General features: G+C 33.6%; 4 protein-coding genes across 5 annotated transcripts; 2 read left to right on the plus strand and 2 right to left on the minus strand.

Moving 5' to 3' along the window:
* Positions 1 to 15,731: 15,731 nt before the first annotated feature.
* Positions 15,732 to 17,711, minus strand: LOC136209197 (transcription factor ORG2). Its single transcript, XM_066000596.1, has 3 exons — positions 17,339 to 17,711; positions 16,085 to 16,447; positions 15,732 to 15,896 (listed from the first exon to the last, which is right to left on the minus strand). The coding sequence occupies exons 1-3, from the start codon at positions 17,669 to 17,671 to the stop codon at positions 15,810 to 15,812; spliced, it is 783 nt and encodes a 260-aa protein (XP_065856668.1). The 5' UTR covers positions 17,672 to 17,711; the 3' UTR covers positions 15,732 to 15,809.
* Positions 17,712 to 25,418: 7,707 nt separating this feature from the next.
* On the plus strand, positions 25,419 to 28,594 carry LOC136208273 (uncharacterized). The gene is made up of 8 exons (XM_065999080.1): positions 25,419 to 25,575; positions 25,809 to 26,101; positions 26,287 to 26,379; positions 26,650 to 26,794; positions 26,881 to 26,991; positions 27,073 to 27,155; positions 27,241 to 27,298; positions 28,318 to 28,594. The coding sequence occupies exons 2-8, from the start codon at positions 25,811 to 25,813 to the stop codon at positions 28,395 to 28,397; spliced, it is 861 nt and encodes a 286-aa protein (XP_065855152.1). The 5' UTR covers positions 25,419 to 25,575; positions 25,809 to 25,810; the 3' UTR covers positions 28,398 to 28,594.
* A 3,709-nt stretch (positions 28,595 to 32,303) lies between these two features.
* On the minus strand, positions 32,304 to 52,728 carry LOC136209970 (kinesin-like protein KIN-7O). Its single transcript, XM_066001609.1, has 30 exons — positions 52,491 to 52,728; positions 52,316 to 52,405; positions 51,999 to 52,117; positions 50,424 to 50,537; positions 50,256 to 50,337; positions 49,556 to 49,623; positions 49,405 to 49,479; positions 49,101 to 49,246; positions 48,888 to 48,990; positions 46,801 to 46,881; positions 46,540 to 46,608; positions 46,365 to 46,424; positions 46,126 to 46,287; positions 45,251 to 45,307; positions 44,175 to 44,417; positions 44,041 to 44,106; positions 43,759 to 43,944; positions 43,487 to 43,591; positions 39,657 to 39,743; positions 39,355 to 39,501; positions 39,064 to 39,177; positions 38,898 to 38,984; positions 38,609 to 38,803; positions 38,338 to 38,514; positions 37,599 to 37,775; positions 37,348 to 37,437; positions 37,121 to 37,261; positions 36,240 to 36,337; positions 35,207 to 35,285; positions 32,304 to 32,736 (listed from the first exon to the last, which is right to left on the minus strand). Exons 1-30 carry the CDS (start codon positions 52,612 to 52,614, stop codon positions 32,506 to 32,508), a joined length of 3,573 nt encoding a protein of 1,190 aa, XP_065857681.1. The 5' UTR covers positions 52,615 to 52,728; the 3' UTR covers positions 32,304 to 32,505.
* Positions 52,729 to 66,603: 13,875 nt separating this feature from the next.
* On the plus strand, positions 66,604 to 69,290 carry LOC136209736 (uncharacterized). Of its 2 annotated transcripts, XM_066001311.1 has the most exons (6): positions 66,621 to 67,069; positions 67,190 to 67,296; positions 67,913 to 68,021; positions 68,100 to 68,261; positions 68,710 to 68,883; positions 69,004 to 69,290. In XM_066001311.1, exons 1-6 carry the CDS (start codon positions 66,791 to 66,793, stop codon positions 69,031 to 69,033), a joined length of 861 nt encoding a protein of 286 aa, XP_065857383.1. In that variant the 5' UTR covers positions 66,621 to 66,790; the 3' UTR covers positions 69,034 to 69,290. The 2 variants fall into 2 exon arrangements, with proteins under 2 accessions (XP_065857384.1, XP_065857383.1); XM_066001312.1 differs by lacking the exons at positions 68,710 to 68,883; positions 69,004 to 69,290 and adding an exon at positions 68,406 to 68,660 and having other exon boundaries at positions 66,604 to 67,069; positions 68,100 to 68,292.
* The last annotated feature ends 2,799 nt before the right edge of the window (positions 69,291 to 72,089 follow it).

The following is a 72,089-nucleotide window of genomic DNA, read 5'->3' on the forward strand; positions in this document are numbered from 1 at the left end:
GAAGTTCCTCAGTCACTTCTGGCGAACGTTGTGGGCTCTGTTTGATACGTCTCTGAAGTTTAGTACCACCGCCCACCCTCAAACAGACGGACAGACCGAGGTGGTCAATAGAACTTTAGGAAACTTACTGCGCAGCAAATGTAAGGATAAGCCCAGGATGTGGGATGTGGTTTTAGCCCAAGCTGAGTTCGCCTACAACGGCTCTGTACATTCGGGAATCGGGAGATCCCCATTTGAGGTAGTATACACAAAGACCCCAAATCACGTCCTTGATATAGCCCATCTTCCTAAAGGAAACGTGACTGCCAACCAGCTGGCTAAGGATTACATACAGATGCACCAAGAGGTGAGAGAGACTCTTGAGGAGAGAAATCAGAAATTAAAGGCTAAGGCGGATGAGCACCGTAGGGACCTGCAGTTTGAAGTTGGGGATGAGGTTATGGTATATTTGGGCAAAGAGAGACTCGCCAATGCCACAAGCAGCAAGCTTCAGCCTAGGAAATACGGGCCATATAAGGTCACCAAGAAGATCAACGCCAATGCCTATCATATAGCATTGCCGAATTGTCTTGGTAAAATCTCACCAGCGTTCAACATCCGTGACCTTAGCCTGTGGAAGTCGGATGGCCCTTTGGAGTTCAACACAGACAAATCAGTGCCGAATTCTTTTAAAGAAGGAGAGAATGATGCGGACATCCTAACTGGGATCGCGGATCACACACACTCAGGCGGATCCTCAGACATTGGACCCACGGAGGTTGTACCGAGGAGGGAGGATCCCCAGGACATACGAGCGGGGCGGATCTAAGAGTACACAAGGAGGCGTATCAACATCTACCCTGGGCAGATCTCGGTTTACTTCCTCCCGAAGTAATTCACCAACAACTCTGACAATCCGTACCTGTACCATTGTACTGATTGTCGGGGCGCATCACCTATTTTACCCTTTTCGGATAGCCTTGTTGAAACCCTAGTAAAGGGTAGTCCTTGTCTTTTATTATCATTAGGAGGATGTATTTAAACCCTCATTTTTGTAAGGATGAACTAACTTTTAATCAATCAAACATTATTCTCTTTGAGAACCGAGGTTTATACCTTGTTATTGGGATTCACTCCTTCTAGTTTAGCTAGAGAAGAAACTCTTTGTTGGTTTACGATTAAAACCTTCATTTATCGCTTTCAATCTGTATCACTATTTTAATGATAATTGTTATGTTATTTTTTCAACAGTGGTGCACGAATTTCACTTCTAATCTACCATTGAAATTGTGGCAGTGAGGTTGAGTAAATTTAGGAGATAATTGGGTTAATGGATACCCAAAAACTCTATAAATAATGCTTGAATTTTTAATGAACAACAAAAACCAAACCAAAAAAAAACCATAAACTCAAAATCAATTTTTGAATTCTTTTCAAACTCTCGTTACGTTTTTCCAGCCTTTAATATCAATATTCAAGTTATTACAGTAAAGAAAACGAAAGAACAAGGGTTGAAGATGGAGTTCGAAGTTCAATGGAAGGAGAGGAAGGAGAAGAGGCTTTTGAAGTCACAAGTCTCAAGTTTACGTATTGAGAGAATATAGCATCTGACTCAAATACAGTGAACATAATAAATCAAAGGGTTAGTGACTTTTCACTTAACCAAGGGTAATTCGGTCATTCCGCAGGCTTGGAGGCTATTTCAGACATTTACCCTCATTAGGGCATTCTAGAAGAACCCCATATCCTTGTGATGAGCACCACCTTATCTAATTATCTCCTAGAGTGATCACCACCATTCATCATCTCCAGATTTGAACAATGGTGTCGATTCACCCACTTGTTATGTCCTTTTTGCTTAGTCCCCAAGATTGCTTACTCAATACACCTAGTTACAATATAAAATGTAATAGTTAGTTAAGATTACTTTTTAATGAGAATTACAAGATTTGGGAATTTCTTACCTCATTCACCTTAATACAAGTTATAATCTTCCACTTCCAATTCTTAAATTTGAATATCAAAGCTCTGGTATTCAGTTCCGGTAAAAAAAAAAATTAAATTCTTAATTCGATTCTTAAATTATTCATTCCATCCATCAAAATTCGTTTCTGAACATTCAAAACATTCAATCTTCATTGTCAAGTTCCTATTGTGTTTCCCAAGTTTTCGTTTCGCTCAAAACCGAGCCCAAAATCCAACTTTTCAAGCCATTTTTTACCCCAAATGCAATTTTTGTTGGTTTTTCTAGACTCAAAAATCAGATTCGACCGGTGAACTTCAACAAAAATAATTTCACCAACTTCCCTATCTCTGATTTGCTTTTTCGATTTCTAAATACTCTCCAACAACCCAACTTCGACCTTAATTTTTTTTATTTCCCAAATCCAACCCTGAATGCAAGTTATTTATTGCTTCAAAGTTCACTAAAAATCTGTTTTTCTACACTCAAAAATCAGATTCGACCGGTCAACTTCAACAAATCTTTTCACCAACTTTTGGACCTCTAATTTGTCTAATTTCAATTTCTAAATACTCTCCAGCAACCCAACTTCGACTTCAAATTTTGTATTTTCCAAATTTGTGTTAAATATAATAGAGGACTTAATTGAACAATCTTTATTTATTTGATTAAAACTGAAATTTTACACTATATATTATGACCCAACTCACCACACTAATTTATATACTACACTCAATTTATTTTTATCACTTGCTTATACTTTCTCAACTTTTTCTATACAAAACTCACAACCTCAATACCTATTTATACTAAGATGGAACCAATTTAAACCACAAACTTGTACAAATCTCATCTATAAACTTGTACAAATCATAGCCTTAAACTTGTATAAATTAAGACCACATAACAATTAAGGTATCGTTTGGTAAGATGTAATGACATTCGTAATGGAATGACCATTACATTGAATGCTCATTACTATGTTTGGTTGCATGTTATAATTTCATTGTAATGGAATGAGAAAACTTTAAGTTAAATTTTGTTCAAGAAATCTTATAATCCCCATTACATAGAAAAATGACTTGAATTCTCATTATATTGTCATCTAACCTCTCATTTCTCAAATCTCACCTCTCATTCTTGTCAAAAACGCAAAAAGTAGAAAAACATGAAAATTGAAAATGAGAAAAACGAAAAAAAACGAAAAACCAAAAAAATGCGAAAAATGAAAAACCGGAAAAATGAGAAAATGAGAAAATAGAAAAACGATGAAAAATGTTGAAAATGAAAATTAAAAGAAACGAGAAAAATGTAAAAAAGTATAAAAAAGCGAAAAACTATATACTAATTTATTGATTTCGACTAATCTAATTTTGTATTTGATTTCGATTCGATTTTTCACATTTTTCGTTGATTTTAATTATGTAAATAAAATTTTATGATTGCATTTAATTAGGAAAATATAAGTATTGTAATGATTATTACATTACATCATAACTATCAACCAAACGTGGTGATAGAATCACTATTTCATTCCATTCCATTACAACTTTGATTACATTACAACCTTCATTACATTACATTACGGCATACCAAACGGACCCTAAAAAAAATCTAGATATTATTACTAGATAATTCTAGAAATCAAAAGTTGAAATTCAATAATCTGACCCTGAATACAAGAAATTTATTGCTCCAAATTTCACTAACAATCTAATTTTCTGCTCTAAAAAATCAGATTCGACCAGCCACTTTTCCACATTTTTCTAACCCCTTCAAGTTCGTTTTTCAAACTTTTTTTACACCATTTCAATCCATAACATACCAACTTCGACCTCAAGCTTTAGTTTTGCACAAAACTGAGCCTGAAATCCAACTTTTTAATCACTTTTCGGTCTCCGAAACACAAATAGAAAAATTCAGATTTGTTGCTGCCACTTTTTGCATTTTTTTATCAATTAGCTGAATTGCAATATTTTTCGACAGCATTTCAATCCCTCCCGGACCTTTGGAGTTATTGTTATAGAGAATAATAGAGAAGGATTATAATTCTCATTGATCAGGTGTGTATTTATACAGATTACAGGAAGAGAAAATGCCCTAGGTTTTGTTATAAACAGAAGCTATAAACAAGGAAACTACTTCCTATAATATCTATAATATCTAAGAGATAAACATGAATAACAAATATATAAATAAGATATATATTGAAAACAAATCTAGGGCTTGACCATGGGTCAATCCTTATCACACCCCCTCAAAATGGTCGGCCAATATGAGAGACCAATTTTGCGAACCAACGAGGTAAATGTAGCTCGGGGAAGTGGCTTGGTGAGTGCATCGGCAAGCTGGTCATTTGTAGAGATATAAGTCACCCGTAGTAAGCCGGAGTGAACATTTTCCCGTACGAAATGATAGTCCAAACCCAAGTGTTTCATTTTCGAGTGAAAAACTGGGTTGGCACTAACGTAAGTTGCACCGGCATTGTCACAATAGATCACAGGTGCTTGAGGTAATGTGCATCCCAACTCCACAAATAAATTACGAATCCATAGCAACTCAGCAGTGGCATTAGCGACAGCCCTATATTCGGCTTCAGTCGAAGATCGAACTCTAGTGCGTTGCTTCCTTGATGTCCATGAAATGGCATTTTTTCCCAAGTAAACAATGTAGGCAGTGGTGGAGATGTAATCGTCCTTATCTCTGGCCCAGTCCGAATCAGAATAGGCATGGAGCGTTGGAGGAGATTCTTTGTGAATTATCAACCCCATATTTGCAGTACCACTTAGATATCGCAATAGCCTACGTAATGCTTGCATATGATCTTCTGTGGGTCGTTGCATATACTGGGCAAGCTTGTTTACTGTGAAAGCAACGTCTAGTCTTGTCAAACTTAAATATTGCAGACTGCCAATGAGACTTCGATATTGTGTCGGATCAGAGAGGAGTTTGCCTTGAATTGTTAGAGGAGGATCAGTAGCCATTGGTGTTGCAACAGGTTTAGCATCTTCCATATTTGCTTTGCATAAGATGTCATTGATATACTTCCTCTGGCTCAAGAACAATCCTCTTGGATGTGGCATTACTTCAACACCCAAGAAATACGAGAGCTCCCCCAAATCTTTTAGAGAGAAGCGAGTTGCAAGACGGTTAACAAACTCATCAAGGATTGCTGGAATATTGCCTGTAATAATAATGTCATCGACGTACACCAACAAATAAATTGTTGCACCGTTAGCAGTGAAAGTAAATAAGGAAGAGTCTGAGATTGCATTTTTAAAGCCCAAACTGATTAAATGTTGCTGCAATTCTTGGTACCAAGCTCGTGGAGCTTGTTTCAAGCCATATAAAGCTTTATTTAGCTTGCACACGTAATTAGGAAACTTTGGGTCACAATAACCAGGGGGGTGGATTGTATATACCTCATCAGAAAGTGTTCCCTGCAAAAACGCATTATTAATATCAAGTTGGCGCAATGACCAACCTTGAGAAACTGCAAGGGAGAGGACAATTCGGACTGTGACTGGTTTGACTACAGGGCTGAAAGTCTCAGTATAGTCGATCCCCGGTCTTTGGTTAAATCCTTTTGCAACATATCGAGCTTTATATTGAATGATTTTGCCATTTTTGTCTTTTTTTATCCTGAAAACCATTTTGCAACCGATAACATTTTGTGAGGGTGAAGGTGGAACTAGTTCCCATGTTTTATTTCTGATAAGAGCCGATATCTCCGCATCCATAGCTTTTCGCCAAACCGGGCTTTTTAGAGCTTGTGCTATAGTTTTAGGTTCAGTTTCCTCAACTGTAGCACTGAGATTAAGCTTGTCAATAGGTTTCCGAATGCCATTTGTCGAACAGGTGATGTATTTTGTGTGAGCTGGTTGGGGAGGATTTATTTGGTTAGGATGGGTGGTGTTTTCATAATTGATATGAGGGGTAGGATTGGTGGTGTTTTCATGGTTGATAGGAGGGGAAATAGATGGTGAGGGAAGAGTGGAGGCAGTAGCTTCGTTGGTAGAGAAACTATTTGCAGGGGATGTGTCTTGTTGGGAGGAAGAGTGATTAGCAGCGGAAGTTGGAGAGGAAGTTGAATTTTGTGAGAAGATTGGTGATTGAGGAGCTGTAGGAGAAAAGGAGGCAGAAGGTACATGGTGTTGAGGAGTTTGTTGGAGAATGGAAATAAATAGAGGACACCACTCTTCATATAAGGACTCAATAGATTTAACTTGTTTAGTCATCTCAGAAAACGAAAACTGATTCTCAATAAAGTGCACATGGCGAGAACAAAAAATTCGATTTGTTTGTAAGTTCAGACAATAATAGGCACTTTGGGTGGATGAATAGCCTACAAAAACACAAGGACATGACTTAAGATCAAGATTATGACTCGTATATGGTTTTAGCCAAGGGTAGCATAAACATCCGAAACACCGCAACTTAGTGTAATTTGGTTCAACCCCAAAGAGTTTGGAATAGGGTGATGCATTTTTTAGTGTAGGGGTAGGAAGGCGATTAATAAGGTAGGCTGCCGTAGCAACATCATTTGACCAGAATTCAAGAGGCATTTTGGCATGGGTGAGGAGAGAAAGAGCTGTTTTGACAATATGTCTATGGCGACGTTCAGCGAAGCCATTGTGTTGAGGGGTATGTGGAGGGGTGGTTAAGCGAGAGATACCATGAGTAGCAAGAAATTCTTTTAAGGCATCATACTCACCTCCATTGTCAGAGTAAAGAGTGATTAAAGGAAGTTGGAAGAATTTTTCAACTAAAGCTTTAAATCGAATAAACACAGTTTTTGTATCTGATTTAAACTTTAAGGGATATAACCAGATGTATTTTGTGAAATGATCAATGAAGATAATATAATATTTGTAATTGTCATGAGAAAAGATGGGCGCCGTCCACAAGTCCGTATAAACGTACTGTAGAGGAGCCGTAGAAGAAATGGAAGACACGGAAAAAGGAAGCTGATGACTTTTATTAGAAGCACAAGAATTACATTCTAAAGTTGAAATACTGGAAATATTAAGATTATTCCTAGAAATGAGATGTCGAAAGACTTTTTGAGAGGGATGTCCGAAACGATGGTGCCAGTCAAGAGACTCGATTTTTGTGCTTGCGAAGACTTGTGGAGACACAGACTGAATTTCATAGACCCCGGACTTAACTGGACCCTGGAAAAGAGACGCTCCCGTTTTGAGATCCTTCACAACAAAAGATGAAGATAAGAACTCAATTAAAGCATTATTATCGAGACATAATTGAGAAATTGAGATAACATTATGAGACATGGAGGGAACAAAGAGGACATTATTTAATTTTATTGTGTATGATAAATAGGATATAGACATAGAACCTATATGAGAGATTGTTAGAGCAGTACCATCACCAATAATTAGCTCCTCAGTACCATCATATGGAGTATGCAGGGAGAGGTTGTTGAGGTCATTGGTAACATGGTGCGAGGCACCACTATCAAGAAGCCAGGAAGATGCAGGAGCAACATTGGCCAGGTTGGCTTGTGGTGGAGTTTTGTAGTTTGAGGTTCGGTTGGGATTGTAGGCAGAGAAAGATGGTGGTGTAGCATTCGAAAACTTTTGAGTGAAAATCGGGCATTGAGAAACAACATGTCCTTGCTCGCGACACCATTGACACTTACCCAAATAAGGCTTTGGTTGATGTTTGTTGGAAGTATTAGGAATAGGTGTTGGAAGGAGACCTGTATTGCGGTTGAAGTTTCGACCTTGGTGTCTGGTTGTGGCTGCAAAGGCAGATGCAGGAAGATTCGGTTCGACTTTGGATTGTTGAAGAGTGAGTTCTTTATTGATCAACTTCTCGTGCAGCTCCTCAAAGGAAATTGGAGTATCCCTGGCATTAACAGACTCAACAACAGACTTATATGACTCATCAAGTCCAAAGAGCACACAGTCAATAAGGTCTTCATGCTCGACTTTCTTACCGAGGGCAGCCAGTTGATCCGCACAAATTTTAATGGCTTGCATAAAAGCGGTAATAGATTGATTGCCCTTGGTAATACGATGGAGTTGATCTTTGAGTTGTTTTATATGGCCACGGCTTGGTAGAGCATATATTTTGGCAAGGATATCCCACAAATCCTTGGAGGTTTTGGCTTGAGAAACAAGAGGTACCAATGGTGGAGAAAGAGTTCCAATAAGAGCACCAAAGAGAAGTTTATCTTGTCGCACCCAGAAGGAGAAATCAGGATTGGGAGATTCATTATTATTTGTGATGGTAATTTTGGAAGGACATTTAAATGAGCCATCAATATATTTGAACAAATCATGGCCAATAAGAATAGCCTCGATTTGCAGTTTCCAAGAGATATAGTTTGTTGGTTGGAGTTTGATAGTGTTTTGAATATTCAAGAAGGTAAAAGGTTTGGCTGGATTAGTGGTGTTTGGGATTTGGGAGGAGAGAACGTCATCTGTTGCCATTGTGAAGAAGAGAAGAATTTGAAGTGGATCAAGAATCTGATACCATATAGAGAATAATAGAGAAGGATTATAATTCTCATTGATCAGGTGTGTATTTATACAGATTACAGGAAGAGAAAATGCCCTAGGTTTTGTTATAAACAGAAGCTATAAACAAGGAAACTACTTCCTATAATATCTATAATATCTAAGAGATAAACATGAATAACAAATATATAAATAAGATATATATTGAAAACAAATCTAGGGCTTGACCATGGGTCAATCCTTATCAATTGTTCTGCTGACTCGCGATCTCGATATCAACGAAATTAAATTTCTACAAGTCGTTCTCATCCATTAAAGACAAGTTATTGATGTATATATACTAGGACTTCAAATTTGATAAAGGAGAGATGGATACATTTCTCTCTAACAAAACTCTACTGGACTTTTTTCTTCTCTAAAAAAAATCCTAATGGCTCTGTCTTTAAGGATCAAGAAATGAAAATGCATTGTTTTGTCTTCCTCTCATTTATAATTTTATCTCAACATTTTTTTGTGTTTTTTGTCTGTATTTTCATTTTGTTTAGAATACATATACTCATCAGATTTCATTCCCATTTGATTTGCATGTCATCCATTAATTTTTCATTTGTACATTCTTCGCGGGTCAATATGACCGGAAGTGATTTATCTAGATTACTTATGCTCAGTACAACGTAAATCATTAGATCTATGTAATTTTAGTATGATCAATTCAGATTCGTTTTTCCGGAATAATTTTAATGGTGACGTTTGAATTGCAACCACATCCTTGTGCGATTTTGAATTTATGGGAAATACGTGATGCATAGTTATTTAGTTTTAGGTTTTCCTTTTATAGATTTTAGGGTTAATACACATATTTACCCTTGTATTATCACGAAAAAACAGATATGCCCTTATATCAAATAAACCCACAAAATTATCCTAAATTTTTCACAAACCTGCAATTATGCCCTAAACTAACAGACCTGTGATGTGGCATAAACGGTGTTCTCTTCCATTTAATATAAGGGCATATCTGTTAGAATATATTGACCATCGTCTATATTAGTGTCATATAGACAAACCATTGTCTATATGAGTGTCATATCGACAGACCATTGTCTATAAAGATGTCATATAGACAAAGGTTATATCATTGTCTATATTAGTGTCAAATAGATAAGGGTATTAGTGTCTTTATACATAATTGTAATTGTTTGACTATAAATACTGCAATCCTCTCTATTTCATATATACGAAATATCTCTTTCTCTTCATCACTTTTCAATTCCAGTTAGGTTAATATGGTATCAGAGCAAGGTGGAGGATTCCAGATTCCGGTGACTGGAAATTGAGATGATCGGAGAATGAGAAGAAAGAAACAACAGTACAGATCGTACGCTGATATAGTGAACTCAAGTTTTGAAGAAGTTGAATCAAAATCAAGCGATTCTGAATCAAGAAATTCTGATCGTGATTCTGAATTAAGCAATTCCGATCGCAATTCAGATCGTGACAATCTAATCGCAATTTCGACCGTAACTCAGATCAAGATTTCAATCACGATTCAAATCGTACTATTCCTAATCCAGAATCGACGATGAATACATCGGGTAATTCATCAAACAACCAGAGCAGTGACAATCCTGGTTTGATGATCGTTAATATAATTCTTGATGGAAAGAATTATAATCTGTGGAAGAGAGCATTGTTGCTTGCCATTAGTGCAAAACGCAAGACAAATTTCATCATGAAGAACAATGAACCAGCAGATCGAACCTCAGATGCTCATTTGAAGTGGAAAGAAACGGATGATCTGGTTTTCTCCTGGATCTTGAATTCTCTCACCAAAGAATTGGCTGCAGTCTTCATTCATGCAAAATCTGCTCAAGGATTGTGGAAGGAGATAGAGCAAAGGTATGGAGAAAGTAATGGTCCTCTTATCTTTCAACTTCGCAAGGAGATTTGTAGTTCGACTCAAGGAGGTATGTCTTTAGTAGATTTTTTCAATAAGATGAAAATGATGTGGGATGAATATGCAATATTGAAGCCTATTGAAAATTGCACTTGTGGAGAGTCAAGGAAACTTGCTCAAACACAGATTGAGGATGAACAATTGATGCAATTTTTGTCTGGATTAAATGCTGAGTTTGATCATGTTAGAGATCAAATCTTGATCATGGAACCATTACCTCCTGTTAATAAGGCATTTTCAATTCTTTCACGAATTGAGAAACAAAGAAGTGGAAGCACAAATAACAATGTTGTGGAGTTTGTTAATATGTCTGCTGGAGGTAGAAAACAAGGATATAACACTGGTTATAATAGTGGAAAAAGTGGTTATCAGACTAAAAACAAATCGGATAAGGTTTGTACTTATTGCAGAAAAGAAGGACATGAGCGTCAAGATTGTTTCAGGATTAAAGGATATCCAGATTGGTTCAAAGGGAAGAGGATAACTGGACCAGCCAAACACCAAGCAAATATGACACAAGAACCATCTCCTGAACTCGAAACTCCTTTATCTAACTGTGATTTTGATGATAGTGAGGCATGCAGGAAAGATTCGATGCAGGAAATGTTGCAAAAATTGGAGGTAATGCAGAGGGAGGTTCAGAGAGCTATCAAAGGAAAACAATCAGACCAGGAATTTTCTGCATTCGCTGGTTTTGCTGGTGCTTGTGCAGGTAATAATTCAGTTCGAAATCCTAAAATATATGCTGAATGGATAATAGATTCAGGTGCTACTACACATATGACCTCAAATTTAGGAATAATGACTAATGTTACCAAGTTGACAAACACAAAAAGGATTTTTCTACCAACAGGAGAAGTACATTTAGTCAGTTTCAGGGGAGAGGTGTTATTTCAGAAGAATTTGCAATTGCATAATGTTCTGTATGTTCCCAATTTTAAGCAAAATTTGATGTCAGTTGGTAGACTGTTGAAAGATCAACACATTACAGTGAAATTTTGGGCTGAATATTGTGTTTTGCAGGACCTGAAATGTGAGGAAATCATCGCAGTGGGCAGAATAAAGAATGGTTTATACTACTTGAATGTTGAATCCTTCAATAAAGATGTAATAATGAATTTGTCTAGTCCGAATAGTATGCTTAGCAATAAGTTTACAGTTTTATCTGCTAAAGAAGATTGTTCTTATGTGTTCTTGTGGCATAGAAGACTTGGTCATATGGCTTCAGATAAATTGTCACATGTTTTTCAGTTTCCTAACTCTCAGCAATTTAGTCAGTGTGATGTTTGTTTAAGAGCTAAGCAAGTCAGACAACCTTTTTGTAATAGCTCTATTCAATCAATAAAAGTTTTTGATTTGCTACATTTAGATTGTTGGGGTCCTTATAAGAAGATTTCTTTGAGTGGAGATCGATACATGTTGACAATTGTTGATGATTTTAGCAGAGTCACCTGGACTATTCTATTCAAACATAAGTATCAAGTAGCCAGTTTGTTAGAAAATTTCTTAATCCTGGTCAAAACACAATTTCAAATGGAGGTGAAATGTATAAGAACGGATAATGGGATAGAATTTATTGGAACTAACACTCAATCAATTCTTCAGAAATATGGAATAGAACATCAGAAAACTTGTGTTTACACTCCGCAGCAAAATGGAGTTGTGGAGCGCAGACACAGGAGTTTGACAAATGTTGCAAGGGCATTATTGAAGGAAGGTTCACTGCCTATCAGGTTCTGGGGAGAAGCAATGCTTCATGCCACAGTGCTGTTAAATGTGTCTCCTACTAAAGTGTTGAAATGGAAGACCCCGTATGAAGTGTTGTATAATAAGGTACCAAATTACACAGATTTGAGAATTTTTGGATGTGCGGGGTATGTTTTAAATGTCAATCCTAAGAGGGGAAAGTTTGACGACAGATCGAATCTGAGTATATATTTGGGTTATTCGGCTGGACAAAAGGGGTGGAAAATGTACAATACAATTACACAGCAATTGTGTACCTCAAGAGATGTCAAATTTCTTGAAAATGTTTTTCCTTATGCAACTAACCAACACAATTTGCAGGAAGTTGCTAATTCTCATAATGGCAATGAGGATTTTAATAACATTTTCAGGTCAATTCCATCGGATGATGAAGAAGTTGAAGTCCTTACTGCAGATAATCATTTGACAGACACATCTCTTATTGGTGATTAAACTTCAACTTTGCCTGTAGAGACAACAGTTGATGCTTCTGCACCCTTGTTACCTTCAATTGCTGCCAACAGGCCTCATCGACAGCATACCAAACCAGGATGGATGAGAGATTTCGTGATTAATCAGATTTCTCATGAAGGAAGCAGTTCTCTTTTGTACAGTCAAGAGCATACAGCTTATATGGCAGAATTAAATAAAGAATATGAGCCAAAGAATTATAATGAAGCCAAAGGGAATCCTAAATGGGAGAAAGCTATGTCTGAAGAAATTGAAGCCTTGGAAAGGAACAAAACTTGGAAGCTAGTGCATCTACCTTCAGGAAAGACAACTATCACTTCCAAATGGATTTTCAAAGTGAAATATGCTCCTGATGGAACTGTTTCTAGGTATAAAGCCAGACTTGTGGCTCGTGGTTATAACCAAACATATGGAGTGGATTATCATGACAGTTACTCTCCTGTTACTAAAGTAACCACAGTGAGAGTTTTTCTTACAGTGGCTACGGCCAACAATTGGCCAATCCAGCAGATAGACATTAATAATGCTTACTTGCATGGATCAATTGAGGAGGAATTATACATGGAAGCACCAGCAGGATATGATAGTCAGGGCATGATTTGCAAACTGGAAAAGTCCTTATATGGACTTAAGCAGGCTGGAAGGCAATGGAATAAAGCTTTCACAAACAAGTTGATTCAATTGGGATATGTGAAATCCATATATGATTATTGTCTATTTACTAAAAGAACAACAGATGGCCACTTCCTTGCATTAATCGTATATGTTGATGATGTACTTATAACTGGTACATCAATGGAATTGATTGCAGAAACTAAAAGAGCTTTGGATGAGTCATTCACTATCAAAGATATGGGAGAAGCCAAGTATTTTTTGGGAATAGAACTAGCAAGATCAGACAAAGGTTTGCTTATTTCTCAATCAAAGTATATCAGGGATTTGATAAAGGATGCTGGATTGACAGAAGCTCATAGTGTAACTAGTCCTTTTGCATCAGGTGTTAAACTTGATGATGAAGGTTCTCCACTATACACTGAACCAGAGAAATACAGAAGAATGGTTGGCAGGTTGCTTTACCTTGGATTCACAAGGCCTGATATTTCCTTTGCTACACAACAATTGAGTCAGTATATGAGCAATCCAACAGTAATACATATGGAGACAGCAATACATGTGGTGAAATATTTGAAGAACACAATTAATGTTGGTTTGTTCTATGGTGTGGCAGATGATTTGCGAAACATGGAGGCATACTGTGATTCAGATTGGGGAAGGTGCAAAATCACACGTAAATCAGTAACAGGATATTGTGTTTTTATATGGAAAAATTTGGTGTCTTGGAAGTCCAAAAAGCAAGGAACAGTCAGCAAAAGCTCTGCTGAAGCAGAGTACAGGGCTATGTCCACAACATCTTGCGAACTTAAATGGTTGTCATACTTATTATCTGAATTCAGGTATCAACCACAATTGCCAATTCCCTTATATTGTGATAACCAAGCAGCCATTCACATAGCGGCTAATCCTGTATTTCATGAGCAAATGAAACATGTTGAAATAGATTGCTATATAGTCAGACAACATATGGAATCAGGGTTTATTAGCACTCCTTATGTGAGTTCTTCTCAACAAATTGCTGATTTACTGACAAAGCCTTTGACAGGACCTCAGATGGCCACAGCTTTGCATAAGATGCAGTTGTACACTTATGCAGATTATGGTTGTGCAAGTTGAAATTCAGAGTATCTCAACTTGAGGGGAGGCTGTTAGAATATATTGACCATCGTCTATATTAGTGTCATATAGACAAACCATTGTCTATATGAGTGTCATATCGACAGACCATTGTCTATACGGGTGTCATATAGACAAAGGTTATATCATTGTCTATATTAGTGTCAAATAGATAAGGGTATTAGTGTCTTTATACATAATTGTAATTGTTTGACTATAAATACTGTAATCCTCTCTATTTCATATATACGAAATATCTCTTTCTCTTCATCACTTTTCAATTCCAGTTAGGTTAATAATATCCCTAATTGATAAACTAAGAAAAACCATATAATAAATTAAATTAAGAACTAATTTAATCTAATCCTATAAATAATACCCAGAACTCCATATTTTTATCCCAAATCAAACCCAAAAAAATCAGCAGCAAAAGTTTAAACAAAGATGGTGAGATTAAGCTTGAATGAAGATGGTGAGATTAGAATCAAAAACTTAAACAGAGCTTTATCAAACTCGTTAATGGTAAAGGAAGCTCTTTCTCTCTCTACATATTCTTCAGTTTCTCTCTCTATATATACTTCGGTTTCTCTCTCTAAAATTCTGCTTAAGCTTTACTCCAAATAATCAAAATTCTTCAAAGATTTTGGCCTGTAAGTGGATATTGATACTTGTAGCTTCAAAAATTGGAAGTTGTTCACGTTTTCATTGAAAACAAGGAGATATTTAATGGTGAAATGGAGGAGCTTTGATGCAATCAAAAAGCTTTGCTGCCATTTTTTATTTGAAATCGAAAAGCTTTGCTGCAATGGAGTTGATTTGAGATGAGAAGCTTTTGGTTTGAAATTGAGTCGTGGGTCTGCAATGATGGTGTGGGTTTAATTTTGGTAATAAAATGGAGATATTTAATGGGTTTAAGGTGCTGCTGCCTTTTTTTTTTTTTTGTGGATGGGTTGTGGATATTATTTGTAGGATTAGATTAAATTAGTTTTTGATTTAATTTATTATATAGTTTTTATTAGTTTACCAATTAGTTATATCAAATAAAGGGCATACTGTCTATGCCATATCACAGATCTGTTAGATCTGTTAGTTTAGGGTATAATTGTAGGTTTGTGAAAAAATCAGGGATAATTTTGTGGGTTTATTTGATATAAGGGCATATCTGTTTTTTCGTGATAATACAAGGGCAAATATGTGTATTACCCTAGATTTTATTACCTTTATGATTTGTTTTCTCCTCTTTATGAATTTTATACCGGCTTTAGCCTAGATTTTGGTGCGATTTTATTCCTCTTAAGATCTTATGTTATATATATTGTGTTTAAGATAAAATATATGTATAGCATAATGAAAAAGATAGAATGCAATAAGAAATTAGATTGGTGTAATTAATTTAATATGATTTAAAGGGCAAAACCATAATATAATATATACATTAAAATGTACAATTTTTAGTAACAATTAATTAGATAATCAAATATCATGGAAATAAAACTTCCCTCTTCTCATATAAAGACACAAGCTTCTCACTTAAGGCTTCACATTCCAATCTGTACTGTCCTTCCACCTACATATATACAATAAATTTCAGTATTCATGACAAATAATAATAAAAAAAATCGTCGCCAATAAGTCTCAAAATATCATTATATAAACATTTAATTGTCACAATTTCACTAAATTCTTCATTAATCAATTAATTAATTATAATCTTATTGGAATATTAAATTAATTAAAGTATAAAATATACAATACCTGAAGATGTAACGTATAGAAAGTGTTGCCAAGAAAGGACTGAAAGGAAGAAGAATTAATCAAAGAAAGGCCTTCTTCTTCTTCCAAGAAACACAGAATTTCTGATAAAGGACATGTTTGGACAGCATTAGTGTATGTAGATATCTGAACCACGACTTCTGTATCGGTGAGCTTTGTCGCTGATACAAGTGACTGGTCAGTGGCTTTTTTTGTGGTTTTTCTATGTTGATTTATCATTTGATTTTCCTTATATATCTTTGATATCAATTCTTCTTTTCTTTCGCTCAGCCTCTCCACTTGCTTTTGTACTTCCGGTATGTATTTTAGCACCCGTGAAACTGTTGCCGGTATGCTTAATTTCTTCTGCAACATTATCATTGTGTGGACACAAAATTAGTCAGAAAAATAAATTTGGGGATTAAGGTTTAAAGACGTAATTCCGTCGCTAACCACAGCCAAATTTGTCGCAGTTTCAGAAATAAAGACATTACCGACGGCATTATGCTTAATTTCTTCTTTGCCGTTATCATTATGTGTACAAAAAATTAGTAAGAAAAAAAAGGTTTTTGGGGATTAAATCATCAATTCATAAATATTAATATCAAAAGAAAAAAAATAGAGATTTTTTTTTCTTCAGTCCAAAAAAAATAGGAGAATGCACATTTGCTTGAAACAGTTCAAAAATATTTATTTTAGGTCGTCGCGCCGTCGCTATCGAAAGCCAAATGTGTTGCATGTTCAATATAAAGAAATTACCACGGCATTTTGTGTTTACCGACGGTATTTTCGTAGTTTAATAGTGCCATCAGCACAAAATTTTAGTAAGAAAAAAATGGTTTGCTTTGGGGGATTAAGAATTAGAGACGAAAACTTCCGTCGCTACGTAAGCCAAATTGGTCTCAAATTCAGTAGTAAAGAAATTACCACGACATTTTGTGTTTACCGACGGTATTTTCGTACTTTAGTACCATCAGCACAAAACTTTAGTAAGAAAAAGAATGGTTTGTTGTGGGCGATTAAGAATTAGAGACGAAACTTACGTCGTTATGTAAGCCGAATTAGTCTCAAGTTCAGTAATAAAGAATGTTTATGTTTCCTGACGGAATTTCGTAATTAATTTTAATTTTTCTTTATTTTCTCCGGGTCTACGGACATTTTGTGACCTCCCTATAGTTCGTCCCCTCATAATTTGCAACTTGAAATTAATTACAAACAAAACCCTATAAAACTGAATTAATTCAAGAAGGTACATACCATTTGATCAGAGGCTGGAAGCAATGACCGAAGGGAAGAATAAAGGTTATTCATCATCTTCCGTCGATCACGTTCACTAGCATTATGATTAAGCTTCTTAACAACGTTAGGATCACCACCGCTATTATAAGCCGTGAAAGATGTGGATTGATGGAGATCCAACAATTCCTCGGGTTTAGACGACACATAATCAAGATTCGACGACGCTGGAGTAGTAGTAGCAGTAGTATTAGCGGTAGTAGTCCCCGTGTTTCTCGAGAAGTAGAATTGTTCATTCGGTTCCTCTAATGGCCATAAGAAAGTTGGAAATGTAGAAGGAGATAAAGCCAACATGATTAATTGGTTAATTATGTTTAAGCTTTGCTTATACGGTGAGATGATTAACAATTACATATGTATATATAGAGAAGCATTTAATTAATTAATCATTTCTTAATTATAAAGATTAAGATAATTATATAAAAATTTAATGATGATGTTACATTGTTTAACTATCATATATTATATTGCTTATGGGTTTTGTTGTAGAAAATGATATCTCACCTTCCCTTGGAAGATTCTGTTTCTTAGGTCTCCAAACAATTGGTATTATTATTATTATTTTATTTGTAATTTACACTGAAATATTCCTAGAATTAGTTAGATTATATGCTGAGTCAGTTGGAACATAGTAAGTGTAAATGGAAATGAATAGTTTTTATCTAAAAAATAACCAAAAAACCTATAAAAACTTAATTAAATGTAAATTCATCTAATACTTCTTCTTTTCATAATACCTAACCAAACTCAATTTGGAAATTCTATACATATGAGAAAACTAGTACCTTTTTTAATAAATATAAATTGCATATAAAATGAGCACCACACATCAAAAATATTACCTAGGCTTGTCAAGAGAGCGGGTAATACCCATATCCATTGGATCCCTCCATATTAGGGTTGAGGAATTCCCGGTACCTATTTTTATAGGGTTAGGGATAGGAAGGAAAATTATTTTTATTTCCGGGGATGGGTTGGGGACGGTAATCCACTACTAGAAAATGCTTGATTACTGACGGAATATTGCTATCCCCGCCCCATGGGGATCCCCAACCCATTACCATTACGGTTATCCATGAGGATACCCATAAATATACACATTAAAATATAATATTGATATAAAAAAAACTATATTTTATATTATATATATATATATATATATAAAATACTAATATAATTCTGCAAAAAAAAAAAAAAAAACTAATCCTCAAATGCAATTATATTTTATAGTCTATAAAATTCAATTTGAATAGAATTACAACTTTCGTTAAACAAATAAAACTTGATAATTTCTAATCTCTTATTATAATAAAATTTCTTATTGAAAATTCCAACTTCCTATTTAATTCAAACTTATAAATTGGGAAATCCTATTCCACAATTTTCACTCGATTCGTTAGATTAGTCTGCTCATCTCTATTCTTCGTTTACTAAAGCAAGTTAATTTACTTTTCCTCATCTATGTTTTTTTATTTCTTGTTTGTATTTAATCATAAGTAGAGGCTACATAATTTTATATTTATTTTTTTAATAAATTATATTTAATAAATAGTATACATTTGATATTAGTTTAGAAAAAATTTACAAAATAGGACGGGTATATCCATAGGGATCCCCATTACCCATTGGTACGAGAACAAGAGAAAAATTTATCCCCATTTTTTTCAACAGACGGGAATGGGGATGGAATTGCTCACTCCATCCCCAACTCGTCCCATTGACAAGCCTAATATTACGTGATTGATAACCTTTGAAAATATTTAGTTCGATTTGAGAGATAACATTGGCCCGAATATTCTATATTAGACATGATATTCATGATATAAGCTTCTAAACCCCTTGCCGTTTTTATTAGGATATTACATTCCTATTCTAATTAGACAGTTGTGTAAGCGTTGATCTAACAGTGAATGACCAAATTATTTGGTTAGTAGATTAATATGAACACTATTATTTATATATATTTATATATATATAGTTATTTAAAAAAAATCTACGAACATGCCTTTATTGAATAAATAGTTCAATATTTAGGTAGAAATTCTAATTCTAATTTAATTATATTTTAATTACAATTAAACAAAATTTATATCCATATATTTTTAATGAGACCACCTTAAAAATAAAATCAAATTACATTTGAAATTATTATGAATACAATATTGAGTTATTTTATATTTTTTTATCTTAACGGAGGGGACGAAATCCCAAAATACAACAAACAAAAAACAAGTTAAATGATACTAGTCATTTAGGATATTTTATATTTTTTGAGTAGTGCAAATTTTACTCTTTTTCTTATTCTAATTTTTTTTTTTTTTATGGGAGTAGAATAGAATGAGCGGATCCAAGGTGGAAGTCTACAGCACGAGAAAAGAGCATGGCAAGCACGTGGAAAGAGCACACTCAACCCTCTGAGGCCCGTGTGTCATGTGGAGTACATGCTCTTTATCTTCACAAACTTAAGCATATGAGTTGCCTTTATTAATAATTTATTCTATTTGTTTATTTATATAATGACTCTTGACACGTCATGTATTTCTCACTTTGACTTCAATTCTTAATTTTTCAAATTCCACTAGATAAGAATGTTGTATTAAAAGGTTTAAATATAATTATATACTTATATCTACAAAATTTAAAAGATTTTTGTTTGAGCTTATACTTATATCTACAAAATTTAAAAGATTGTTTGTTTGAGCTTTTTGAAACAGTGTTTAGGGTTTCGTTTCCATAAAAAAAAATATAATATTCAGTTAGGTCTATACAACAGTAGTGTTTAACATTTCTTATAGTTTAGAATTTTTCACGAAAAGTTTCAAAAATGGCTTTTCGTAAAAAGTTGTTTGTATATAATTGATATTGATAAAATTGTCATTTTAATTTGTAAATATATATTTTTTTTAATATTTCTATAACATTATTGCCGAAAGAACAAGGTTTTGCTACATTCAATAAAATGTTTATTTTCAATTTTTATTTAGTTATTTAGATTGTTTTTATTAATTTGGATTGTATTTTTTATCAGGAAAATTCTTGTGGTTTCGTCGATTTACAACTGAGTGTTTGTGGCTTCTTCTTTCTTTTTGCTAATAGAGGACTAAAGTTTTCGCCATTAGCAAAGCTAAGAATTTTTAGATTGATATTGTCAATTTTAACCGTTAAGAACTTCAAAATAGAACATGCCAAGAATTAAATTTGTTTGTAACCACATTTATCATGAGACTACGTTTTCGATTTTTCAAAATCATAATTTTGTATTTTGAGTTCATTAACACTCAAAACTGAAAGTATCAACCTACAAGTCTCTAGTTTGCTAACGACGAGGACTTCAATCCTTTTTAAACCAAAAAAAAAAAAAAATTAAACCTTAGATACCAATTTACAAATCTATGAAACCACATTGATTATATTTGAAATTTGTTTTTTTATTTTTATAATTTATTTATTGATTAATATAAAATATATCAATATTAGAAATTTTACATACGAACACCAACAGTTCATCATAATTTTACCAAACACTAAAAATTAATCTGTTAATAACAAACAACCAACAACAATAGCAAATAGCTAACTATAACAATTAACAGCAACCGCAACAGTTATTCGATAACAGTTGAATCAAACGGGTCATTAATCTCATATATTTCTTGCTTCTCTATTATGACCAATTAACATTATTGTTTTTTTTCCCTAAATACCAAAAATCAAAACAAACATCTCTAAAATACCATTTTCCCAACATTTCCAAAGTACAAAATACCATATAATACATAAAAAAAAAACGGTTTTCTTCAATAACAAAATTTTATCTCTATAGAAACTCTTGATAAAAAAAAAAATAAACGCAGACAAGCAATCAAATATAGATCTTTCATTTTAAATCTGATCACTGTATTCTCATACCATTTCTTCAACTTGTTTCGATTTACTACAACATTATTGATATCACACGGAATAAAAGGAATGAACTTGTACACGTGTACCAATCAAAAGCTTTAACATAAAGCATAACTAACCGGACATGTAGACCTGGTCATGGGCCGGGCTGGACCGGGCTCGGGCCGGAACTGTCGGGCTTTTAATAAAGCTAGGTGAGTCCAAGCCCAGTCCAGCCCGTAGGAAATTTAATCGGGCTTGGGCTCGGGCCTGAGATATGAATCCCAAGTCCGTCCGTCCAAGCTTATTTGTATATTTTAAAAAAATATAAATTTAATTTACAAAAGGGATTTAATTTACATGATAAAAACAAGTAAAATAGAAGAGATTAGGAAGGAGTAGAATTATGATCTTCAACAGAGAGAGGGATGGAGAGGAGATTAGGTCGTAGCAAACTTAAATTTTTTTTATTTTTGTTTATAAAATTATATTAGAATTAATATTTATATAATTATATAATATATTATACAAATTATATATGTTTTATCGGGCCGGGCCGATGTAAAATGTGTAAAGCCCAAGCTCGTCCAATTTTTAACGGGCTTATACGGGCTTGGGTCGGGCCGGGCTTGAATGCATTTTCATGTGTTCAAGTCCGGCTAAATGGGTCTGGGCCGGCGGGCTCGCCGGCCCATGCCCAGGTCTACGGACATGTGGGCCAATAAGCATTCCAGATTCCAAAGATCCACTCCTAATCCTAATAGATATGTTTCTGAATGTCTATAAATAGCTTATTAGCAAAAATCACAAGGTACCCAAGTACTTTCCAAATATATTCTGCTTTCAAGTTATCTTACTTTGTTCAAGTACATCACTGACTTAAACACCGGAGAGAGGACGCCGGATTTGTCCCCTCCCTGACTGTTTGTTGATTGTATCCATGTTTGTTCAAGTCTGGTCAAGACCTTATGTGGCTTAAGAGATATCAAGTGGTGCAGTGAGCGTGGATTAAGCAAAGTGTAAATGCAGAAATCCCACTTCTTCGACAAATATAAATGAATGTTAAAGTCAGTAATTAATTACCTGTTCTTTTTTATCTTTTAAAAAACTAGGGTAATAATTGCAGTTTCTAAAACGATTGTAGCCACGTGATCTAAGGGTAGCGTCAACAATAAGAATCGATTTTTTAAATACTCATCTGATAGATACAGAATAAAAGGGATGGTCTTGGACACACGTACCAATCAAACATGTGGACCAATAAGCATTTTGGATTCCAAATGTACGCTCTTAAACCCAATAACATGTCGTATCTTACGGAAAAGTGAAAAGGGCAAGTGCATGAGCCAATCAACCACTTGTACATGCAAAGGTATTCAGTCACATGTATCTTTCCAATATCTATAAATAGCTCATTGGCAAACGTCACAAGATACACAATTATTCTCTAAATACATTCTGCTTTCAAGTTATCTTACTTCCTTCAAGTACATCACTGACTCGAGCATCGGAGAGGGGATGCCGGATTTCGGCCCCTCCCTAAATATTTGTTGATTATATCCAGGTCCGTTCAAGTCAGATCAAGACTTTCTGCAGATTGAGAGACATCAATCATCATAATTTACATTCAAACCCAACTAAAATAAAGTCAAAATACTTAAAAATAATTAACAGCAAAAATAATTTTAATAATCAAATAAATTAAAATAATTAATACATTAATTTTATCCATTTTCAACATTTCATAAATTCATTGAAAGTAGTTGAAATTGGATGAAAGTGAAGGAAATCTGCTACAAATCAAAGCATTGAAATAATTAATGAAATATGAAAATCAATTTGCAATATAGTTCAAAAAGAAATTTAAAAAGGCAACATCGCAATCACACACAAATATGCTTGTCTTGAAAGCCATTGAAAGTTGAAGAAATTGATTAAATTCTAATAAAATTCACTCGAAGAATATGGGACTAGGGGCCAAATCTACCTAATTGATCTCGTTTACCCATCCAAAGAGCATGCCCACTTGGCTAGAGCCTAAATAGGAAGACCTCATTTATAGTAAAGGGACCTTGAACTCTCTCTCTCTTTCTCTTTCTCTCTCTCCCTCTCTTACTCTCTCACTTATTATCAGTATTACACTATCTCTGTATGGTACTAACTTGACTGTCGAAGTGCCTTCAAGGGATCAATCCCAACGCATAAGGAGACCAACTGAGGAACAGTGAGCAGAAATCTTAATTCTTCGTTATTTGATGCGGTGAGCGTGGAGTAGCACGCGACTCCGTTCTCCTTGTTTTCAAACTTTCTTTCTCCCAACTGCCACTTTCCCTTACAAACCAATGACTGATTCTCAGATAATTCCAACTCTAGTGAAAGAAATGGTAAATCCCTAAAATCCGAGCACTAGCTATCCATCGACGGAGAACCATTGGGCTCTGCAATTCAACCATAAAATTTGGGTCCCCTACTTGTGGAAACTAAATCCGACGAAAAGTTTAGGGAACCATTCAGGTAGCTTATCAGTATGATGAAAAACTTCCAGACTACTCAGTCCATACAAATCGCAGCGCAGATGAATATTCTCGATCAACATTAAATCCTTCAAGAGGATAACCATAAGATTTAAGAGTTTTTTAGGACCCAAGTGTCCGTACAATAAAACCATTCCTCTTCAGCCCCACTGGCAGCACTGGTCCGAGCTTTAGTACTAGTCACAGGAGTAACCCCAGCAGTTATGCAACAGCTTATTTTCGTAGCAGCGGCTCCGGCACCCGCACCTGTATATCATTGTGGATATGGATGAGATATTTTAGTCTAAATTCCAAAGGTTTCTCGATAAGATAGCATTAGGCAGTCTAATGGGGTGGTAAAGTAACTTCCAGTAAACCCCATTGATTCAAATAATTATTGAGACCCAGTTTCCTAGAGATTGGAAGACTCTCCGGCAGACCTGCTGAAGACCCCAATGAACATGTCGCATCATTCCTGAGCACAATCAACCTCTACTCTAAGTATAAAGACATAATGTGCAAGATTTTTCTAACAACTCTAACGGGCAGCGCAAGAGCGGTACAATGGCTTGGGGCTGAGTTCATCAACTCATTTGACCTTCTCAAGGACCTATTCATAGCCCGTTTTGCAGTAGATGTGAAGGTAAGGAGGATCAGTTCCGACCTGAACAATCTTCGGTAGAGACCTACTGGCCCTACCGAAACTACCTAGCCTGTTTTCATCATCTCGTCTCTCAGGTTAAATCTCTAAATCTAGAGGTAGCTCATGACGGACTGGTGAAAGGGACCGCTTGTGAGGCCCTAACAAAAAATGTTATTAGAAGGTTCCCTAGTCATTTGAAGAGTTGATCGTGATGCGCCAGACCTTTGTGAGGCACAATGACAGTGGGAGACCGTTAGGCCATAAAGATTCAGAGAAAACAAGAGTAGAGGAGAAGCAAGCAAAGAAGAAGACCCGAGCGCAGATGGATGATGGCCCTCTCCCTTATCGACCAGACGAGAGGAGGAACACATTGTTGATAGAGAGATGACCAACGCATGGCACCCTACGGGGCGAGAGATCCCCCATTTAGATGGGGCTCCTTAATCATATAGCCCCGAAAACCCCACCACACATGAAACTCGACCCTGACAGACTGATCCCCCAAGATTGAACCAAGAATGAGTGGTACTGTAAGTATCACAAATCCTCCAAATGCTCCATAGGGAGCTACAATCAGCTGCAAAACAATATCGATAAACTCCTCCAATAAAGGGTTCTGCTAAGAGCTGCTCGGCAACCGAAAAATCACCAGAGGCAATAGGAGCCCTCATAAGGACAAAAAGAGGCAAAGTGGCCCAAATAACATTACAATTACACACAAAAATGGCAATAATGAAATTGAGGTGTTTAACTAATGTTATCATAAACCGAATTTATAGTTGGGTTAAAGTCATTTGATCGGATCAAAATGACTTGATTAATTGGATAAACTGTTCAACTTGGACCGAAGACCTCGCCGGTTTCCTATTCGACATGTCGAACCGGCCGGTCCTATACTGAGTCATATAACATTGTGTTTAACCCGTTGAACCGTTTTATGAGAACAATTTTCTGGTTATTCTTCTTTCACTATTACAAAACGGCATAGTTTCATTGGAACCCTACAGTTTTGTTTATTTCTGTCTTGCTTTTTCCCTTCTCCTTCATTTCGTTCTCTGATAACAGTAGTTCAGCTAACTGAGTATCTCCGCAGCCGACGATATACTTTTCGACGACAATCCGGGAATTATTCCGGTTACCTGCCTTCGCTATTTGAAAAGGTAGAAATTCACTTAGATTCTGCTTATAATAGCTTTTATATATTGTGTTTTTACAATTCTTCTTTTGATTGACTGTAATTCGTTTAGCGTCACATTTCTATATTATAGTTCCTATTTCTGCTGCTTGAAGATGAAGTTTGTTTTTCCTTTTCTGTTTCTTTTTATAGTGTGCATATAATTCCTGCTTGTAGATGTATTTCCTTTCTGAACTTTTATTCATTTTGAGTATGAAGAAATGGTGCGGCCACATGGGATAAAAGGGCCTAAGAGGAAAAAGAGAGAGGAGAAATATGATAAAGAGGAAAATGAAGCAGATGAACTAGGGATGGGAACTTCCAAAAGAGCTAATCGTTCAACAAAAGAAATGCCTATGGAAGAAAAAGAAGAAGAAGAACAAGAAGAAGTGGGAGTGCAATCAAACGAAATGGATGGAATTCCAATTGTTCCAAGTGATCAAAACGCGAAAAAGCCTGGAGTCATTTTCATTCTTGAGAAGGCTTCTTTGGAAGTTGCAAAAGTTGGAAAGGTGAAAAGATGTTTTGAGTTTTGTGCTAGGGTTTAAGTTTGTCTATAATTGACACTATAAGGATGATGTTTTTGAATCTCAGTGTTGAAGTTTTTGCTGCTTGAATTTTATTCAAATTTATGAATTAGTATCCAATTTACCTTGTCTAATTCTCTGACTTGTATAATCTAACTGTCTCTATGCAGAGCTATCAAATCTTGAATTCTGATGATCATTCAAATTTCTTGCGGAAGAATAAAAAAGATCCTGCTGATTATAGGCCGGATATTGTGTATCAGGTCTGTGAACTTTGAGACTCAACATGCAAATCTCTTTGTTTTCTGTTACTATTAGCACATAAATTACTTGATTTAGGTATTTCTGGAAGTCATATGTTAAGACCATCACTCTGTTGTTTATGTATTGATTAATATAGTCAAGTTTGAATTCTCTTGATAACCAAGTGTACTATGCTCTATTTCTCCTTGGTTGAGATAACCTTGGAATTGAAATGGCATTGCCAGTTTTTCCATGCTAAGTTAACTTTGTCAAAATTAACTTTTCTTCAGGCACTATTGTCAATCTTAGACAGCCCCATTAACAAGGCTGGAAGGTTGCGAGCTGTCTATGTGAAAACAGATAAAGGTGTTCTTTTTGAAGTCAGACCACATGTACGCATACCTAGGACATATAAGCGATTTGCCGGAATTATGTGTAAGTTCAACTGTGTTGGTTGCTCCTGTCTATCTTTGGTTTAACTTGTCCTGTCTTGCTTCTTAATTTGTTTTTTGATCTTGCAGTGCAGCTGCTTCAGAAACTGAGCATTACCGCTGTGGGTAAACGTGAGAAACTTTTGCGTGTGATTAAGAATCCTGTGACCCAATACCTGCCTTTAAACTCTCAGAAAATAGGTGAACTTGAGTTCTTTTTATCGTTCCCGTTTAAAAATGTCACTCTGTATTTGGACTGATAAATTCTCTACTTTTCATCAGGGTTCTCTTTTAGCTCAGAGAAATTGGTTAAAATGAACAAGTATGTAACTACAGTTGGCGACGAGAAGGACCTGGTTTTTGTGGTATGTTAAGAATTAATTATCACTTTTACTTTATGTGCTGGATTGTTAAATATTTGAACTTCTAAGTTGACCTAAACTTTTTCAGGTTGGTGCAATGGCCCATGGAAAAATTGATTGTGATTATATAGATGATTTCATAGCAAGTAAGCTATTTCTGAAACACTCCCTTTTTTATTTCCATTAATTTCATGTTGCAACTCCAGTATATATTCCATTTGTGAATTTCTCCAAATTAATGATATATATTTGGACACTTGTAAAGCTGATTAGCTTGATTCTAGGACTTAGATTAACCCTAGGCTAATCTCCATAGAAAGGACTAGAGTATAGAGGTTAAAATTAATCATACTCAAAAGTATCATCCAATTGCTTGCTTACTGGTTTTGACATTAGCAATGGAATGACATTTTGTATGTTCTTTTAACGAATAACATTACGTGCATTGATCAATCTTAATATGTTTGCTCTCATGAAGAAACACCAGGTGTGATGCGATATGAAAAACTTGGTTGTCAGACCATAACTTTATACACAGTGGACTGCCAAGACTTGCCTCACCTAGTAATTGATGTATCATGTATCCACTTAAGCTCACATTTAGATCTTACCATGGCTTTGTACTCGAATTTTGCAACTGCCAGGACACTAGTTTGTCTTTGTAACTTGTCCAGAACACCAAGTTTACTCTCCATACGAGCACAGTAGTCTATAATAGATATCTTTTCAATTTTACAACCTACCCAATGTACAAGATTGACTGTGATTGCTATATAATATTCTACATCCTGGAACTTCCTTGAGATGATAAATCTACTCTAAGGCTTTCCATTGAGTTGTTTGTGGAGAGGACATAAACATTCCCAAATCCCTCATGATATATTCATTATTGGTATGAGTCGCTCTAATTGCGAACTAATACCATCTTCTATTATATGTTGCATCTTGTCAAGTTGTAGTTTATGTCAAAACAAGTATTCCTTTAGCATAGAATGACATCTTATAAGGCTAAGCTATGCACGTTGTACGTGCCGTGGCTCTTATTTTATAGAATAGAACTATGTTGAATTTGTTACCTTGACAGACAAAGGATTTGAGGATGTATTTGATTTGTAAATGCAGCATTTTCTGACAATTGTTTGCTGTTATTTATCTCATTTTCCAGTTTCTGGATATCCGATGAGTGCTGCCTGGTGTATCGCAAGGATTTGTGAGGCATTGGCTGACAAATGGGACGTCTTGTAGACAAACTGCTCTATCAATTTTGTGAGCTATGAAATCAGTGGTTTTATTTATTGATGTATTACATGTTTGATTAATTGTAAGTTCAACCTGCAAGTTTAGTTTTCTTTCTTTCTTAAGTTCAATATATTTCGTCTGTACGTTGACGCTATTATCATTTATGCACTTTATATTGCCAAAAAAATTTGGAATTTTGTAGACATGTAAATCAAGAAAATCTTGGAACTGTAGCATATGGTAGACTCAGTGGTATCCACATCCACCCTCACTGATCTAAGATCTAAGTTTTATTAAAACTCCACGGTAGAGATTAAAATCATTCTAAAACATAGATCTAAGAGTGACGGACGGTCATGGGAACACTAGTGATGCTAGACTTATGTTTTTATACGTGAGCCCCAATTTGAGATTGAAGTTGCTGGGTGTTTGGTATGGGGAAGGATGAAAAATACACATTTTTTTTGTTTACATAAATCATTTATTGTTGGTTGTTTATTAATGTAATTACTTAAATCAAACTAAAAATATGCAACTTGAAGTAGTAAGATAAAAACGAATGATAAGAACTTAAAGATTTGCTTAAATATAGTTATTAGATTTATAATTACAAGCTAAGTTATAATGATTTCTAATCTATTCTCTAGATATAAATTAAGCTACTTAACAATATGAAATAATGATATTAATTCTCAATTCTTAATTGTTAAATTAATTAATTAAACACTAACATTGCAAATATAAGAGATATTTCATCAATGAACTTTTTTTATCATGGTTTCTATAGGGATAATAGATGATTAATTCTTCGTAAATAATTTAAGAATAAACTAACTGAAGATTCGCGCGTTGCTTATATAATACTGTTTAATCAATTTAATAATTCTTAAAATGGAATGATTTGTAGAGTTTATAATTCTTAAAATGGAATGATTTATAGCATAAAACTCGTCAATGGAATGAAAAGATAAATATCAATGTATGTGAAGCTAAGATTCATTGATATGAGGGGTTTATCTTGTGATTTATGAATGCGCAATTGATATCTTTTAAGTGCTTTTGCGGAAAAAACTTAAAATCCCATGCATAATTTTATGCATTTAGCGTTTCCAATTAACAGTGGGTGTATGAGTCTCTGTCCGTCCCTTTTGAATCCATCTCTGTCAATTTAATGACAATAATACAGAGAATGATTAGCATCAATTTTTATGGTAAAAAAAATTCAAATAAAAATTCATTGTAAAGTAAAATCCATAAATATAGATTACGAATAAAAAATTATATATATATAAAAAAAATAAAAATATTAAACTATCAATTTTAAAAATCTAGCCAGGCATCCTAACTGAGCTGGTTGATTATTTATCTATGTGCGGAAATATATGCCCGGCTAACATTAAGCATGGTTTGAGAAAAAAAAAATAGTCTTAAAGATCAAATTACAAACTCCTATATATATTTTGGTCAAGTCGAAAAAACCTTTAATCACAGTGATGAACTTTGGTCTCGATGAGTGACTTATATAGGGAACTAAATATATAGTCTCTAGGATGAGTGTTGTCTCAAATTTGGTTTTGGTAACTAATTTTGGTCTTAAGGATCAAATTAGCGATCACCTATATATGTTTTAGCCAAGTGGACAACAAACCTTTACTATCGACGAGGAACTATGGTCAAAGGGGTAAAATGTTAGTCTCGGTGACAGATTTGTCTATCAAACCAATTTTTTGGTCTCTAGGACGAATTTGATACAATATTAATATTAGGTATCGGAACTAATTTTGGTCCTCGTAAGGCCTCCATTCATCTCTTAAAATGACCCAAATTATTAACTCCTATACATATTTAGTTAAGTGGACAAATCTTTAGTATTAGTGATAAACTTAACAAAGGGAAAAAACATTGGTCTCCGTGGAAAATAAGTTATTATGTTACAAAAAAAAAATCATTAATTTTTGCGAAAAATTAAGTTTCATCTAAATTTTTTAAATTTTACAGAAATAATTTAGTGTTGGACATAATTTATATGAAGTGATATTTAATTTTCATAAAGTTCTTACTTTAAAAAAATCACCAACTTTGCAAAAAAATTGAGTTTCAGGTAAAACTTTTGAATTTTATACAAAAAAAATATTTACTTTTAAACATAATTTACGTGAAGTGATACTTAATATTCGTAAACTTATTACTAAGAAAATCACTAACTTGTAAAAAATTGAGTTTCACGTAAAACTTTTAAATTTTACAAACAAAATCGTTTAGTCCTCAAAATCATTTGCATGAAGTAATATTTGATTTTCATAAAGTTATTGCTTTACAAAAAAAAAAAAACTATCTTCATGAAAAACTGAGTTACGTGTAAAACCTTTGAATTTTACAAAAATAATTTGATCTTAAAAATAATTTGCATAAAGTAATTTTCATACATTTATTACTTTACATAAAAATATCACTAACTTCACAAAAAATTGAGTTTCACTTTTGAATTTTACGAAAATCAAAATAGTTTACTAAAATTTGTATATGATATATAAACTAAATATTTATACTTGTATATATTAATTATAAACAAAATCTATTTTAATTTTCTTAAATTTTATTATCATTTTTATTATTTTTTAATACAATTACTTTAAACTAACATTGAATGCTATTATTAATTTTTTATAAAAAGATCATACTGTTTATCCATTTCACACCTAAAGTTTATTAGAGATAAAAAGAAAATCACTTTTAAAATTTTAAATATTTTAATAATTGTTAAAATAATTTTTATTTATTTATTAATGAATAAGTTTTACACTACTTTGAATAAAATTTCTATAATTATATAAAAATCAATAAATCAATTACTTTTAAGGAGATTATGATTATGTAAGAGAAAAAAAAAACATAAAATAGAAAGAAAAAAAAAACTAGATGTTTTGTTATTGAAACAGAGAGAGTAAAGAGTAATCTTCATATTTTAAATCATTTAGTCCAATTTAATCGTACTGAATTTTAAGTATTTAATATTACAAGTGTTAAAAGTATTAAACTAGGCAACTCTGTTTGATAAATACTAAAAATAAATATTGAATATAAAAATATTAGTCAATAATTTTAACGTATAAAAAAATGAAGTTAAAAATAATATTGTGATTGAATGAAAATTTATCATTTATATAATCCATTCAACTGACACACCCGCACCCAAATGCAGGGGCGAATCCAGTATGGGGGTATTGGGGGCAGTTGCCCCCACTGACATTTGGATTTTTTTTAAAACTCAGGTATTAATTTTGAAGTTTTAGAGCTTTGCCCCCCTTCATCAATGGGGGTTTAAGGTTTACTAGTTCTATAATTGAGGATGGAGAATGGTTTTAAATCTAATATTGTCTTTTTATTTTTTTAATTCTGTTTTAAAGCAAAACAACATCGTTTTGTTTACAACAAAAATAATAAAAAAAAGTAAATATTTAAATGTAAAACTAAATAGGTCCTTAATGCTAACTAAGATTAAATCAAAATCGGCAACCAATCCCTCCGTAGTCGGATCATTGATCGTTGGTCCGGCACTCCATCTTCGATCTATGCCTCTCTGCTTTGGTATTTTTTTGCTCCTATTTGAATTTTGATTTTATATTTCAACTACTATTTTACTTGAACTTGAGCTTTGATTTATGATTTTGTATAATTATTATTTTTTGGATAAAAGTTATTTTATATTGTTTGCCCCATGGGGGAGAAATCCTAGATTCGCCCCTGTTCAAATGCCTTGTGTTGTATATTATACAGCATAGCCCCATCTCACTATGTGTTTTTAATTCCACCGATTAATGAGGTTGCCAAAAGGCTAAGATACTATGTTATGGAACCAATGAAATTAAAAAAATTAAGATGATTGTTAAAGTCCAATAATAGTTTTTATATTAATCATGTTCGAATTAATAGTACAATCTATCTAAAATCAATTGGTTATTGAAATGAAATTGTTAATCACTCAACTCATTTTTCTTAGCAAACAAGAGATTGCAAATTATGTATTAGGAATCAAGGCGTGAATGTTTGTGCCTCTGTATTAACATTTGGCCATAATAAACACATTATATACTGTACAAAGAATGAATCAATTTCACTTGCTTATCCCTTTTTCTGCAAGTTGCTTCTTCAGGTTGAGATTCTCTTCTCCAAAGACTGCCAACATTTGCTTCAAATTTCTTGTTGCCTCATTATATTGCTTGTTCATCGCCTCCGACTCATCCACTTGCTCCTCGTATCTAAACCGATAACCATCTAACTTCCCTTGTGCTCCTCGAAGCATCATTCGGAGTTTCGCCTTTTCCTTCTTATTCTTCACTTCTTCCTGTTTTCACACCATATATTTCTCTACTTCAACAACAGCAATGTCTGAAAGTGCACTGACATAATATTTTCAAACATAAAATCCATATACTAATACATGATCTTTTTGACGAAATCCCTTTAAACTTACAATATCCAATTGCTTACTTAAATACAACGACCAAATACAGGATTTGTTATGCAGAAAGTAAATAATTAGACCACAAGTGACAGGTTTACTAATTAGACCAAAGAATTTGATACAATCTACCTAAAATAAATTGGTTTGAGTATACTAGTTGTTATAGAATGATTATAGGAATTAGAGCATAATGATTAGGATTTGCGTTTATTAGCATTCAATTCCTCTCCTGTTTCTACATGGTATCAGAGTTGCCCTTGTGAGAAGACTCTTCCCGTTCAATTTTTTTTTTCTCCGTTGCACGATCAGTCTGCCCTTGTGAGCAGACAGCTGGGACTAAGCTCTCCCAGAGAAAGTCCTCAAGATCGTTTCTCCTTCAAATTCAGCAGTCAATGGAGTTGGTGTGAGTATCACGGGCCATTGCTATCTCCACCCCTTCTCCCACGCGTTGGCGTGGCACACGGGCGTTACTTCTTCAGTTGGTCATTCCGGCATCAACTTCCCTTTTCCAAGCATCTTTTCCAGTCAACCTGGTTTGGTGTTTGGAATTTTCTTGAGCAATTCTTTGGTTGTATCAGACACTATGTAGTGTCTAAACTTGGTTTCAAGTATTTTGATACTTTTGTGGATGATTATTCTCAAACCACTTGTCTTATGTCGTTCTGAATTCATTTCTCATTGAATGCTTTCTGTGTTGAAATTAAAACTCAATTTAATGTTCCGGTCCATAAGTTAAGTGACAATTAAAGAATACTTTTCTGGATTATTTCAAACTTTCATGCTTCAAAGTGGTATTCTTCACCAATATTCTTGTGTTGATACACCCTCTCAAAATGGTCTGGCCAAACGCAAAATTGCCATCTTCTTAAGAAAGTCAAGGCCCTTCTATTTCAGACACGTGTTTTCTTATTAACTGAATGCCTTCCTCAATCTTATAGGGTGAGACTCATAGTGCCCTATTTCTTAACTGTCATGGAACCAATTGAACTAAAAGCTCCACCCCTTAATCACTTGGTCAAAGAGTCTCTGATACCACATGATGAAACCAATTGAACTAAAAGTATAAGCTGGTAGTTAAAGCCCAATTCATATTAATATCTGACACTAACAAACCATTGTTTCATGTATCACCGCAAATCTTTGGGAGTACTTGTTTTGTTTGGGATGTTCGACCACAAGTCACTAAACCCGACCCTAAAGCCAAGAAATGTGTCTTTCTTGGTTATCCATGTCTTGAGAAAGGGTATCGAACTTCTGAAACAAATCCAGATAAGTCTGAACTTCTTATTGCACTTTGCGAAGTTATACCAACTTGCACTTATCCTAAGTCTGCTTTGGTTTTATATGATAAATTTTCCTCTACTTCACATTCTTTTGTTGTTTCCCTCAATTCTACTATTGTTCCTAAATTTCTCTCAGAGACCTTATCACATCATGGTCGGCGCAATGCAATGATAGAAGAGATGAATTCTTTGGATGCTATTGGTACTTGGGAGGTAAATTTACATGCTGGGAAGAAGTCTACTGGATGTCGATGGGTGTTTGTTGTTAAAGTCAATTCTGATAGTTTTGTAGCTCATTTAAAAGCTCATCTTGGAGATATCTTTACTAAAGTCTTAAATGGAATTCAGGTAAATTAATATTTGTAACAAGCTAGACATGATAAATATCTATGCTCCAGCTTGAGGGGAGTGTTACAAATATGAATACTAGTTGTTATAGCATGAGTATAGGAAATAGAGCATAATGATAGGGGTTTACATTTATTAGTATTTACAGTAAAACCTCTATATAGGAATAACCTCTATTTTGTTATAAAAAAACTCGGTCCCAACTTGGTAATAATAACCTCTATTACCAAACTCTATTTAGTAATAACCTCCGAATTGTTATACAAATAGTCTGGTCCCAAGTGTATTCCTATATAGAGGTTTTACTGTAGTGGCTTTTCTATCTTAGAAATTGACTCTTTGTATAAATACCCTAACAATTCTAACAGAAGACACAATATTCTTCAATTGCTTTCCTGTTTGTACACTTTCCTAGTTTAGCATACCTTGGACATGACTAAAAATTGCCTCAGAAGATTTTGTAGACAAAGCTAATCAGTTAAACAAACAGATTGATGCAAAAGTATGGGAACTTATTCCTAAAATGATATCAATAGACGATTTTTTCCTTTATAGTTTATTCCACTTGAGGATAACTATTTTCCTTCTGAATGAGCATACAGTTTTTTACATGCACAATGAAGCTCCATAAGCAAAGACAAAAAGAAGTAAATAATGACCTTTGATTCAACATCTTAAGAAACAGAAAAATAACTAATGAATGCCAAGGAAACCATTACCTCCTGAGCTTCTTTCCTCTCAACCTCAAGCCTATTTATGTCGTCTTTTAGTTGGTTAATCTCCAGAGACTTCTCCATACTGGAATAACAGAAAACATGAACACAAGTTTGATTTCTCAAATAATTTTAATTTCCATCTCAGCATTTAAAGTATGAATACAATGTATAAATAAACAGTAAATGTCTCCAAGATATGGTTGGCCTCTCTCTCTCTCTTTCTATCATATGTATGTGTGTGCAGACATGCAGAAGCTATCTTTTCATTGTTTTGACAAGTTACAGAGGTTTCCACTTTTTCTTGGGAAATTTGCATCTCTTCGTTCCTTCTAACATGCTCACTAGCATAAGATAAATTTGCAATTTAAGCTACATCTCCAAAACTGCAGATACCTTGCACTGAAATGCCATCAATGTTTTTTCAAGTAAGTGCTGGAAATCTAATACTGCATTCAAAGTTTAAACTGTGAAGAAAACATAAAGGAACCTTAGAGCATTACATAGACAACACCCACTAAATTTACTTCTATGGCTTGCATGACAAGCAACCACCACAACCACAATATTATAAGGCTCTTATAGGTTCCAAAAGGAGCAACACAGTAATTTAGTATGATGGGTCACTCAAGAAATCAACGAAATAATATATAGTCTCCTGATCCCCTACATCATAGCAAACCAAGCCATGCATACTCCTAGTAACTTAGGGTGGCTAAACATTATCTGGCAACTACATGATCACGCAAACCCTAATGCTTTTAACAGAAAGGTACCCCATTTGACACTAGATACAACGAAATAAACAAATCATGTAAACTTATTTACACTTGGAGATTCTTAAAATCCTCATTTTTTTTTCCTTTGTCCTTGATCTTTTTTCCAACAAACCCATATGTGAAACACCCACATTAAAAAAAAGAACAGGTATAAATAAACCTGATGAATTCATACAAACAATGCCGAAATGATTGATCTACTTTTAAATGATTATGGTAGTTATATGTGTTTTTTATATTATAGCTATGTCAAAACAAACCTGGATTGCAACTCCCATTTTATTTTGTCTTCAGAGCGTGCCAATCTTTCTTTGAAGACTTGACATTCTTCCCTACAAGACTCCAGTTCACTTCCCACCTGAAAATTTAGCACAATTCACAATTTAATGACAATAAGCAATTGCTCAAATAAGATAACCCTTTCTGTTTTGATCGCCTAAAGTAGAAGTTATAGTGCTGAGAGGTCACAACAGGTGTTTGATAGAGCAAGTATGATAATATACCTACAAAAATGTAATTGGCCCCTCATGTTTTCAGTAAAAAAATTACTTTTAGGACGGACCTTTGAAATCTCTAACACACCCTTACTTTGGCCTCCTTTAGAAAATAATTTTGGCTTCATCACTGTATCAATGCATTCAAGGATAAATTTGAATGTAAAGGCCTACTTGTGCGCAAGTGTGTACATTTATTGTATGCATACATATTTAAAATAGTCAAAACAAATCATATCGATGAAATATATCTAGTCAATATATGTCCAAATTATCTTCTTGAAGTTAATATTTTCTCTAGTTCCAAAGAACAATTCAGCATTATCGAGCACTAGATGAAAATTGCATACAAGTTGTACCTTATTATAACAGGACTATTATAGATACTGAAATGGAGAACTAACATATAACAACAACAACAATAATAATAATAGTAACAATAAGAATAATAATAAGAAGAAGAATTCTGTAATAAAAGCTTGCATGCTACAAAAAGAGAATGCGAACTGTTAAAACATGCTTGAACAGAATAGGCAAATGATGACATGGACAAAGCTAGTTGGAATGCTGCAATCAAGAAAACACCATCATAGTAGATACAGCCCTAACTATGTAAACTTTCTTAAAGAACAAAATCTTGCACTTGCCTCCAACAATGCTTTAGACAATGATGAAACCTCTGCATCGTATAATTTTGTCTTCTCTTCTATTGTTGCAACTGAAATTCTCTCCTTGGCTGTCCATATTGCCTTTTCCTCTTCCATTTCCAAGAGCGAGTTACTAAGTTGCTGCAAAAACAAAACATTTTGCTTATAAGAGTACAGAGCAAAAACAGAAAATTATTGCTTCACAATCAATTTAAATGCTAGTTTACCATTCCTAACTCTTCCTTTCCTTCTACCAACAATTTGATGTCATTTTCCATTTTTTGCTGCTTTAGTGTAGATTCTTCTAATCTTTGTCTCTGAATCAATAGAGAAGAATAAAATGCAAAAAACACACATTATTCACTAGAAATTCAATAATCAATAATAGTAATTAACTCAGATAAGGTTTTATTTTTATTAAGTCTTAAGCCAAAATATTACACAGAAGAAATAGTGAGAAGAATGGACAAAAACTCACTAGGCCCAAATTCTCCTCCTGCAACATATTATAGTTGGTATTTGATGTATTCAACTCCTCATAAAGGGCTTCCAACTCCAGCTTTTTTGAAGATATAAGCTCTTCTTTATCCTCTTCCAGGGATTCAATAGCTGCTTCCATTTCAAAAGCAAGTACTTCCAACTTTTTGTATTCTTCCTAAACAATATAAGAAAAAAAAAGTTAAGAGAAGGGAAAAAGGAGAAAAGGTTAGAACTGATTTAATCGTGCAATCAAAACAATGTTGCTCCTTCTCAAATGCTTAGCAAAGACTTGCAACTTAAGGGAATAACTCTTCCTAAGAAAAGATTAGCATTTACCAAAATCACCAAGTGCTTGTGTTAGTAATAGTACAAGGCATTGCAAGAATAAAAAGTGAGATATTTTACGTAAATATCTAATGCTAATAATAAATACGTTGTCTGATTCAAAATCATTTAAAGAACATCTTATCGCACACTTGAAAATCAACTACCATTCATAATGTGAAAGTGGTAATGTTGATAATCATGGAGCAACAGAGAATAGAATAAGTCATTGTCATAGATAATAGCTAAATCCAAGCATATCAGTAAGACATGGAATCACAGAAAACTAAACCAATCGAATATAGATCATAAACATACAACTTTAAATAACTATTTAGGCTAGAATATTCAGAATGATATCAACAGGCCAGCCAACATTCATAGAAGGCATACGAAACAGATGGGATACGCACCTGCATTGATGAAACTGCAAGACCTTTTGGATTTCTTGGATCAAACCCCTTTGAACTCTCAGCAAATGAATCGCGCCTTCTACCAGCAAGACTCTCACGTTTGTTGATGTCCCGCTCGAGGCGATTATTTTGGCCATGCAAGCGTTTGACTTCCCTTTCAACAAATGCTTTCTCACCCTACAATGCAGTATATCCATGTATGGTCATAAAATGGGAAACTTAAATGCAAGATGGAAAATCAGATCTATTACTGCTGTAGCAGGAACAACACCTCCAGTTTAGTTTTCTCCTGAATTGCACTTTTGAGCTTGAACTCAGTCTCTTTTAACTTGGCTTTTGTTTTCTCAAGATCTTTTCTCATATTTTCCTTTTCCTTGGCCAAGGAACATGATGATATTTCCCTTTCAAGACTTTGAATATTATGAAGTAATGTTTCTTTTTCCAGATTATGTTGCTCCGAAAGTTCCTGTAGCAAATAAAGAAGTCAGACATGATACACCAACCAATGTACTGAATGTCTGAAAGCATTCAATGAAAAACAAAAGAAAGAAAAGGCTTACTCTCAAGTACTCTTCATAATTCAATGCATCCTGTTCCAGTTTTTCTATTTGTTGCTGGAGATTGACTGATTGGTGGTATAAAAGAAGCTGCATTGCATTTTACCAAGTGAATATTGTTTCTTGGGTATGGTTGCAGCTTATGTATCACATATACAAATGAAAATACCTTCTCATTTTCCAGTTCAGCAACTTTTTGCATCATGCAGAATTCTAACTTCTCATGATTACTAAGAATCAACTTTTGCTTCTGAGTGCTTTCACTCATCAAATTCTTAAAATCCTGGGTCACAATCTAACAATTAAACCCACGACAAGGGAAGAGAGAGAGAGGGAGAGAGAGAGAAAACACATAACTATGGATCCAATAATATGAACAGCCTACCTAAGATTGAATAAATATTCAAAACGTAATGCAAGTGAAAGGAGAAAAGGGAGAGACAGATTGCACAATACTCACCTTGAACACAGTACATATTGTGGAATAGCTTTGAAACTCCTCATTCAAAAGTGAGTAAACACTCTCCAAAACATTATTAGAGATTTTAACTTCAGATACAATATCTTCTATCTCATTTGAAATCTTTAGGTCAGAGTCAATAGCCACCTGCAAAACACGGTAGAATTAGATACTAGGATTGGACCAACCATATGATATGGGACAAAAACATTTTACGTTATTATATACGCAAATGTTGACAGATGGAAGAACAAGGACTAAATGAGAGCTATAAATCAAATAGGAAACTAGAAAAGACACACATCAATTAATCTTGCAGATTCCTTGGAAGCAAGCTGTTCACGAGCAGCCCTAGCCTCTTCCCTTGCATTTTGTATCTCTTCATGCAGCTACAGAATTTGAAAAGCACACTCCAGTTAGCAAAAATACGACAAAAGCTTTTCGTAACCACAAAATCATGAAGCCAGAAGAAGAAAAAAGGGAATCTAGTTTTTTTCTGTCAGCACATCGAACTTTAGTTTCTATTTCAACTATTTACATAAATTACTTAAATAAATTAGTAATTTGAATATTTCAATTTAATATTCATTTAATTATTTATTAATATTTATTTCTAATTTTTCTTTTATTTAACAGTTCATTTCTGCATTAATATTTCTATTTCAAATTTCTTAGACAACAAAAAATATTCAATGGCAATTAATCACACAGAAGAGAGACACCCTACATCAAAATATGTATATTTTTGCACTCTCCCGCTCTGAGCGTGAAGAGTGGACAACACAGGGCTATCTGACAATGTGTTGAAATTTCACCACTTAATGGAATTGTCAGGATTTGATCCCTCGACCACTTGCTCTAAGAGGCTTTGATGCCGCCATCTCAAGGAACCATTTGAACCAAAAGCTTAAGCTAATAGTTAAGGCTCAATAATAGCTTTTATTATTTTATATTAATTTCTAACACCTTTTATTAATTGAAGTTTTTCAAACAATCACCCTATTGTTACGCATCTTTCACAACCTAGATATAACAATTTTTGTTGGAGATATAACTTCCCAAATACTTTTAGAAATTAAAAAGGTGTTAGCATGCAGCTGAGGGCAGAACAAAGAAGAAAAAATAGTCACATGGGAAGAAAATAAAGAAAAGCCAAAATAAATTTTGATATAAGCCTCACCTACTCATTTACTCGAGGCATGTGCAGTAATGGTTCAAGGACTAAATGATGATCAAACCCACACCAAGCCAGAAAAAACTCAAAGTGCAATGTCTGATTCTCCCAAGAATACTAGATCGGGTCAATCTAAACATCTAACTAATACATGTCTCCTTTATTAACCATTTATTGCAAAAATAAACAAGGTCTCTAGAGAAAACGATTTACAAGAATGGACACTGTAGCACTTATTATAGTATTTAGATAAGATTTCAATTCTTTCATGTTCCAGCTTGTAATGTTCCATGTCTAAAATACGGAAGTAAGAGGTGAACAGTATCAATACAATTCATGGAACCTTGAAAATCAGCAAGAGTTATCCACTAAAGTAATTTTCCTCTAATTAGGCGAAGGAAATATATTTTGAGGTTTTCTACTGTTTGTAGGATCTGAAAGGCATTCTCTATTGTCATAAATGTACATATCTATATAGGAATTAATAGGAATCACTTTCCTTAGTTAAGCCATGATCATGGGAATCGGAACTAAATTGATTGATTCTTTCCTAGTTAGTTGCCCTTTGATGGATATATATGTTTGTAGTCTTTCTTATTGAAATATACAATATATTTCTCATTCTCTCTGTTTACATGGTATAAGAGCTTAGGTCTCTTGAGTTTTTGGGTTTCTGTTTTCTAGGTTGCGTTTCCCAGTCAAAGAGTTTCGGTCTCTTGGGTGACTTTTTTTGTTTATATTTCTCTCACCGGCCCTCCCATTCATCCCCTCTAGCACCAAGGTCTCTCCACAAAGTCCTACCACCATCCAAGCAGCGAGTGACACTCACGCACCACCGACACTTCCATTGCCTCTCCCAAATGCCGGCGCGTGGAGCCTCTATTTGAGCTCCAATTTACTGTTCCATCATCGCCCCACCATTTCCGACTGCTCTGTGATGTCAACTGTCTCGAGAAAGTCCTCTAAATCTGTTACTTCTATTTGGAGCTCAAACTCGCACTTATCATGTTTCTTCCTTTGTATCGTATAATGCCGTGTCACCCTCCTCCAAGTCTTTTGTAGCCTCCTTGGACTCTGTTGTTGTTCCCTCATCTCCTACTGAAGCATTGGCTCATCCTGGTTGGCAAGAGGCAATGAAGGAAGAAACGAAAGCACTTGAACATAATCACACTTGGAATCTTGTGACTCTTCCGCATAGAAAACGAGCTATTGGTTTGTAAGCGGGTGTTTACTGTGAAAATGAATTCTGATGGTTTTGTTGCTAGATTGAAAACTCGCTTGGTTGCAAAAGGTTATGCTCAAACATATGGCATTGGCTATTTAGACACTTTTTCCCCAATTGCCAAACTTTCTTCGATCCGCCTGTTCATTTCCTTGGTCGCTACTTACAATTAGGTGCTTCATCAACTCATGTCAAGCAGACATTCTTCACATGGTGATTTACGTGGGAAGGTTTATATGGAGCAACCACTTGGGTTTATATGATCATTCTGTTTTTCTTTGCATCATCAAGTTTTGGACGTATTGTATTGGTAGTGTATGTTGATGACATAGTGATCATCGGGAATGATGCAGTTGGAATTACAAAGTTAAAAGCATTCATTGGTACTTAAACAAAAGACCTAGGACCATTGAAATACTTCTTAGATAGAAGTTTCGACTGATGCTGGTTTGATTGAGGCAAATACTTCTGATGCACCTACGATACCAAATGTGAAGTCAAAAGTTGAAGATGGTAATTTACTTGAGAAGCCTAAATAATATAGAGGAATTGTTGGAAAGTTGAACTAGCTCACAATCACCGCCCTGATATAGCCTTTCCAGTGAGTGTGGTAAGCAAGTTCATGTCCCCTTCGAGAACAACATGTTGGAATGTAGATTATGCTAGAAGGACGTGGTATAGCTGATTAAAATCTTAGGGTGGAGATTCAAAGCATCCTAAGGCTTAGATTTAATGAGCCTAGATCTGACGATGTCTATGTGAACACTACTGTGGTCACCACAGATGCAGATTATGATGGAGATCTTACATATAGGCGTTTTACCACCGGATATTGTGTATTTGTTGGGGGCAATCTTGTATCTTAGAAGAACAAGAAGCAAAGTGTGGTTTCTAGATCGAGTGCAAAATCCAAATACTTGGCTATGGCACAAACTACATGTGAATTTGTATGGCTATGTCATCTACTTGGTGAGATTGGGTTTACTTAGACGAAACCAACAAAGTTGTGTGATAACGAAACTACTATTTATATAGCCAATAAAGTTGTGTTCAATGAAAGAACCAAACACATAGAAGTTGACTGTCATTTTACTCGGGAAAAGTAAAAAGATGGTACAATCACAACTCCACATATCAGAAGGGCGACCAGTTTAGCAGATGCGCTTACCAAAGCTCTACCAGGGAATCGGGTCAACTATAATATGTATCGGTTGAGCATGACTAATATCTATGCTCATGCTAGAGGGGGGGTGTCATAAATGTACATACAGAATTAATAGGAATCAGTTTCCTTAGTTATAGCCTTGATCATAGGAATCAGAATTAATTTGATTCATTCTTTCCTAGTTAGTAGGGCTTTGAGGTGTGTGTGCGTATATATATATATGTGTGTGTGTGTGTGTGTGTGTGTGTGTGTGTGTGCAATCTTTCTCATTGAAATATACAATATACTTCTCCCAATCTTTGTTTACATATATGAAGTAATAACCAACAACAGATACTCACAGCTACTATAATCCAAATCATATGAAACTTTTCATGGTGGGAATTAGACCAAACATTTGGAGGAGGTGATTCCTAGAATGGAAGTTCATTTTTACATAATGGAGAATCCCTTGTACACGGCTAAATTCACCAGATAGGTATGGATTCCATTATAGAAGTCTGGATTTACCCTATTCTTATCATAGATATAAAAGCAGTTCACCCCATGATAGGGCAGAAAACATTATTACCTCTTCAAACTTCTCCCTCGCACATATACTTTGCTCTGTTGCTAGTTCAACAATGCTATCTAGACTTTGGTGGCTAGAAGACTTCTCCATTTCTAAGGTCATAATCTGAAAGGTGAAAAATGAAACGTAAATCACATCCCAAACTGAAATATAGGAAAAAATATCAACAAATATGAGCTAGAATACATATAAGAAATATGCATACATTACAAAAGGAAACTAAAAACATGCAGTTTAAATATAAACCGAACTGAGGCAAAACAAAAACAAACCTTTTCTTGAAGTTGTTTGATCACATGAATTGCCTCCGACTCCCTCAAACTTACATTTTTGTCCATGTGATCGGAATTTCTATAGCCATGGCTGGTCAAACAGCTGATACATTTAGCAGATTTATAATTATTTGTGTCAGCAAGCTGTCTCGTCAAACAATCAATCTGCATCTGACTCGTAGTCCTCTGCATGGAAATAATAATAAATAATAATATGAAGAACAACACTTATGGCAGATCAAAGTCTCAAGCTAGTTGAAGTCCTAAGAAAAGGCAAATAACCTCAGTTTCGAATTTCAGAAGCAATTCTTCATATTCTGCTTGTACTTCTACCAATTCATGATCCTCCTGGCAAAAGCATAAATATAAGCATGGCTCAAAATGTGAAACAAGTCAATGAATGGCATTGTACAAACCTCAAGGTAGCCTTTCTTTCTTGGTGCCACCTTTCTTCTATTTGTTACATGCAATAAGGCATGTGCATCAGGAAGAATACAGTCTTCTGGTAAATTAGTGTTACAATCCTCAAGTTGCTGGATGAAGTTTCCCCCACCTTCATTTTCACTCACCAAATCATCAAATGGAATAAGTGGGCCAATATCAGGGGTACCTCTCATAGGTTTTACAGAAGAAGCCCTTGATTGGATATTAGGATCCACCTAAATCAAATTAGTACACAATCAGCTTGCATCAAATAAACTGAATTGCCCCAAGTCTCATTAAATACTTTGGAGTATATGCTCAGCAGCATGCATCTAGGATCATGAGGCAAAACTAACTTAAGAACCATAAAAGGAAAGAGGAAATATAGCAAAATCATTATTGACATCTTGCTTAGCAAACAATTCTAAGAATTCTGAATATAAGAAATAATAGCAATCCTTAGAACGTCCAATCACTGGTCAATTTTTTTATTTGATATTAAAACATAAACACATATGCTAACGTTTTACTGGATAATAATAATAAGCATATGTGAATCACCGAAAGCATCCAAGTGCTTATGTTGCAAAATACCTACTGAAATTATCGCCAATTGAGGAAATAATAATTCCAACCACCAATGCCCAACACGTGCATGTTTTGGATCCAATGTATGAGAAACTTTGGGAGCAAAATAACCTTTTTCTTTAAGAAGCTGAAGTGCTAGTACACAATGTTCCATTGTTTATAAAAAGTTTGAAAACTACAATTAACTTCAGTTATTGCAGGCTACACAGATTGTGCGAAAAAGGTTCAAGGAAAGTGCTTCTTCAACAGGCAACACATTATATCAGAATAAAAACAAGATGTCCTGTACTCCATCTAAAGAATCCCAAAAATGTCCATAGTAAAGCTTCAGCGCCATTTAGTTATCACAAGTCAAATTGACCTCCAGCATGCAGACAATGAGTATAAACCTCTACTACATTATCCAGCCGAGTATAAAATCTATTTTGCAAAAGGAGAGATAAAATGGATGTGTTGTAATAAGCAATGCTGACGAAAATACCTCTTCAACATTTTTCCATGAAACTTTGCTGGGGCACCATGTATCCCGTCTCTTCCCCTGTAGGATCAAACAACGAATTTAGAACCAAAAACATGGGGCAATTACTGCTTTTCCCTATTTGTTTTTTCTTACAGAGCTTTTAAAATGATATTCTACAGCAAGAGTATAGAATGAAATTCAGAGAGTAAAGGGCGGCCCAGTGCACTACGCGTCCCCGCTGAGCGAGGGTCCAGGGAGGGGTCCCACCACAAGGGTGTACTGGGGGCAAGCCTTCCCCTGCCAATTTATTTGGCAAGAGGCCGCTCCTAAGACTCGAACCCATGACCTCTTGGTCACACGACAACAACGTTTACCGTTGCGCCAATTCAGAGAGTAACAACATGTAATTGCTATTTGGACAAACAACTAAGCTATATAATCGGTAGCATTGTGCACAAATCAGCACCCTTCGTATTCACCAAATTAGGCTGGACTCCTAACTTAGCTCCATGAAAGCATCATTAAGATTACCAATCATCAAAAAGAGAACACAAACATCATTATTTTGCCAAGAAAAAAGAAAGTCTAGGCCATGCACTTTTGGGACGCCAGATCAGGGAACATTTGATTCTCAAATAAAAATGGCAATTTGTGCACTCAATTGTGGTGTCAGAGGTCTACTTAGCAATCATAAATTGTTTCCCTCTAATAAAGCATTAGGGGTTAAGATTCCTAGGCTTACTGCAAATTACTTAACTATCAACTTATATGGTACAACTATTGCAGGAGACTACTCCTTAACTGCTCCAGGACCATATTAACATTGAAGAGAAAACTGCAATACAATACTTTCCTGATAAACTATATTATCACAGCAAGTGGCAAGCAATACGAACCTTTTTTTGTTGATCATGATTTTCTTCCCTGTTGGAGTGCAATACCATCGAGCTCAAGTTTTTTATTTTCTTGGCCTGCTCTTGCAATACCTTCTCACGCTCAGCCTGGACTCTTTTTTCCTCCTCCAACTCCAAAGTTATCCGTTCCCTCTCCAATTCAGACTATAAAAAATATTTTTCAAACTTTCCGAATATGTAATCCTTCTAAAAGATTAAACATAAAACTATAATTATCAAACCTGTAATAATGTGTTCCGAAGGTTAAGAATTTCCTCTTCCAAATGTCCCGAGTGAGAACCCTAATGAAATGAAATATTGTTAATAAGTTTATACTATCAAAAAATAAATTTAAAAGTGAGAAGTAAAAAAGGCTTCCATGTAAATGATCATATCTATAGTCCAAGTGCTTCCAACCTGTAATTTTCCACGAAGCTCCTCAATTTCTTTCTTCTGACGCTTCAACAAGGCAGCATCTGTCAAAATCTGGCATAAAAAGAGCAGTCACAGCTCAAGCAAATTAAATAGCGCACTCTCAAAATCAAAAGATGCAATTACCAGGAAAATACAGGAACAGTTCATAAAAAATCCCAAAAAGGAATTCAAAATATATAAAACCAAGATTAGAAAATGAAAGGAACATGTTTATGGAAAAAGAAAGATAAATTAGAGCAAAACCTCATTCACATGAGCACAGTTTGTGACACGTAATGCCCTACTTGCAAATTGAAGACTGCTTTTTGTCTCATCAGTATGAATCTAGCATCAAAACCAAAGTCATTAGCACCATAGTTAAATCCAATAAATATGAATCAGCAAGCATGCAATGAAACTTCTATGCATATTAGACTAGGACCTTGTTGCTTATTCAAATAATGTTTACTTGTTTAAAGCACAGCCTCAATATTCTATCTAAATCAACATATTAAATAAATCTTGCCAATTTTATGACTACAATTGAGACAATTTCTGAAGTTGAAGTGTAATATTATAAAATTAAAATTAAAATATTTGTCTAAAGTTGCTAACTTGTGTAAACTGTTGTATTATTTAGGACAATAGGCTAACTCCCAACACAAGCAACCAACAAATATTCGAATGATTGCAATGACCCTGCTGTTTCATTGAATATACCAAATAGCTTGTTCTTAACACCTCCTAGAAACTACTCTGCAATAAAAAAGATACACTCAACTTCAATCAAATTGCTGAGTTGACCAAGGGTAAGGTACAATGACAATTATACAAGGATAGGCTACACATGACAATTTTCATAAATGTAATGATTATTCAGGAATGTTGGCCAAATAGATGGAAACAAAAGAATAACATAGTGAAGTTCTATAAGACATTCGTTCTTTTCTTGATCAGAATTTCCTAAAACAAAGTGACCTTATTGCTTCATTGAAAATGAATATCCCAAGCAGCCAGTTCCAAAAATCTCACGCAAAATTTGTACAATTATTGTAAGCAATAGTTTATTACTGTTAAGGAATGTATAGCTGTATATAGAGGAATTGTAGGATCTGAGTTGCCCTGATGAGCAGTTTCTTTATGTTCAATCCTTTTTTTTCGTTCAATTCCGGTCTACCCTAGAGAGAAGAAATTTGGGTGTCTAAGGTGTTCCAGCCATGATCTTGTCTCATCGCTGCTCCTAGAAGAAAGTCCTTATCCTACTCAGCCTGCCCCTAAAATCTGGCAACCAACAAAGCAACGAGTAGCTGTCACAGACCACCTTTCATTTCGCCACCTCTCTCACACACCACCGCATGTCTCCGCCTTTCTGTTTTGAGTGCCACGGGACAATTTCATGCAGTTGAATTAAGTAAATAAAAAATATATTTTTTATTGTTTTTTGTTGTCATGTAATACGTAAGAGTCAGTCATTTCCAATGCGGTTACGTCACTATTCCAATAATTTTTATGTGTGAAAAGGCCTGAATGACTGTATTGCAATAAAAGGAAAGTTCAATGACTTTATTGAAACAAAATGTAGTTCATTAACCTTTTTGAAACTGACCCCAAACTTCATTGACCATCAGTGTGCAATTTACCCCTTTTATAGAACATAGTCCTTTCTTTGCCACACAATCCAACATCTTAAAACCAAGGGATGTTGCTGATTGCGAGTTGGAATACCATGTCCACGAAACTTCATAAAATTTACCAACACAATTATCAAACCTCTTGTTCGTCAAGTCTATTCAAGACGGACGAGCCCTCCTTATTCTAGTTCGGTACCAATCTATGTTTCACTATCACATCCCACTTGTGATATAGCTCCATATACTTCTAATCTCCTTGTTGCACTTCACAAAGGTATGCTTGTACTTATCCTATCATTTTTTTTTGTTTCTTATGATCATTTGGGATTCTATAACTGTTCCTAAATCTGTCTCAGAAGCCTTATCTCAACCTGGCTAAAGGAAATGAATGTTTTGGATGCTAATGGAACTTGAGACCTGGTGAATTTGCCTGGTGGAAAGAAAGTTGTTGGATGTAAATGGGTGTTTACTATTAAAGACAACTCGGATGGAACATTCAAAAACTCAATTGGTTATGCAAGTGTGGTTCAGATGCACAAAACGGCACAACAAATCCAAAGAATTATGCCAATTCCGTACACTAGTACTAGAAACATAATTATGTATTCAATAAATTCACTATCCAAAAGTCTCACATAGGGAATATTTTACAAACATAAACATATTCAATAAATTAAGTGAACAATTCATACTTCATCAAACAAGCTTCAATAAGTTTACCTGTGCAAGAGTGATATTGCATATTATAGCTGTATTTGCATTTCCACCTATTGAAGGTTGCAAAATTCGTGTGAGTTTACTATCTCGATAAGGGACATGACTCCTGTACCAAATATCAAAAAATAGATAAAACAAAGACTAGTAATTGCCCCCAACGTCATATCCATAAGAAAATACAAGGGATTCCATATAAAAAAAAGTTCTAGAACCTACCCTTGGCTTTCGGCACCCTCGCTCAATTTTTTAATTACAGTTCCAAGTGTCATTAGGCTTTTATTAATGTGTGACCCCTCTTTCAGTCGAACACCTTCTGCACCCGTTTTTGCAGCACGCTCAGATCCTGCAAGGTCCACCAAATTCTAGAAAAAAGGAAAATTTATACATATATATAATTAGCAAGCATGATAATAAGAAATATGACCAGGACACTTTCTCTTTACTGGGGAAGGGGAGGGGAGGCAGGAGGGAAGTGATAGTGAAAGAAACAGAAGTATAAACAGTTTCTCTAATAACTCACCAATACTGATACACGGACAGCATCACAGGAGTTCCCAACATTCTCATCCTCAGTTCTATCTCGACTCTCGATTATCTATTCAGCTTAAACATAAGGCAGTGGATGTATACAATCATATAACTAAAAATACTGGAAGGAGTGTCAAAATTACCATGCGGAAAATAGTGTGGGACCTGCTACTGTACAAATTCATATTTGTCTCTCCAATGTGCCTGTGAGCTGAAATTCAGTAAAGACAACAAATATATATTAGCCCCATCCAGAAGCTAGCATATTAGACAAACATCAATGCATGAGAGAGAGAGAAAGAGAGATGGGGGGCAAGTTATAATATTATGTCATTTATAGTCGGGATGCTCAAGAAGATGAAATAAAGAACAATTATTAATAAAAATTAAAGGGAAAAATAAAATCTAATAAATTATTTTTATATATTTAACAACTTCCTTCGTCCAACATTTGACATTTTCAGAATCCTGACTCTTTATCCAGCCAATAAAACTATCATGCACTAGTCCTAAATTTTAGTTTTAAGCTTTTCAAACAGATGAATGGTTAAAGGGTTGATCATTACAAAGGAGAGACATAAAAGCATAATTAAATAACTGAAAGATATAGTATATCAGAAAAGTCACCAACCATATATAATTTACTGTGAAAAGAGCAAGGACTGAAAGATTAAATCTTGTCAAACGCCTAATTTTTTTCTTTTTCTTTAAGAAAAGTGTAGCATGCCATTTAAGGTGTCAATTTTCATATCAAATTGTGAAGCTTACATGAGCAAGCCCAATATGGAATATTTTCAAAATGATGAATTGGTAGAATAAAGGGGAAATTTTGAAATTAGTTACACTCTCCAAACTGCATGAAATCAAGAACTTGTTGCGGAGATGCCACAATTTCTTCCCGTAAACCAGCAACATAAATCCCCCGCTACATATGAGAACAAAAATTAAATAATTATTGAATAACAAAATATAGCTAATAATACAAATTATGCCAGGTAGGTGTTTAAGTACCTCTAAACTTTCATGAATCTGAAGCTTACGGTGCTCAGGAGCCAATAAATCATTTATATCCTCATTATATATCTCCATATATGACATTCGCAGAAGAAACTCTCGATTGACATCCTAACATGCGAAGAATGCCTATCAACTAATAGTAATGTAAGGAACCACAAAACCCAGACGTGTACATCTTTATGGGAAACCCCAATAGCATTTTCCATGAAATAGAAGAAGGTCCAGCAGAATCATCTAAATTCTAAGCAATATATATTGATACTTAAGCTTCTAAAATCCTAGTTAACATGCAACAATTCAAAAGGCAAAAATTCACCTGGCTAGACCTTAAATAAAATTCAACAGTAATTGTTAAACTTTTATCATTTCAATTAAATCCACAGGCATTTTCCATTTTCCAATTTTCAATATTAATAGAAGCAATAAGTTAGTGATAGCAAACTTTGAATGGAAATAATAATGCTATTCAATATTAACTATAAATCATCTGCTATGAGCAATTTTTTGAACTTATTTACTTTTTCCTTTTCGTGTACTTACTTCCTTTATATTCATCAAGCATCAGCATTGTTTTGAATTCCATTGCCTCATGCACTGGAAGGCAGGCGAGGTGCTAGAATAGAAGCTATCGCCTCTAGCACCTGAGGCGTTTTAGTCAGATAACAGCAGGTACAATTTTTGTTCACTGTTCAGTATCTGACCTTTTTTTCTTTTAAGCTATACAATTCTTCTCTTCATCTTCTTTTTCTCTCTTCTTTTCTCCATAATCCATATCTATGTTGGTATGCTGACCAAATTTTTTTCAATTTTTGTATTGTTTGGAAACTTGAATTTATTTCAATAATCTGCCTGCTGCTATAAAAGTAGCAGCTCACGATGAAAACTAAAATTTTATGAAATTACAAAGCTGGCTATCACAGATAAGGCAACTAAAAGGCTATACCCCACCTTGAAAGATAAGTTAACAAATATTAGCATATGCTAACTCCAAGTAATGTTAGAACAGGACTCCAAGATTGTCCCCAACTAAAAAATAAACTTAAACCATCTCTCTCCACCATTCCGATATCCTGCTGGCAGCCAACAACATAATAATATCTAATTTCATGTACCTAGGAATACTACAAAATTCACTAGCTATTGTATATCACTGAAACTTTTGAGAGTCGTATGAAATTTAATAACAAAATAAAAGGCCAGGGAGGGCTTGCTTAAAAGTATCTATAAATAATTCCACATACCTTTATCAACTATTTGTAGCACCACAAAATTTCAATTTTAAACCAATAAAATTTTCAAGAATCTAGATAAAATAGGCAAAGCTCTCAAATTCAAATGCACAACAATGACTATCACCATCTCTAAGTATTATCCATTCCATCTGCCATATTATATTGCCTTTTGCAATCATAAATGAACTATATTTCTCGCCCAACAAAAGAAAAGATGTCATGATTTCCCACATTCAACGCCATCCAGGTTACATTAACCCACAATCAGAATATTTATCTAAGACAAAGACCTGCAGAATAAAGTGCAAAAAAATGGCTATTTTGTGAGTTCTGCTACCTGTTGTATCGTGTCAAACAAATCATGAACTGCAAGAGGGATAACCCCAGGTTCAGTGGCTGAGCCTCGCATTGTATGCGTCTTGCCACTGTTTGTTTGCCCATAAGCGAATACAGTGCCTACATTTTGAAAAAGAGGGGGAGAGAGAATGAAAAGAAACAAAAAACGCAGCTACTAAAACTTAAATAAAGGAAATAAAGATTGAAATAAAAAACAAAATGTATTCAGGCTAAATATCCAGCTTAATATACGAAAATTCTATTATGATCCGGTGCATTGGTAATTTTAAAATTAAAAAAAAAACATTGAGAATGCACCATTAAAGCCACCAACTGCTGCTGCAACAATCTCTTTGGTACGGGCTCTATAAATTTCTTCTGTCTTGCAGTCCTCTCCAAAAACACGATCTAATGAAAAAGAAAATTGAATTACGCAAATAAGGGAAATGAAAGAGGGAAGCTTAATTGTTTAAAGAGAGAGAGAAAAGTGTACCAAATTCGAACTTGTTGGAGTAATTAGGGATGAAAATGGAGTTGCCTGAGACTCTCCAGGGGCTATTCTTCGCATCCTCCGGTGAAAGTGGTCGCGCTCTGACAGTTACATGGATTCTCTCCATTGTCAATCTTGAGAAGAAGAGAACCAGGCCAGCGATGGATCGGATTGGATTGGAGCCCTGACAAGCAAATTTAGAAGCAAAAAGACTGTCACTTCCCTCATAAACCCCTTCTTTTCCCGCCCAGACTTTTGTGCATTTTTAATAATAATAATAATTAGAAAATTGTTTTCTTATTCCAGAAAAAAGGGATAAGAAAATATTGGCTTAATGTTTTCAGGGATTAATTTAGCTCTCGATATCGGAACGTGACACGTCATTCATATCAGTCCATTAAGTTCTGTCGGAGAGAAAAATCAGAACTTAAGAGAACATGAATGATGTGTCATATTTTATTATCGAGACCTAAATTAATACTTTTTTTAAACATTAAGTCTATATTAATGTTATTTTATATGTTAAACATAAATTGATATTTTCCCAAAAAAACTTAGACCTATTTTGTTACCTTATTCTTAATTTAAATACCATAAAATCAAAACTACTAAAATATCAAACACTATATAAGCTCTTATTAAGCAAATAAGTCTCGTCTCTTTTTCATAACATAATTCAAGCTCCATACAAATTTTTCAAAAAAATCGCATAAAAAGGCAATTAAACAATGATCTCTTTATTCTCTTATCTCTGAATTTCGGCGATAAATTACATTTTTCAACTTGATTTGACTTTAAATATAAAAATTCAACACAATTTCAAATAAAAAAAACGTAGTTAAAAAAACTAGCAATAAAAAAATGTTGAAATAAATCGCAATTCTAATCCATCAGAAATGAATTTCGAGAATAGAAAACGAATTCATCAATTATAACATCGTTACAATTCTGATTCTCAGACTGACATCCAAAAAAGTATATCAAATATTTGAAATCATTAAAAGTAATAAGATTACGTCAATTAAGAAATCAATTTAAACATATATCAAATTAATCTAAAGAATTTCACAATACTCATATTCTATGAAAATCAATGAAATCCTGTGAAAATGGATAAATCTATTATAAATCATTCGAAAAATATTGAAACTTTCAGTAAATGTTTCACAAAATTCCAAGTGAAAATTAATATCAAATTAAGCAAAAAGTTAAATAAATTTCAAACAAATATTTGAAAAAAAAAATACACAGAATATCAGTGTCGTTACACTAAAAAGTAAAACCAGTTTAACTTAATTTCACAACTTCAAAAACTAACTTAAAGTAAATGCAAGTGACTCAAATCGGACGAAATCAACTCACATCGTAATGATTAAAACTATATTGAAACATTACAAATATTATTTGAACAAGTTTAGTATAAGTTTTAAGATTTTAGAATGCAAATTCACTCAATTTTCAATCTTCTAAAATCCAATGAAATGGAACGAAATGCAAATAAAAACCAACTGAAATTCATATCAAACTGATTGAAAAAAAATAAAGGAACATTACAATAAATGTTTGCAACAAATTCAAAATGATTTTAACGATCATTGAAAATGAAATAATCGACTGAAACTTATATATGCACAAGCATTGCTTTAGTGCTTTGTAAAAAAAAAGTTCACAATAAACATCAATCTAATCATCATCTTTAGGTTACCGATGATTTAATATATAAATTCTTAATCTCATATTGATTCACATGTTTCACCTTGCTATAATGGTATAGTAAAATTGCCAACCTCAACTTATACATATGTGAATCAGTATGATTTGGTATGTATAGTAAAATTGTCAACCTCAACTTATGCATACGTGAATCAGAATGATTTGGTATATGTCTTTTTCTATAATATGCTCAACAAACATCGTCACAAATATTACACACTTACTACAAAAAAAAAAAAAAAAATTAAAGAACATATATATAAAAAAATAAAAACAAAAAAATGTTAAATGCTAAAAAAACTATAATTAAAATAAAATAAAATTATATTCCTAGGAATCTTATTAAATTGGGTTTTCCTCACATTCAAAATCTAATGAATCATTTTAAGATTTACCAATATATAATTCATATTCCGGTATAATTAAATAAACATTAAGATACATTATCAAATTTAGACATGCATCATTGCATATTTTTAATATAATTATAAAAAAAAAAAAATTCTCGCTATACAAAGAACTCTATGTATATAGATCTTCCTCTTTCCAATCATAAGGCTAGTTAGTATCCAATGGTAGTTCCCCGCATTAATAAGATTTAGCACTTCATCAACTTCTACCATCTATTGGCGCACCTATAACCACGAGTCTCATCGTGCATTTTAATACTATAACAACAACACTCGGTATGTCCATCAAAATATTGTCATACAACCCATCAATAAATTGATGAAATCGCGTATGATTTGTTCTAAATTCCAACTTGATAATGTCATTATACTTTCTCTTCTTCCCAAATGATAAACATATATAAATATGTTTGAAAAAAACAAACAAAAACATATTTAAATGGACTTAAATTGGATGAAAGTCATGTCTAATTCATTCTGAATGTTACAGAACATATCTATAAAATACAATTTTTATTGATTAAGGTTCAGTTTGTTCTTCAACCATTGAATGATATCATCAAACTAATGTGATGCAAAAAGTATACTCATTAGGATAATGGGACAGGTACGTGCAATTAAAAAAATAAATGGTAAGGGTTTGAGATTGTCACTATCCGCGGGTATCCTACCTGTTGTTCCTACTTGATATAGGCTGAGGTGAAGTCACTTGATGAGTATTTAACAAATTATCAGAGAAGGGTCAGTGTACGGTGTCCCTTCTCCGATGCTCAAGTCAATGAAGTTAATAAGAAAGAAGTAACGCAGGGTAAAGTCAGAATGATTGCGTACCTTGTGTCTTTTTAGGAATGACTAGTTATAAATGCAAATGAAATGTATCTACTGATGAGTAGATCTCCATGTGTCAACATTTGGTTGGCTCATATTCCATACGTTTTTATGTCTGTCTCCTTTTATCGTAAATCACAACACTTCTTAAAAATTAGGAACGCATATTTAGAATTTTGTTGTACTTGAGACCCGTGTCTTAATAGTTATAGTTTTTTACATTGATCCGCATATATCGCTTTTTATTTATTTATTTAGTATAATATCAGCTATTAATATCAGGGGAGTAGGAGAATGGTGTATAAGGAGCTCTCCCGCACATGGTCCCAAATTTAAGGGGGCCCAATTTTTTTTATTATACAAATCTAAATAAATTATTGTTATTAATTATTATGTGAAAAATTAAGTGAATGTTAATTTATCCAGAAAAGTAACGCTCTAAGAGTTTTAAGGGGTCCAAATTTTTTTATTGTTATTGTAAAATATCTAATTTATTTATTTAATTATATTTATAATACTAAAAATCAAGTTGAAAGTATTTTGGTGTTTCATTTTGTAGAAACATTATTTCATACATTATAATTATTATATTTTGTAGAAACATTATTTCATACATTATTATTATGTGAAAGTATTAACTTTTTTAATGAATGGGGTCTATTTTTTTTTCATTTAGCACAGAGTCCTGAAAATATTTAAAACGCGTTGATTAATATTAAAACAATATTCATAAACTTTAACACTTTGGATGTATTTGTCTTTTTCCCTTATAAAAAACACACTCAAATCCCAATTTATAGTAATGAACAACATTTGAGTGTCGTAATTAATATTAAAACAATATTTAGAAACTTTACCACGTTGGATATATTTGTCCCATTTCCCTTGTTAAAATACACTAATTTGTCTTTCAATCCTTCACCTTTTTGTCATATGATATTAAGTAGTATATTTTATATTTAATATAATTAATAGGCAAAAAGCATATTTAAGCCCCTGAACTTTACCTGTTTTAAAAATCAAGCTCCTGATCAATTATTTTTCCACATTGAACCCCTAATCATTGATTTTGTTATGGATTTGACCCTTATTTAACGTTTCTGTCGAGTTTGGACTGCATACATCGTTAGGGCGATTCGGCTTGTTGACATGGACAAATAAAAAAAAGATTTCTTTGACTAGGAGAGATAAAAATTAAAAATTAAAACGAAATTATAGAAATTAATTTTCAGTATATTCTTTCAAACTCGATTTTCTTCTCTCACATTTTGTGATTTTCAACATTAGAATTGCCAATCGATCTTCTCATCTCCTAAACTCGATAAAAAAGTTAAATAAGGGCCTAAACCATAACAAAATCAATGTTCAGGGGCTTAACGTGGAAAAATAATTGATCAGGGGCTTGATCCTTAAAACAGATAAAGTTCAGGAGCTTAAATATGCTTTTTGCCTAATTAATAACCTAAAACTCATTAGTTAATTGAGGAAAGCAAAACATAAAGCTAAGCTGCATTTTTTTAGAGGTGGACGGTGTGGTATTTGTGTCGTGTTAGCTATTGAATTACTTTTAAATGAGTTAATTTTTAACTCAACCCAAAAAGTATCTGCTAATCAACAACAACAAAGCTTTAATCCCGAAATGATTCGGGATCAGCTAACATGAACCATATATTTTAGTTCATTTCATAAGATGTGGCTAAGTTTTACGCTGGCCGTCACAAACCTACCGCAACCCTCCTCCTTTGTCCGGGCTTGGGACCGGCTGTAAATGCCACCAAATAATCCTCACAGACGGAGTTCCAAAAAGTATGTAGTCATAATTACAAAAATATAACAATATATCTAAATATTTACGTTGTTTTTAAATTGACATGTTAATTTTGACTATCCTAAAAGATCTAAAATTTAGTTAACGAACTTACTAATATCATGTTGGATGAGGCAAAATATTGAACATTTAATTTTGCTATCTCTATTAATAATAACATGTAAATACATAAGAGATTCAAGTTATGTTAATTGTAATTTTATTATTTTATTAAGCGATAAGTAAAAATGTAAAAGAATATAATAATTTTACAAAAATTTATATATTATTTCGTAACTCGAAAATAACTCATTATCTATTTAATAAATGCTTAAAGTCTAATTAGACCACAAAAGAAAGGACTCAGATCCGAATGTCCGAAAGGGTCTAAATGATGAAGACTCGATTGCAATTGTTTTTCTATGGATTAGGATTTCAATGAAGTATATGTGTTATTGTTTTTCGGTATATCTTATACCTTTTATGGCTTTTTATGCTCTTGTAGTCGTTTTCGTCCTATTATAGATTTTCTAAGGATTTTTACCTTTTCCGTTTTTTGTTGTACTTATTCTTTTCGTATTTAATGAAGATGTATATATTTTGATAAAAAAAAAAATCCCATCAATTAGATCCTCAACTTATATTTTTATTATGGAATAATTCATATTAATATTTGACACACATTTACGCACAAATGTCAAAACTTGAAGCGTTGTGCACAGCATATGTGTGTATTATGGATCTATCGAATTAACAATTTTAAAAAGTTAAGGACATAATTAATTCTCAATGTATATATTAACTACTTAATTAATAAATTTAGAAGGTTAAATACCTAATCAATTCTACATATTGTTGGAAAATTCTACATATTGTTGGAAAATAGTGAGGCCGGCCGAATGTAATGCCATGGACTTGTGGCCCACACTTACGATTAAATTAAGAAATAATTGTGGATTGTAATAGTTTTATTTTTAAAATTCATTTACATTTTTAGTTCAGTTATCCAACTTTTTACAAATGCATGCAGTTTTATAAAATTTAGATAAATTTGTCCTTTCTTTCTTATTTTCTGTTGTTCACTCTAAACGTATCAAACGTTACGATAGAAAGGAGAGGAAGAACGAGAAGCGATGGCGGCACACTCGAAGAGGTGGAGAAGCGAAAGGCGTCGATAGGAAGAGGATGAGAAGCGAACGGCGAGGAGAAAGAAGGAGAAGTGAATGGCGGTGATAGGAAGAGGAGGAGAAAAAGGTGAACGGCGAACAAAAGTGGAGGAAGAAGGCGACCATTTTTCCGGCAATCTCGTCCCAATATATATTGTTTCTCTTCCTTTTTCATGTTTTTTCTGCCCGTAGTGGCATTGTTGTCTGAAAATGTATTTTGGTTGGAATATCAGTTTCAGATTTTTCACCGACAGTGTAAATATATGTCGATATTTGTTGTCGATATTGACAAATATCGACAGATAGCATCGTATCGATATTGGCCGATACCTGTCGATATTTATCGATAATTGTTATCGATATCTATCGTCGATATTTGTTGTCAATATTGACAACAAATATCGATAAATATCGACACTGTCGGGAAAAATCTGAAACTCATATTCCAACCAAAATGCATTTTCAGATAACAATGCTACTGTTTTTGGGGTTCGTACGATCAGGGAAAACATGAAAAAGGAAGAGAAATAATATACATTGGTTCGTAGTCGTTCTGTAGATGGTTCTGTTTTTTAGAGAGAGCGCGCGTGAAAGAAAGAGAATGAAAGACACGAAGTTCTGTTTAGAAATAAGATAAGAGCAAATTTAGAAATTGTCCATTTTTATAAATTTTTTTGAAATATGTTAGAAATGTAAAGTAATTGTCCCATTGTAACATGGGCAACGATTTTCATAAAATAAAACAAAAACATGTGCAACCGAGAATTTGATGACGTGGTCATTAACAACCTTTGTCCTCTTATCATAACTATACTATTATATTATTTAAAATTTTCAACAATTTTTTAAGTTTAATATAATTTTCATTTATCATGCACTCGTGTATTATCTCACATAATAAGATAGAATAAAAAAATACACTTAATAAATTTGTTACTCAAAAATCAAATTACTGAAATTTAAAACTTGTGATTAATTAGAACATTATTCATCTTCGTACGTATTTAATTCAAGGAGATTACTAATGCATATGCGATAAGTTGTTACTTGATCCGGTTTATGTGTTAAAACTGTGATGATAATCTGACGTCTTATTGTTCCTATAAAACAGTATACTGGTCAGATGGAGCTGAAATCTGATAAGCCCACTCTGATGTCTAATTCAGTTTGTGATTAGAACCGAATGAAAGAGTATGAACTAGTTGTGAGATAGTAGTTAACGTACTGAATTTTATGTTTATATTTGTCGATTTATAGTGTTTGATTAGGTTAATGCTATCACCTCATTAGAAATACTTATGGAGCTAGAATTCCTAATCCCTTAAAAAGTGCGAATCCTAGGAGAAATTTTTTGTCTCATAGGATTCCAGAAGATTCCTTTATATCTGGAAGTTAGAGCGATGTTATCCGCGTTGGGTCGCTATAGACGTGTTCGAGCTGTCGAAGTCGGCCATGGATTGTCATAGACGTGTTTGGACCTTTATTACTTGGACTTGGACCATACTGAGTATGATGCTAACATCGTGCATGTGATATCATTTAGCATGATATCAATATGCAAGATTAAAATGTATATTTTATGGATGATAATTTCAACAAGTTTGTTTATTTAACAAGAAAAGAGAAAATTGACCAATTAAGGTTGGTTTGAGTAGTTAAGTGTCTTAAATCGTTTAACTTAGAGATCTCGAGTTCGAGTTTTAGTATATATAGAAAGCTTTAATCGTTTAACCTTATAGGGATTATTTCCTTATAGTTTAGCCAGAGAAAAATTATTTTTTTGTTAGTTTAAGATAAAAACTATCAACATCGTTTCAAATCCATATCAATAGCTTAAGTAGTTGAAGTATGAGAATCGAAAAGTCACCATACCAGTAAAAGACACTTTTACCCTTTTAAGAATGGACTTCTAATAGCATCCGGATATTATCCTCGAGGCTTACGAGAGACGTTGAGCCAAATGTTTAAGAAAACGGCTAACAATGATCTAGGTAAAGGCTAGCGAGAGGTTACTCGAACGTCATGTGACAATATATCAAGAATCTGGATAAGAGTCGCTACAAGTCTACTCGAATGCCTCAAGCCCACAAACTGAGATTCAGATAGAGGCCGATGAACGAACATTACAAGAGGTTTTTCAACCCACAACAGATCTTTATTTTTTTTTCTATCAATATTTCTAACTTCGAATTTTCTTGATTCCCATCCAGATAAAAAGATTCATAAAGTGGTCTATTTTTAGGATACAAACAATAGTCAATGCATGATCGTACGCATATTCCTTCATCGCATGTCTAGGATACAAACAATTTATTACAAACGAAGGTCATCAGACTTGTATTTAGAGAAATTCAATGTGAACTCAACCAAAGAAATGTAGCACATGTTACCTCCTATTGGGATAATAATTTTCCAATAAGGAGACGACATCCTAAAACCTAGGAGTGTCAATATGGGTTCGCGGGTCGTAAACGGATCGTGTCGATCTACTCAGGTGACCCATTTAGGTCAACCCTAACACGACCCGTTTAATAAACGGGTTGACATGACACGACCCGTTTATTAAACGGGTTGACCTAGATAACTCGTTTACGTAAACAAATAAAATATGACTAAAAAATTAACATAACCCGTTTGACCCATTAACCTGTTAAATATCAAAATCTGTTAAATGGGTTGTATGACTCATCAACCCATTATAAAAAAAATCCAATAAATAAACATAAAATGTTGATTAAAATATATAATATTCAACAAATATCAAAATAAACTCAAACACAAGTAAAAAAATCGTAAAATAAAGTCAGATTGTATCTTGTCCATAATAATATATAATATTTACAAGCATATACTGGTTAAATGAGTTATATGGGTCGGATTAAATGGGTTCTCGGGTTGGGTCAACACGACCCACCAAGACGCTTAAAATTACACGGGTTGTAATTAATTCGCAAGTCAACCCGCAACTCGACCTGTTTCATAAACGAGTTAAGTGAGTCGGCCCATTTGACCCGTTTATCACTCAAACCCATTAAGACTCAACCCGAATTCGTTTAAGTTACGGGTTACACGGGTTGTGTTAGCGGGTCATGACCCATATTGACACCCCTACTAAAACCCTAGTACCAAGGGCGGAGCCAGCCTAGAGCTTGGGGGGTCGGTCGTCGGCTCCATCCTTGAATAGTGGTGTTTCGGTAGATTGTAGCCCCTCTAATTTTCGCTCATATTGATGTACTTGTAGCATTATTACAATACTTTAAGATAGTTGAGTTGGTTAGGCTATATTGATGTACTTGTAGCATTATTACAATACTTTAAGATAGTTGAGTTGGTTAGGCTACATTTTTTAATATAAAAGATCATGCGTTCAAATCCTATGATATTCTTATTTATTGAATTTTCTATGTTCTTTTAACTTTTTAAACTAATTTTTTTTTTCTAATTTTTTTTGTTTTACTTTTGAGAATAAAAAAACTTAATTTTTAAATTAAATTTTATTTTATGAAAATTTTAAAAATTCATAATTAAAAATAAATAAATTTATAAGAAATTAACGTTAGATTTATAAAATATTAAAAATATCTATTTCTTTTAAGCTGATCAATTTTAATTTTTTTAGCATTTAACACACAAAAATGATAAAGTTTTAGGGTATTCGAGGAAAAAAATTTACAACCCTAACAGGTTGAACTTCGGAAGCTAACTTTAATAGTAACCGCAAGACTAAAATTAGCCTTCCAAATATAAATTTCTGACTCCACCGCTACCTAATACTCTAAGGGGGTGTTTGGTTCACTAAGGGCGTTTGGTTTAAACTTCGGAAACGGAATTGGAATCGGAATGCCTATTTATTTCTTTTGTTTGGTTTAATCCGGAATCGGAATTCAATCATTTTTACGAGTGTTTGGTTCAAATTTTGGAATCGGAATCAAAACGCGACAAAATTAAAATTAATTAGATATTAATATATTTGACATATAAATAAAAAATAAATTATCGATAATTAACAAATAATATACAAAATATTAAAAAGTATATTAATAATAAAAGTATCCTTCACAATATATTAATATAAATTTTCATCCATATGAATATGATCAAATAGGAAATAGAAATAAAATAATATATAAAAAACCTAACAAACATGTAAAACGAAATTAATTTAAAAAAACAAAAAATTAAAACAAACTCAGCACAAAATACATCGTGGAAGTCTGAGGAAGGAAAAAAAATAACTGTTTTTTACTTGATTCCAAAGGGAATCAATTTTTGATTAACAGTTATTAGAGAGGGAATGAGTTATTCCTAGTTTAAAGGAATCACATTCCAGTTCCCTAATTAAATTTGGTTAATCAAACACTTTAAATGGAAATAATTTAATTGCATTCCCATTCCATAATGCTTTTTGATCTAACCAAACACTTTCTAAATTTAAGTTATGGAATGGGAATGAGAGTTAATTATTCCCTTTGTTATTGTTTGGTTAATCAAATATAATTTGGGAATGATAATTCCATTCTCCAACTATGGGAAAAATTGATTCCCTCCGCTCTCCATGTTAATCAAATTTCCATTCCCATTTCTGATTGACTTATTATAAATTAAAAAAAAAGTTACATACCCACGACTTTGTTTTTTTTTTTTTTTCGTGAAAGACCCACCCACGTTTTGGAATGGTTATTTTTCAAAGTTATGTTTTTTTTTTTTTTTCAAATGGTTTTTTTTCCTGGTAAGTAAATGATGATTATTATATTTATATATTACTATATCAATATTATATACCAATGTTTATTTTCCTTTGAATTTATAATACCATTTTTATTTATAATAATACTAAAAAGAATAATCAGTGAAAAAACCATTAATTTTATTTTAATATATTAAATTTTTTACATTAATAGATGATTTAATATTTTTTATATTTATTTTTAATTGATGTTATAATAATAATTATTTACAAAATTTATTTTTAATAAATATTATATCCATTCCGATTCCGATCATTAAAGAACCAAACAGCTTCAAAGAGAATCTCATTCCGATTCCAGATTGAACCAAACATAATAAATAAATAGTAATTCTGATTCTGATTCCGCCAGATTCCGTTTCCGATTCCGAAATTTAAACCAAACACCCCCTAATAGAAACTGTAGAAGACAATTTCGAAAGTATGTTCAAAATATTAATCTTTATTGTTTGTTTTTAAAAATGACACTGACTTTGTTTCAGAATGTTCAATCAAACCGACATCTCTTTTATTTTACAAGAAAATATTACTTTTAGAGATATATACCAAAAAAAAGAACATTATGTATATACATTATGTATAGTGTCGTCGGAAATGGATAGCTATGAAAGGATAAAATTGAGGAAATTTGTGCCAAAAGATAACCGATGTTTAATATTTTTAGTTATAAAACAGCTTCTAGACACAACTGTATTCTTATGATATTTAAATTTGCATTGCACTTATAGAATCCATAAGAGATAAGCATAATAAATATTATTTTCAACCAAAATTAAATATGATGTTTAATATATTTTACTTTCAAAAATAAAATAAAATAAACAAATATTCAGCACGTTGTCACCCAACTTCATAAGAATAATAATGACATCAAATAGTTATTCCAAGAGGACAGACAAAGTAACTTTGCTAAAGCAGCCACGGCAAATATCTCAAAGAACCCAATTCTTTTTTTTCTTTTTACAGAAAATCATATATTGTTTTATTAAAAAAAAAAGACCAAAAAGTATTAGTGAGACATGATTTTTCATTTTTGAGCATTTAAATTTTTATTTAGATATTTTAAATTACTGATTTTTTAACTTTTATCACATTAAATATCTGATAATAAAAAAAAACAACTTTAAACATAAAATTTTGTTAACAAAATATTATAACATGCAAGTCGCGGAATGGTGGTTGGAATTGAGTCAAGTTTTCAAGGGTATAGGTTGGAGAACTCGAAGCAAGCGGAGTTTAGTGTGGAAAATGAAGCCGGGGTCGAGTTATGCAGAACCTTGGTTGTTGTTCTGGGTGAAGTGAAGTTCTCCTTTCGAATCCATCAACGAGGACGTTGATAATCCAAGTGGGGGAGAATGTCACGTGCGGAGATTTGGCCGTAGGCAAATCTCAGCCCGTGGCTTGGGCCAAGGCGTTGGCATTGGCGTAGCAAAGGCATCGGGGAAGGTTTGCGGTGGAATTGTAGAAGACCAAGCCCTCGACGAGGAATTACGTCAGCGGCGGGAAGAACGGGCCCATGGACCATGTCCACGCTAATTCTCCCAAATGGGGCAACTTTCCCCGCATGATCCAAAGGCTATAGGCCCAACATATTCTATAAGGGATCTCTATAAAATATGAGGACAAATGGGAACCTTTAGACATACCTTTGAATAAATAGTGGTGTGTGGACCATGTGTGTGTCCACCGACAGTGTGACCCGAGTTGGTATAAGACACACTATAGGGGGACAGGGTCTCAGGCGTTGGATCTTCGCCAACACCTGGACCAGTTGTCGGGACTGGTTTAAGTGATCCACCCTAGTCCACTAGGGACTAGAAGAGTCGGGCATACGGCCTTCAGGAAGGGAGGCAGATGTCTCCATTCGGGTAGAATCCCGGCGAACACTTTGGGTGGACCCATAATGCGAGTTATCCATATATCAAAGTTTAACCACGATAAACCCCTCCGGAACGGATTACAGATATATGAGTTGACGGGATGCCTACGGTTAAAAGAGGATAGACCCTTTCAGATAGTGTTGGTTGGCCGAGACTCGGAGAAACCTCGATGCCACACGAGGCATTGGCTAGGCCTTCGGACGGGCCCCGTGATAAGAGAAAACCGAAAAAACTAGTTATAGTAGACATGAAGGAACTAAATAAACTTTTTTTTATATTATAAATAAATAATTTTTTAAAGAGTTAAGGGTCAAATTGGTCCTCAAATTTAGCAATAAGAATCAATTTAGTAAAAATTGAAATTTAAATATCAAATTAAATCAGCTTTAAATTAGGCAAATTTTGATAAATTGACTCAAATTATATATATATATATATATATATATATATATATATTTAGTATTAAAACTGATTAAATATATATATTTAGTATTAAAACTGATTAAATCCAAGTCAATTGTTCAAAATTCGTAACTTAAAAACTGAATTAATACCTAATTTTTGATATGTACTAAATTAATTATAACTATTAACTTTATGAACTTTTTGACCCTTATTTTTTTTAATCGGTAATATGTATAATATTTAAAGGTGTTACATCATGACCATTGAACTTTACTCATTTTAATATTGTGATCACTGAATTTCAATTCTTAACGGTATAATTACTGAACTTTATCCTTTTTAATACCAATGGCCACTCAACGTTTCTATTGACGGTCTCAAAATAAAAAATTCGAAGAGCTAATGATATTCTAAGGAACTTTGAATTTTTTTTGTTTTGATATCATTCCGGACAACTTTAATTCTTAAATATTTTCATTTTGAGGTCGTTAACGGTCATTTTAAGAAGTTAGTTAAAGTTGAGTAGCCACCGGTGTTACAAAATGTAAAGTTTAATTGTCACACCGTTAAGAATTGAAATCAGTCGCCACAATATTAAAATGGATAAAGTTTAATGACCATGGATGTAATTTACCCAATATTTAAAATACATGTCAATTTGTACGATTTAAGTCATAAAACTGTCTTTTGAAAAAAAAGGAAGTTAGAATACTTGTATCCTTGCATAATTTCTCAAGTACAAGTTAGTTAGAAGTTCATGCCTAAACTTATTTTGTACTAAATTGATCAACTTCAAACTTAATTCATGTCTAAGCTAATTGAAAAAGTTATAAAACCAACATTTCAAACTTTTTTTATCAAATACTATTCTTAAATGTTTGTAAAATAGCTCAAACCTTTAATTTAATTCTAATATATTTTTTTTACCAAATAGGGTTTTGGACTAAATTAATCATGATGACCATCTTTATGGAGCTTTTTGACCTTTATTTTTTTTTTTTTTTAAGAAATTGGTAATGTGTATAATATTTAAAATACATGTCAATTTGTACAAGGTCCTCTATTTAAGTTAGAATAGTCGTCGCATCCTTGTATAATTTCTCAAGTACAAGGTAAAAGTTCAAATTCATACCTAAACTTAACTTTGTACTAAATTGATCAAACTTCAAACTTTATTCTTATTCTTATAATATAATAACCACACACAACATATGTGTGTACACTTGTTCTTTTCCACCATCATTCCCCTAGCGATGGTGATTTTGCCGTTTTAAGAGGAAGAAAGAAGTCTCAGAATCCCAAACACAGGCAGAGAGGAGACAATAAATGTAGGCAAAAAAGGCGAGAATGGCAGCAGCAAGAACGAAATTGACAGGAGTCTTTTCCATTTTTGCTAAAAGTACCAAAAAAACCTGGAATTCTTCAAGCTCAGCATCATGCCCCGGTTTATTAGCGCGGTATTCATCTATCGCTGCGGCGGCGGAACCAGATGTTGTCGGTTTGGAAATATTAGGAGCCAAGGATTATGTTGATTACAGGAGGTCTTTGTACGGTGATATCACTCATAAGGCTTTGCTTGTTGATGCTGTTGGTACTCTTCTTATTCCTTCTCAACCTATGGCTCAGGTACTCTTTTATTGATATTTTTAGTTATAATTACTCGTCGTACGCCTGTAATTTCTGTTTTTGAGAAATGATTTTGGTTCTGTATATATGCAATTGTACATGAAATATTGTTGTTTGTAGATATATAGACAAATTGGTGAGAAATATGGGGTTCAGTACTCTGAAGATGAGATTCTGAAAAGGTACCGACGGGCGTATGAGCAGCCTTGGGGCAGATCTCGGCTCAGGTTTGTTACTTTCTTCTTTACTTTATATGGAAATACTTAAATAGTCATAAATGTTTGGGAAATTCTTTGTTTTTGGGGCAGAAAGAGGCAAGAAAGCTTAATGATGCCTTTATGCAGACTAAGTTATGGTATTGGATTGAAGTTAGAACATTTAATAGGCTAATTGTTTTGTTTACTTTCGATTCACACAAGCTTAAGAGAGAATCCCAAAAGAGAATAATTGCTTTCTATTGAATCTAATTTGGGAAACAGAACAAATGTGATAAATGGGAAACTATGTTGCACATACACTTCCCCTTCTATAGCATTTCTGCTTTTTGCCTCTGTGCCCGTTTCTGTTTGAAGGCTACTTTAGGAGGGTTATGTTTAGAAATAACATTTCTGGTGTTCATTTCCGTGTCTGTTTCTGTTTCCGTTTTCATACATGGGAAATGACATGCCCGAAAGAATGATCTCTTTTAACTTTTCGGTGTATTTAGTTTGTCTTGCCACTCTAAGTTCAGTTCTCATTGTTGCCGATTGACGATTTGATCTTTTGGGACGATCTATAGTATCAGCTAGCAGTATTCGTCAAGTATTCATTAAAACATTTTTTGCCTTGTAATTATTGTTGCAGATACGTAAATGATGGAAGACCCTTCTGGCAATTTATAGTCAGTTCTTCTACGGGTTGCTCAGATTCTCAGTACTTTGAAGAAGTGTATAGCTACTATACCACTGAAAAGGTAAGGTTGACATATTGATGTTATCATTCATATTTTTATTCTTGGAGGTTGTAACATTTTTGTGCATCTCATTCTCAGGCTTGGCACCTCTGTGATCCTAATGCTGAGAAAGTATTTAAGGCTCTTAGAAAAGCAGGCGTGAAGACGGCTGTTGTTTCTAATTTTGACACTCGGCTTAGACCTCTTCTTCAGGCTTTAAATTGTGATCATTGGTTTGATGCTGTGGCAGTTTCAGCTGAAGTAAGATATGTTCCACTTGAGATGTGTAGAGGTCAATGTGGCTTGCTATGTTGCATGGAAACTCTTTTCAATTAGCGTTTCCGTTTCCATGACCGTTTCCTAGCTATATATTTTTAAAAATAACGTTTCCAATGTCTGTTTCAGGTTTCGTTTCAGTTTCCGTTTTCGTTTCCATGCAACATAGGTAGCTTGTGTATCATTCATCACTTCTTTATGCATTTTCGGACCAACTAAAACTTAAATTTCAAATCAAGGTCATTAATAAGTCCATGGCTTCAACCAGTTATATTTATTGTGTAGCATATCATGCTCTTGTTCTTCTTGTATTATAAAATCAATCATAATGCTATTTACTTGTGGGAGATGCAGTTTCTGCTGCCTAATTTATGCTGCTTCGGCTAGGAAATTTACTAATCACAGCTTTTCTGCTCTCCTTTTCTTTAAACAGGTTGAAGCAGAGAAGCCAAATCCAACAATATTTCTAAAAGCTTGTGAGCTTTTGGGAGTAAAACCTGAAGATGCTGTTCATGTAGGCGATGATCGTAGGAACGATATTTGGGGCGCCAGAGATGCAGGGTGTGACGCTTGGCTTTGGGGAAGTGATATCCATTCCTTTAAAGAGGTAAGGTTTTGATGTATTTAGATTATGTAATTAATGATTTCCCTTTCATGTTGTATCATGAAAAACTATACACAAAAGTCATGAATGGCTGCTTCTGTTTTTTTGTTGATGTTGATGCAGGTTGCAGAAAGGATAGGGGTGAAGGTTTAAGAGTAAGTCGTATGTATGCATATGTATGTATGTATGTATGTATGTATGTATATGTACAGGCGTGTAATGTGTGGTGGTGTAGCTGTATTTTTGTAGATAAGAAAGTGAGGTGTAATAACAGAAAAATGAAATAAAAGCAGTTAGCTATCACACATCATATAGCCTTTCCCTTTGACAAATCTCTTTTTGATATGTATGTGCCTTTCTTCCATCTCCCAAGAACTAGAAAATAAAGATAAGACCATCTCTTAACTTTTTTTTTTTTTTCAACATCACAAAATTTTAATTCATAATTCATGTTATACAGTAATGAATCCAGGATTTTCACTGAAATGGGTGCTTGGGTGCTTGTGGTGATCTCTTGTGGTTTATGAGTGGATGCTCAAGCCCCTCTAGCTCCCCCGGATCCGTCCCTGATGTCATAGGACTTTGTAAATTTGGATTTATTTGCAGAAAAGCTATTGGGATAAGGTGTAAATTTAATCCTATAGTTATTAGGGGAGAACAAATTTAGTTTCCACATGGAAAACAATACAATTTTAAGCTTAATATTTACAATCAGGTGAAATTTAAATCCTAATTGATGAAAAACAGAACGTTTTTTCCATGTGTAATTTTACGATCTGGTTAGCCTTCAGTCTCGGGTGTTTTGGCCACCCAAGTTCATTTTCCAACGTGACAAACGAATTTTAGTTGAGAATCGAAAAAGCTTATAGATAATGTTATGCACTTTATTCCTATATGTTTCCTACTTTATATACATTTACATTGTTACTGAGATTGTAATATATGTAACGGTCCAGTTTTCATAAATAAGAGTTGTTATTATTTGGTGGTATTTTAAGGTTTTGTTGAGCTGGACTTGTTATTTTCTTATGGATATCATTAAGATAAGGTAAATTACACTGTGGCTCCTTCTGTACTTTGCTTATGCTCCTGAATTTTTAAAGTGGTCATGACCTTTGAACTTTGCAATTTAATGAGCAACGTTTCCGTGGACCTTAATTACTAAATGAATTTGATATGATCATTTCACCGATGAGTAAGATGATCACTATAATAGTATGTAACCTTCCATTGTAACTCATAAAAATGATATTCTAAACAACTTTAATTTTTGTTGTTTGGTTATGAGAGAGAAATGAGATATTTAGAGAGAGAAAACTTCGGAAATGGTGGAACCAATGGAAATGTGGCTGTTAACCATTTTAATTCCTGGATTTTTCTATTTTGATATCGTCATTGGTCATTTTGAGTTGGTCAACGGGAATAATGACCATTATATTAGTAATGTACAAAGTTAAATGTTCGAATTTGAAGTTAAGATGTTATAATGAAAGTAAGAGTAAAGTTCAGAGGCTAAGAGTGTAATTTACCCCATTAAAATATAGTTGTTTTTGGGGATTGTCATAAAGTATTGGTCCTAATTTTGAAACAACTAAGACCTAATCATTTTGGAGGCAATTATCAGAAATGTCATTTTCACTAATCCTAATTATTAGGCTATAGAAAAAATACAAAGAAATTATACCATAATTGATTATTATTTTTTGTTTGGCTTAATACATCAATTTCCTAAAATTATTCACAGAGCTTGATTGGTCCTTAAATTTATATAGTGTCTCATTAAACTCCGAACTAATTTAAATTATCATAATTAAGTCTCTAAATCTATAAAAACGTCCTAAAAGTCTAAAAAATAGAAAGCTAACTTATTTTAAAGATTTAGAATCGCGAGTTAGACCTTTATTTTCTAAGTTTTGAATTTTTTTTTTGTAGTTTTAGACAAATTAAAATATACATCACTTTAAACAAGTTGAAACTAACATATCACTGTAAGTAAGTTTAGGAAACCAATATGCCACTTTAAAGAAATTCACGTGATCAATAAGTTATTTTAAACAAGTTTAAATACTTTATAAATTTAAAAGGCTAATTAAGTTTTTGAGATAAGTTCGGGGATGGTTGATATATTAAGCCTTTTTTTGTTTTTAAGATAAGTTAGTAATTGATTAATTGATCACACCGGAGGTAGAAATGGTCAAAATAAAAAAGATAGACCTTGAATTTGTCATCAAAAAAGAAGAAAGAAACAAATAAGTTTGAGGACTTAGTAAAGCAAATAAAAATTGAAAGGTGGGAATCTCAGCTCAGCCACAAAATTACATGAGGATGAGAATTAAACAAAAACTGAAGCCACAATTTTTGTCTCCCTCTTTCTAACTTTGGGACACAATTATTCTAATTTGATTATGACCCATAGCCAACCATTTTAAGTCCTTTTAACATCTTATTTAATCATTATTTTTAACAAATATATTTCAATAATGAATTCATGTAACAAGTTATTTTAAAATAACCAATTGTAAGTTTCAACAATATTTTTTATACTAATCTCTCACGCATCACCTCACGCGAATGCTTCTAGAGTTGAAGAGTAGACAACACAGGTCCATCTAACCGTCTGTTGAATTTAATCAATAAATGAGGTTGCTAGATTTGACAACTAAACTAGTTAGTCCAAGAAACTCTGATACCATAATATTATAGTTATGTTGAAATTACTTATTGGAATTAGATCCATAGACCACGAGATTATAAACTTATGTTAATTTTATCAAGACCGAAAGCGAAAGCATATCTAAACTCATAATGCAATGGATTGAAGGGAATTAGAAACGCATTAGGTTGATTAGTCTTTTAGGGCTAAAAGTAACTAACACATCTACACTCACTGTTAAAAACAGGACTGCCTGGATAGACTAGGCGCTCGAAATTGAGAATCCATCTCGATTTTCTCAAATTAGTCCCTTTGAGCATTTTTTTGGTCCCTAGACGATCTTTAGCCGCCTGGGCGTCGCTTAAACGACGATGAATAAAAACACTTTTTTATTGTGAATTTGTTTTTTGCTTTATTGTAATTCACCTTTGAGTTGTTTTAACGATATTGTTGTTGAAATGTTGATGTTTGTATATTTTTAAAGATATATGTTACAAATATACATATTTTTCTATACTAAATAATTTTATATTATTATTTTTAGATAGTATGATAC

This window comes from Euphorbia lathyris, chromosome 10 (genome assembly GCF_963576675.1).
Source record: "Euphorbia lathyris chromosome 10, ddEupLath1.1, whole genome shotgun sequence".
Lineage (NCBI taxonomy): Eukaryota > Viridiplantae > Streptophyta > Magnoliopsida > Malpighiales > Euphorbiaceae > Euphorbia > Euphorbia lathyris.

Coding starts and splice junctions, on each gene's coding strand:
- LOC136209197 (XM_066000596.1), bottom strand. CDS start 17,671: ATGTTGGCTTTATCTCCTTCTACATTTCCAACTTTCTTATGGCCATTA. Junction 16,448..17,338: donor TTCCAGCCTCTGATCAAATG/GTATGTACCTTC, acceptor ATAATGTTGCAG/AAGAAATTAAGCATACCGGC. Junction 15,897..16,084: donor TCTATACGTTACATCTTCAG/GTATTGTATATT, acceptor GTATATATGTAG/GTGGAAGGACAGTACAGATT.
- LOC136208273 (XM_065999080.1), top strand. CDS start 25,811: ATGGTGCGGCCACATGGGATAAAAGGGCCTAAGAGGAAAAAGAGAGAG. Junction 26,102..26,286: donor AAGTTGCAAAAGTTGGAAAG/GTGAAAAGATGT, acceptor GTCTCTATGCAG/AGCTATCAAATCTTGAATTC. Junction 26,795..26,880: donor GCGATTTGCCGGAATTATGT/GTAAGTTCAACT, acceptor TTGATCTTGCAG/TGCAGCTGCTTCAGAAACTG.
- LOC136209970 (XM_066001609.1), bottom strand. CDS start 52,614: ATGGAGAGAATCCATGTAACTGTCAGAGCGCGACCACTTTCACCGGAG. Junction 46,609..46,800: donor ACTGTGCTCATGTGAATGAG/GTTTTGCTCTAA, acceptor TTTTTATGCCAG/ATTTTGACAGATGCTGCCTT. Junction 37,262..37,347: donor GAAAGGAAGAGTTAGGAATG/GTAAACTAGCAT, acceptor TTGTTTTTGCAG/CAACTTAGTAACTCGCTCTT.
- LOC136209736 (XM_066001311.1), top strand. CDS start 66,791: ATGGCAGCAGCAAGAACGAAATTGACAGGAGTCTTTTCCATTTTTGCT. Junction 67,297..67,912: donor TGGGGCAGATCTCGGCTCAG/GTTTGTTACTTT, acceptor TTATTGTTGCAG/ATACGTAAATGATGGAAGAC. Junction 68,262..68,709: donor CTGTGGCAGTTTCAGCTGAA/GTAAGATATGTT, acceptor TTCTTTAAACAG/GTTGAAGCAGAGAAGCCAAA.